General features: G+C 37.8%; 2 protein-coding genes across 2 annotated transcripts; both read left to right on the forward strand.

The window, feature by feature from the left end:
- Positions 1-1,691: 1,691 nt before the first annotated feature.
- CRISP1 (cysteine rich secretory protein 1) lies at positions 1,692-45,561 on the forward strand. The gene is made up of 8 exons (XM_066360301.1): positions 1,692-1,851; positions 14,064-14,140; positions 20,995-21,123; positions 31,929-32,019; positions 33,064-33,212; positions 40,976-41,076; positions 43,625-43,713; positions 45,434-45,561. Exons 1-8 carry the CDS (start codon positions 1,692-1,694, stop codon positions 45,559-45,561), a joined length of 924 nt encoding a protein of 307 aa, XP_066216398.1.
- A 17,300-nt stretch (positions 45,562-62,861) lies between these two features.
- PGK2 (phosphoglycerate kinase 2) lies at positions 62,862-64,115 on the forward strand. The gene has a single exon (XM_066361391.1). The coding sequence runs from the start codon at positions 62,862-62,864 to the stop codon at positions 64,113-64,115; it is 1,254 nt and encodes a 417-aa protein (XP_066217488.1).
- Positions 64,116-72,089: the final 7,974 nt, after the last annotated feature.

Here is a 72,089-nt window from a genome sequence, read left to right on the forward strand (position 1 = left end):
GAGGTAAAAGGAAATTTTTCAGTTTGTGAGACACTGACCCATCATTCCAGGTTTCCAGTTGAAATGTGTTGCTTTTAAAATATATATTTGCATAATATATATTTGCATAAAATATATATTTACATAATATATGTAGCATACCTTGGCAGATATAAGCATAATTCTAATGATTCATATAACCCAGATTACTAGAAATGAGTGGTTTTACTACTGACTTTGATTTTTGATTGAGGTTTTTGTCCTGGTCACAATGATGAATGTGATTTTAAAGTGATACCATGCTTGTGGTCTGAATTAAAAATGGCTTCCAAATGTATCCAAGGCCATGATTCTTCATCTATATTGTTGATAAGTATCCCACTCTGGAGAGAGTTCCTTGTAAGACTTATAAATTCAATAGCTTATAGTTCACTCTTGCCTATTTGGCATCTCTGCCTTCCTGACTGCTTAGAATTTATGGATCCAAATTATCCCTGGACACTTTGCCTGTCAGAGGGTACTGAGTTCATAACCTGAGAACACAACTCTGCTGGTTTTGTCTTAAATAATTCTGAGAGGACCAAAAGGCAAAAGGTGAGTTAAGACGGGGCTCAGATTTATTTATTTATTTTTGTATTTTTCTGAAGCTGGAAATGGGGAGAGACAGTCAGACAGACTCCCGCATGCGCCCGACCGGGATCAACCCGGCACGCCCACCAGGGGCCACGCTCTGCCCACCAGGGGGCGATGCTCTGCCCCTCCGGGGCGTCGCTCTACTGCGACCAGAGCCACTCTAGCACCTGGGGCAGAGGCCAAGGAGCCATCCCCAGCGCCCCGGCCATCCTTGCTCCAATGGAGCCTTTGCTGCGGGAGGGGAAGAGAGAGACAGAGAGGAAGGAGGGAGGGTGGAGAAGCAAATGGGCGCTTCTCCTATATGCCCTGACCAGGAATCGAACCCGGGTCCCCCGCACGCCAGGCCGAAGCTCTACCGCTGAGCCAACCGGCCAGGGCCAAGATGGGGCTCAGATTTAATGTTAAGTGCAAAAACCTGGAAGTTTTCTTCTAACATTTATATTCAAAATATGTATAAATTTCAGTACTCTTTTCAGGTTATCATTTATTATTTGAAGTTTTCTGGTAGAACACACCTTTCTGTAGTTACTGAAAAATGAACATGGCAATTCTCAATAATGCTAGAGAAAAAAAAATGACGCAGTTTCTTAAGGCAAATACCGATGCGTGATGCTATAAATCATTTTATAAAATAAACCCAGTTGATTTCAGATAACAGAAAATACTCAGAAGAATTGCAAAATTTGGAAACTAGTTTGAAGCAGAAAATAATTCCATTTATAACTCAAGGACAGGAACTATCTGGGTTTCACAAGAAACTGAAGTTGAGAAACTGAAACAGATATTTGCATAATTATATGTATCAATAGATGTTTTTGGCTTCAGGTTGAGCTTGGCCATAGTCAGGGGTATTTATTCCCTCATCTCCCTCTGAAGCAATTCCACAGGCTGCCTGTGTTTCAATATCCACGGCTACAACTCACTTAAGGTAGCTCTTCCCATGCAATTTTTCTCACGTTCCAGCTTCTAGTAGCTTCCCTTCCCCTCATTCATTGAGGCTGAGTATGATGAATTTATTTACTATTACTGCTCCTTAATGTCCATAATGGCTCCTTAATAACAGTTAAATAAAAGCTTTCATGGCTGAAAGCTTTTCTGAAAGAATGAGTTTATTGAGCTGCATGCTAGGACCAAGGTCCTGGGTATGCAGTCGGAACCATCAGCAGCAGTGCTGGATGGGGAAGACGCCATGTCCACAGTCCTGGCTCTTTGATACATCATGTCTTGGGGAAGAAGGATGTAAGTTGTTGTTAGGCAAATGAGTTTATAAAATTTGTGTTTTTTGAGTTAGCTCACTTTTATTGTTAAAAATAGCACTGAACAGCAGGACCAGGTATGTGATCTGTGAAACTGGTAATTACCTTCCTGCTTGGGAAGGGCTATTGTTATGCTAGTGTTGCTGGAGGAGAGATTTTCATGCCAAAAAGTTTAGAGAGCAGAGAAGAAGAAGAAGAAAGCCAAGATGGCAGGGTGCTGAAGGAGAAGCCAGTTTGTGCAGAGAGGAGAAGGGAGAAGGTGTACAGATGGGGAACCAGAGTGACTGAGGTTGGTGAGGGCCTTTGATTCTAGGAAAAACCTGAGAAGATTCTATCGGTTGTGGAACCGGAGAATGTGTGAGTGGGTTTTGGAACCTTGTGTGCATTTACTCACCGACTGGTGCGAGGCTAGAATAAAGGAATGGCCCACCGGTTTTTTGGCTCCACTGATTCTTTACCATCTGCTCGAATCCAATGTGAACCTGCATGTGCATGGCAGCGACAATGGTGGCCCCTGGCCCTATAGTTTTTTTGTTTGTTTGTGTTTATTTATGTACATTGTCTATCAACAAGGGGAGTGAGAAAACATAAAGAAGAGATGGATCTAAGGTAGGTGCACAGTCTTTAGGAGGAAATGTTTACTATTTCCAATTGGTTGTAGGCACAGTCTGATAAGGTTATCAATAAGCAGGATGTGGTATTGTCTTGTGTTTAGCTGCTTCTTTTTAGATAGTCTTCTGAAAATTGATTCAGAGCTCCTATAAAATACATTACAAAATGTGAGTCATCTTGTTAGTTGGCCCATAGCTATTAATTGGTTAATTACATTTGTCTCTTTTACTCTCTGGCTGGCTCTCATTTAATTTAGGACATTTTAGAATTTTTTTTTTTACTTGTCATACCCTAACTACACCTTTGGAAATTCTCTTTATCAACTGTATTTTAATTGTTCTTCTTGGGGTGCCATTTGTATCCTGTTGGACCCTGACTGGAACAAATTCAAGTTAACTATATCTAAAACTCTAGGGTGATATTTTAGAAAGATCTATATTATTATGCCACTTGACATTGCCTAGAAACATTGTTGGGGGGGGGGGTTTGGGCAAATGAGTTTGTAAAATTTTTATTTTTTGAGTTTGCTCACTTTTATTGTTACAAAATGGTGCAGGGCAGCACCAGGTATATGTGGTCTATGAAATTGCAAATTACTTTCCTGCTTGGGAAGGGCCATTGTTTTTCTAATGTTTGCTGGAGGAGAGGGTTTTTGTGGGCTCAGGTAGTTTGGCAGAAAGAGCAGAGAGAATACAGAGTGCTGAAGAAGAAGCAAGTTTGGCCGAGAGAGAAAAGGAGTGCAGATGGGGAACCAGAGCTGGGGGCTTTTGTAAGCTCCGCTGAGACTGGTGGAGCCTTTGATTCCAAGAGAACCTGGAGAAGATTCTCTGGGTTGTGGAACTGGAGAATGTGTCAGGGCTTTGGGAGCTCCGAGTGAGGGGTTAGCAGACTTCCCTGTGGGTTTGCTCCTCCACCAGTGCGGGGCTTCAATACAGGAAAGCCCACCATTTTTTTTGGCTCCACTGTTTCTTTACTGTCTGCTCGAATTCAATGAAAACCTACATGAGCATGGCCACATGGTGGTGGCCCCTGGCCCTACAAAGGGAGTATAGGTACATTTTATTTATCTGTTTTTATGCATGATGTTGAAGCACTGTTCGTTCTAGGAAAGTAGGGGTAGACTATTTTTGTATTTTTAGGTTCCTACAGATGTTTTCCTGAAAACTGGAGAAAAACTACAAGTATTTATTTAAGTTGGATTTGGGAAAAACTAGACATAGAGTTAAAATGGAACTGGAGTTAGGGGCTCATGATAGTGACTTTCACAGTGACTTCAATAGTGCTTGCCTCTAGTTATTCATACCCTTGTGCAACCTCTTTCTTAACTGAAGCATGGCTAATCTCTGTGACCAAGAGAATACAGTGTGTGACTTCCCAAACTTTGTCATAAAAGGTATTATATTTTCTAGTTGGATTACTTGTTGGATATAAAAAACTCCTTCATTGTAAGACCATTCAAGCATCCCAAAGGAAAAGCCAATCAAGAGAGCTACCAATAGGGCCCCAACCAACAATCAGAACCAATTTGCAAGTCATAAGAATTAGTCAATATGGAAGCAGTTAAGCTATCAGAAAGATAAATGCCTGCAGCCTACAGAGCATTGGATTCAGTTGCATCAATTAGAGATATTAAGCCAAAACTGCTCAGTCATGTCATCCAAACCTCCTGATCCCCAGAAATGGTGAAGAAGAGAAAGAAAGGGCCAAGATGGCCGGGTGCTGAAGAAGAAGCCAGTTTGTGCAGAGAGATGAAGAGAGAAGATGTGCAGATGGGGAACAGAGGTAAGGGCTCTTGCAAGCTCTGCTGAGACTGGTGGGGGCCTTTGATTCTAGGAAAACCTGGAGAAGATTCTCCTGGTTGTGGAACCGGAGAATGTGTGAGTGGGTTTTGGTGCCCTTTGTGTGTTTACTCACCTGCTGGGTTCGAGGCTAGAATATAGGAATGGCCCACCAGTTTTCAGCTCCGTAGTTTCTCTACTGTCTGTCCAAATTCAGTGAGAACCTGCATGTGCCTGGCTGTGATGATCGCAACTACTGGCCTTACATTTTCTTTCCAGTTTATGGAAGTAAGGGGGAGCAGAATATGTCCCCCCCAAAATGTGCCCCTTTGGCATGTGGATTGTTTTGAAGAGAGGCAATTAACACCCATTAGATTCAGGAAAAGCTTTGGACCTCTCCCTTAACTGCCTAAGAAAATTTTAGATGGGGAAGCTGTACCAGGAAGAAAACTAACACCACATATGACTTTACATCAGAAAGACTTGTCTACAAGGCAGGGCAAACATGTCTTTACCAAAGATCTACTCTGTTCATCCTCCTGTGAATTATCTTCCTCTTCTTTGAAGCTTCCGACCCCTATCCCTTACTCCTTCTCTAAGGTAGATATAAAAGCCCCAGCTGCATGACTTCCTACAAGTCTCATATTTTATAGGGTTTCCATATGTGTGACATTTTCTTTCTCCTGGGAATCTATCTTATGTCAATTTAAATATTAAACAAATGAAAGAACATAGAGGGGAAGAAGGGGAAAGCCATAAGTCATAGGACGAGAGAAGAAAAATGTTCAAAAGGCTGTGATGTTCAGGTTTCTTGGAATTTAAATTCAAAAACTTACTTTAACTTTATTCTGTGTGTAACAGATTTTTGAATTTCAGAGTCTAGAGAATTTTTAGGTGGGTGGGTTCAAGTTTCCAGGCAAATGTAAAGTTGTAGAGGCTTTGCAATACAGAGAACTTTGCAGCATAAATACAATCTTACTAAGAGGTATAAAGAAGCAATCAGTCTCAAACGGGTTGCCTTGGTGACAGTTACTAGGTTGAATTTTGCCTTCAAGAAGTTATAGCCATAATGTATGCACTGTTCTTATAAATGTATTATTTCTTAATTATGTTTAACACATACATGCAAATTTCTTCCTTTACTGTGTTGATATGTTTGTATTTTCTAAAATTTTTAGTAGCCAAGCTGTAATTAAATAATCTTTTTTTAAAGTTTTTTTTTACCAATGTTTTTAGCTCTCAATTCTTGAGTTCAGCAAAAAAAGAGTTCAGAGCCAAGAACTCTAGTGTAAGAAGAAGTTTATTTAATATACAAAACAAAGTATGCACAAAGAGAAGATTCAAGCAGGCTACTTTGGCCATTTAGAAAGAAAGTCACAGAGTCAGAAGTGAATTAGCTAGACTGCATGGACTCAGCAAACAAGTTACAGTGACAAAAGAAGGGCCCTTGGGACAAGTTGCCACTACCCACTGCTCCCCTGGTTGCAAGTCTCATGGAGACCTTTACAGCTTAGTAGAAAGAATACAAAGATACAAGCCTGAGGAAAGAAGGCATGGGAATGCCCTAAAGAGGAAGCATGCACTGGGTTCTTTGTCTTAAGAGTTATATCTGTTTTCTAAAGGGAGGAATTTTAGAGAAGGTCTCAGGGGAAAATCTCAATAGAATATTCATCAGCTTTTGAGTATATCCTATAATATGCTGATTCATCAAAATGAGTGTATAGGTTCAAGGACCTGGTCCCTACTGATTGGTTGGTACTAGGGTGGGGAGTCATCAGTCATTATGTCTGGTCCTGCTGTCTGTCAGGGCACCGCTGCCTCTGGTTTTGTTGTCTTCTGGGCCTAGAGATGAAACACAATGGAGGCTTAGAGGTTATGTCGTGTGTGACCAAAACTCTGTCTCTGTGGTCAACAGACATAAGGCTTTGTTCCTAAGATTATTTGGTGCTGATAAGAACCTCACTGTTCTCAGGGCTTTAAGGCTTCGGGAAGTGGTTGTGCAAGGGAGAAGGAGGAAAATGAGTCAGGGTGCTGGCTGGGGCCACTTCGAATTCAGCTATCTGTCTCAGTTTCTGTATTCCACTTGCCAGAGAATTTTCTTGGCTTCTTACTATCCTGTGTTCATTTTGTATTAAATTCATATATTTTAACAAACATGATATGCTTATGAACATGTTATTCTTCAGCTATTACCCAAGGGTTTTCTGGGATGGTTCCAATCAAAAATATTCCATCATGTTGTTATATCATATGTTAGACCAATGTGTCTTGGTTTTTGGTTTTAGAAAAATAAAAGCCATTGCAGATTATTTCTTACTATGCTAAGGAGCTTAAACATAAAAAGAACAATGTATGAAAATAAGAGAGATGTGAACAGAAGCAGCCAACTGGCACCCATGCTTGGGGCTCACATGCAAATCAAGTTATTCTTTGCTTTCCAACACTTCCCAATTTTTTTAAAAAAACCATATTTGAGGCTGGATAGCAACTCTATATGAAAACATCAATGATATAAATACAGACAGCATTGTGTTGGGTAGAGCAATGCCAGGAGTTGACAGGACCAACATATAAAACCAAAGCAATTAAGTTTCCGCAAACACTTGACTCGGTGTTGAATCAACACTCTTCTTGATAAACGGCAGTGTGGCACACAAATGACAAATCATACATTTCCAATATAGAAACTGCGCTGGTCTGATGAAGGAACAGAAATCTTTTCCAGCTTTCTTTTTACAGTGTGGGAGAAAAAGAAGGTGCTCAGTCATTTATGAGTTTTCCTTCCGAGATCGTGTGATATTCCCTTTCGGCAAAATGCTAAATGATTTCTAGATGAGCTTTGGCATGCTTCCAGCTGAATATCCTCTCCCTCCATCAACAACAAAATTCTTACAGCTGTTGGTGAGCGATCTTACATTGACATTTAGTACTCTCGTATCCCACAGACTGTTATCTAGACATTCATTAAGAACCTTTGGCAAGAAGAGAAAGTTCTGTCTCAAGAGGCTCTGATCTTTCTGTTATTTTTTATTTCATGTCTCTCTCAACCTCAACACACAGCACAAAATAACATCATGAGTACACCCTCTTAACCTTATTTTATTTGGGTGCATTGCAGTTATTCAATGGACCTTTCTCAGAAAAGATCTGAGGAAGAGTTTTTATTAAGTAATAATGTCTTCTCGCTTTCAAAGAACAAAGGCATTATCTATAATGGAAACCAAAAAAAAAAAGATACAAGGAAGACATGCAGAGAGACGTCAATATAAATGGTAATGCATTGATATACACAGACTTCTGTCCAATTTTCAGAATAATAAAATAAGTAAAAACAAAAACAAAAAAACCCCCTGATTATTCCTGGTTTGGGAGTGATTGCTCTGCTCTCATCTGATTTGTGTCTGGGTGGCAATGTCCTTCTTTGCTTTAGAAGTCCTACTTATTTATCATTATCTAGCACAAATGACAGAGGGAGCATTTAGTACTTTACTACTTCGTATAAAATTCTTTTATTATGTTTAGACTTTTCAAGGCAATTAGTTGCTTTTACAACACTTCAGGACAAATTTGTATTAGAATGTTTCCATGTTAAAAATGAGCTCTTTATCATTTTATTCCCAGATTTAAAATGCAGCTGCCATACATGTGCTGTATGCACCACATGCCAGGTATCAGATGGCAAACTTCATGAAATTTGGGTGTGTTTGGTTATTCTATAGATCCTCAGTCTCTATAAGAGGCGCAGTTCATATTAATACTGTGATAAGTATTTGTTGAATAAACACACGCCGGCATGTAATAAAGCTGATAAGTTGCCTCTCACTCTCTGGGCCAGGGCTCACTTTCCCTTCCAGAGCTTTCGCTATCTGATCGTGGCTTCACTGAGTCATGCAGCTAATCTTTGCAGCTTGTTCCAAATGTGGACACTTAAGAGCAGGGAGGTCCACTGAAGACATTGCCTGGATTATAAACTAGAAGAAATGCGTCCACGATCATGATCACTAAACTTCACAAGCTCTAGATTTGTTTTGATTATTATGCTTTCATGCCCTTTGTCTGCTATACATTCGTGGATCTTTTCTAAGTACTTTCTTTGAAGTGACTTCCACATAGAGCAAATCTTTCCTGTGAGGTATTGTTTAAAAGCAAGAGCACACTGTATGCCATGTATCTGGTTCTCATCAGGACACTGAATTTTACAAACTGTGTCAACTTGGGTAAGTTATATAATGTCTTTGAGTGCCAGTTTACTTATTTGAAGAGAGATTAATGATACATGACTGCCTAATAGCATCATTATAATGTTAAATAAGAGATATGTGCAGTCTTACCTTAACACTATTAATTATAATCTACTGTTAGTTATTTTTGTGCTTTTAATAAAGGGATTGATAAATATATAGATCTTGCAGTGCCAAAACAATTATCTTTTATTTCATAGACTATGTGACACTTCAGCCAAAACAACCAGAGTTGCATTCAAATGGGCAGTGGCCTTATCTTTCTCATATATATATATATATATATATATATATATATATATATTGCTAAAGGTAGGCTGTTTTCATTTTATTTTGGGGAGTTTCCAGGCATTTCATGCATTGTCATAAATCAGGTAGCTGTATAAGGGGATCTGTTTCTGTATTCCATTATATTATATCGGTTCATTTGTCTACACTTGTGCCACTGGTACTCTATCTTAATTACTACAACATTATGTCTTGATATCATTAAGTCATCCAGCATTGTTCATTTTCAATATTTCATCACTGTTGAATCAAGCTTCTAGAAGAAAATAACTTTATGGTTCATGACATAGGGATGACTAGAATTTCTTAAATGGGATGAACACAGGCACACACACATACACACATACAGAACACTAGCACTAACCATAAGGAAAGATAAACTGGACATATTCAAATTAAGAACTTCTGTTTAACAAAGGATACAATTAAGGAAATTCAAAAAGTAAGCCATGGACTAAAAGAAGATATTTGCAATATATACATTTGACAAATAATTTATATCGGGAATATATTGAGAATTCCTACAAACCAACAAGATATAGTCAACCTAATTACAACAATGGGCAAAAGATGTGACAGAGATGTCACAAAAGATGGTAACAAAGTGGCTGATAAACATATACAAATGTATTAAATATAATTAATCTTTTGACAAATACTAATTAAAAGCTGTGATATATACTATTACATAAGCATAATGAATAAAATATTTCTTTAAATAAACTGACAATATCACATATCAGTGAGGAGATGAAACTGGTGGAAGAAAGAATTTAACTTTTTATAACTCTTTTGGAAGAATATTTGGCAGTATCTACTGAAGGAAAACATATGTATACCACATGACCCAATAATTCTACTCTTGAGTGTATATTTTACAAATTGAAAAATAATAACAAAAGGATACATGCATAAAATGTTCATAAAATTTTATTCACAACAGCTCTAAACTGGAAAGAAAATATTCCTTAATAGAATGGGTAAGTAAATGACATTGTCTGCATATAGTAGAATAAATACTACATAGCTATTAACAAAAATAAACTTCACACATGCAGCATGGTTGAATATCATAGGCCTAGTATCAAGTGAAAGAGTTTAGATAATATAAATGTTTTTTATGTTTATATGAAATCCAAAACTGATAAAACTATCCCCTAGTTATAGAAACCAGTATGATTTTTATTCTTGAAAGTGATTGACTGGAAGGAGAACCAGGGATCTTCTTGGCTGCCGCAACTATTACACATATTGCTTTTGAAGGTGGTTACACAGGTACATACGTATTTACAAATTTATCAGTCTGATTTATCTCCTTTATTAAATATGTTATACCTTAGTACTTTTTTTTAATTGACAAATTCACTGAGGCAAAGAAGATAAAAGGATAGATGATATATTCCCTGTAGTGCCCATTCATATGAATTCTTTGGCTAAGATGAGGAAGGGATTGTTCTTCATGCTTTCTGAAACAGTCATGGTCTAGCTCTAGCAGACAGAATGCACACCTAAGGGCATGCCAGAGGGCAGGACTCAATTCTCCTTGTTTTTTTCTTATCTTTTATTCTTCCTTCTACCAAAATTAACTTGCAAATATCCATGTTCAATACATATGTTAATAAAACTACGATCTAAAATAGACATGTAAGAAAAATAAATTTGAATAGTATATCAAGTCTCTAGTGTTATTATCTGAAAATATTTTGAGTTTTGGCTCAAAATTGCCTATTGTACATGCAGTAAGTGAAAGTAGGTATCGATGCTCGATTCAGTGAGGTGGTCCCTCTGCTGCTGCTGTAATACCTCAGTCCAGAAAAGCAACCTTTGCCTCAGGACAAGCAGTTACAGTTCCTGTTAACATACTCTACTTCATTCCTAGATTTGCAGTCTCCAGGTATGGGAGAATCATTTAGACCAGGGGTATCAAACTCAACTCAGCATGTGGGCCACAGAGCAAGATCACAGCCATTCGGCGGGCCGCACTAGGTCTACAAAAGGCAACTGTTATGCAACACTTTTCTCACTGCAGTTGAAAACAAAAAAAAATCAGTACAACAAGCACAATTGTACATGCAGTTTACTCAGTGTCACAAAACGACCAGAAACTGTAGTTCGCATCACAACTGCTGTTAACTAAGCTAATATCTAGCTAGGATGCTAGAGAAATGAAAAATACAAGTAGGCCCCTAGGCTTACTTAATTTTATCCAAAATATTTTGAACTTCGTGGATTAGTCTGCGGGCTGCACAAAATTGTTCAGCAGGCCACATGCGGCCCGCAGGCCGCGAGTTTGAGACCCCTGATTTAGACTGTTCTGGAAGCTTGGTTCTGGTCTAGGCTTTGGGACAAATCCTGTCTTAATTTTCTAGTGAATAAGCCTCTATCTGGGTTCCCAGAGTTTCTACATTGGCCCATTTGTTTTTCCACCACCCCCCTTACCACAACCTCTACCCAACCTCTAAACCATGCTCTCCAATTCTAATCTCTATGTCTGCACCTTTGATACTACAGCAAGATTTACTGTTTGCCAAAATCTCTGTCCATTCCCTACAATGTTCCATTCCTCTAACTGTTCCCTCCAGTTCCACCTTTTGACTCCGTCCCTAGGGCTCTCCCAGATACAAAAGGCTGTACATTCATAATAGTTCTGCGCCAATGGTGATACCGTCATAATTACCTGGGTTCAGCCCTCATTTAAAAGGCTTAACACACTTCTTACTGATGCCCAAGTATTAATCGTTATCTTCATGTTTTGACTCAGTTGTTCCAAGTGGATATTTGAACCTTATATAAACAATGTATTCATAAAAACATTACTTATAGAGAAAATTATTAACAGCTAACAGCGTAAAATCAAAGTTTAGCCAAAGTGTATTAAGTAAATTATAAGTCATTCATATTATCAAAGTAATGCTCATAATAAATATATAATCATGATAGACAATCTGGGGAAAATAACTAGCAATATTTCATAGAAATTATGTGTTTATGGGTAAGTCTAAGTATTGAATATATACATAAAAAAGAATTTAAAAAGCAAAATCTTAATTATTGATGCCAGTGGGTTAAGTGATGTGAAACAAGAAAAATTTTGATATATTTTACACCTCCTTGAACAGCTTTATGAGGTATGATCAAGGTACATGTTAGTGTCTGCACATGAAAACATTATAGCAATTAAGATAATGAACATACACACCACCCTCAAAAATTTTTCCTCAAATATGCAACAACAAAAGTTACAGACAGTCTCATGATGGGGCCTAACTTAAATAATAACACCTTAGTATATGTATTATATATGTATAATATACACTTTTATATCATATAAGTATAGATATATAATATATATACACACATATATATTTAGTATAGATATACTAAATATATATACTTAGTATAGTATACTATATACTAAGTATAGTCTATATATAGACTATATATAGTATATATATCTATATTGTATATATACATAAATACATATGTATGTGTAATTATAGTTTTGTATAGTTACATAAATAATGAGATAACAAATATTACTGTTTTTAGTGATTTATATATGTATGTGTGTATGTACATATATCAACCTACTATATTTCAGTAGTTTTTTTTATTTTTTCTTCAAATTCAGGGAAAATTTTTTTTTTAGATATTTGAAGGTTATGTAAAAAGTAAGATGCCCATTTTATCATCTTTATGTCACTATATTACTATAAATCTTGGGGTTTTGGAGAAAAAAAGAGAGGAAGGGAAAGACCAAGATGACTCAAGACCGTCTCTGAAGGAGAGAGTGTTTCCATTTGCATGTTCCCTGAAATAAGTAATTTACAGAATTCCCCTGATATCAAACATGTTTGGCCGTGGGCAGGGAAGCTTGAAGGCAACGACAGACCACATCATGCATATTGTTCTGCATAAATCATTTAATCTGTTCTTTGGAAGTTTTCTTTAAAATGAGACCCAAACTGTTAGCCTTTTTTGCTTATCACTTAGCAGGATGGGTGCAAAAATAACCTTGGCAAGTTGTGACAAAAAAAGTGCAACAAAATTAAATAAATTATACTTATTACTATCCTAAAGCAACCTCTATTGAAAGAAATAAAGGTGTACTAACTCTGATTTTCCTGACCTCCAGTGACAACCATTCTTAGCAGAATAATCAGATGGTACAGAATATCTCTAAATTATGCACATAATTTACTAGTACCAATATCATACCTTTTCTTTATAGGCAATGGAAAATTCAAAATCTAATCTTTTTCTATTTTTGTATTAGTTTCCTGTTGCTACCATAACCAATTACCATAAATGTAGTGTTTTAAAATAACACAAATTTATTAGGTACAGTTCTGGAGGTCAGAGGTCCAAATGGATCTCGCTGGGCTTAAAACAAGATTCAGCAGGGAGAATCCAGGAAGAATGCATGTTCCTCCCTTTTCCTACTTCCAGAGGTAGCCCGTATTCCTTAGTGCCAGTTCCTTCCTCTGTCTTCAAAGTCAGCAATGGCTTCATCACTCACATTGTCTCCCTCTTTCAGGTTTACGTACCCTTGTGATTACACTGAACTCAGATGGATAATCCAGGGTACTCTCCAGATTGTAAAGTCAGCTGATTAGCAATTTGAATTCCATCTGCTATCTCCACTCTCTCTTGTCACATAATGTAACATACTCAACAGTTCCGGGGATTAAGACATCAAGTCTATATTATTCTTCTAATTACAGTTCTGTCCTCCCTTCTTTTTTTATTTATTTTTAATTTTGTGTATTTTCTGAAGTTAGAAACAGGGAGGCAGTCAGACAGATTCCCGCATGCGCCCGACCGGGATCCACCTGGCATGCCCACCAAGGGGGCAATGATCTGCCCATCTGGGGCGCCGTTCTGTTGCAACCAGAGCCATTCTAGCGCCTGAGGCAGAGGCCACGGAGCCATCCTCAGCGGGAGGGGAAGAGAGAGACAGAGAGGAAGGAGAGGGGGAGGGGTGGAGAAGCAGATGGGCACTTCTCCTGTGTGCCCTGGCCGGGAATCGAACCTGGGACTCTTGCACTCCAGGCCGACACTCTACCACTGAGTCAACCGGCCAGGGCCCTGTCCTCCCTTCTTAATCTCAATGACTAACATATTAAACTTCTTGTTCTGATCCCACTGGGTTTTGTTGTTGTTGTTTTCTTGCAGAAAATGCAATTATATGTAAAAGTGGTTTTAAAAAAGTCTTATTACAAAACTTTATCTCAGGAGATGACAATACACTAAAATTATGTTACTTTTCTTTCCAGGGATTACAATGAAATTCTTCTTGTTTTTAGCTGTGGCTGCTTGCTTTCTGCCTGGTTTGCTTGTAAGAGTTTGTGAGGTTTGTATATTTCATACTTACTTCCTGGAAGAAATAAGAGCTAATCCTCTAGTAGACTCACTTTGTTACAGACACTGTTGGGAGGACACTATGCCTATTATTCTCCTAGTTCTCACTGTAGCTTTATTAATCAATTATTATTATTATTATCATTATTATTATTGAGAGAGAGAGAGGAAAGGACAGAGATGAGAAGCATCAACTCGCAGTTGCGTCACTTTAGCTATTTACTGATTGTTTCTCATACATGATTTGACCTTTGCTCAAGCCAGGGACCCCAGGCTCAAGCCAGCAACCTTGTGCTTCAAGCCAGGGCCCATAGAATCATGTTGATGATCCCATGCTCAAGCCGGGTGAGCCAGTGCTCAGGCCAGTGACCTTGAGGTTTCAAACCTGGGACCTCAGCATCCCTGGTCAAGGTTCTCTCCACTGTATCACCACTGGTAGGGTGGCAAGTATTATTATTCATAATCCCATACTACAGAAAAAGGTTAAATCATGTAGTCAAGGATAGATAACTAGGAAGTGGCAGAGCCTATAAGTAATCTAAGTAGTTTGGTTCAATGAGTCCATGCCTATTTTATTATAGTCCTTCTAATCAATTCAAAAAAGCTGAGAATGGAGGGCAAGAATTAATTTATCCGTGTATTTTCAAAGACTAAATGGGGAAAAAATGCTATTTTGATTTGTTTTGTTTTGTTCACCCAGAAAAGTTAAGTATTCCATCAAGATCCAAATTGAGCTATGTGATTTTTAACTATAGTAAGATTATAACACAGCCAAATTAAGTATAAAATGAATGGGGACAACGGCAAGGAAATATGAAGAGCTGTTAACAGTAGAGTGAATATATAAAACTACTTACTAGAATTTCACTACTTACTAGAAACAATAACTTCAAAAATCAGAAACAGAAACAAAACATTCAATGATATAATAAGAAATGACTCCCAAATATATTGTGTTCACCCACTAATATGCACCTCTAAATACCTCAATGATATAAAGACCATTTACATTTTTTTAATGTCACAAAGTATTCTTATTATGAAGTGAATAGCTTTGGTATAGAAAATGGTTTTTATATTTTTATATGCTAGATAAGTCAGGCATAGAAGGCACTTAATATTATAGACAAAGGAAAATCTACATGCATTAGATTATTGGGGTGTTGGTTTAGATCATATCAATAACACATTTTTCCCAAAGAGAAACCAGGTGGACCTATTGTCCAACACCCAAAAATCCTCCAGTAAAAGCAGCATCTTAAAGAAGACTTCTCCTTCCTTCCCTCTGATTCTCTGCCTGTTTTAATCCCCCAACATGGAGAAGGGTCTTCACACATCACAACAAGAAAAAGCGAATCTGCCTCACCAGGCAGTGGCGCAGTGGATAGAGCATTGGACTGGGATGCCCTGGACCTGGGTTCAAGGCCCCGAGGTCGCCAGCTTGAGTGTGAGCTCATCTGGCTTGAGCAAAAAGCTCACCAGCTGGGACCCAGCGTTGCTGGCTCAAGCAGGGGGTTACTCGGTCTGCTGAAGGCTTACGGTCAAGGCACGTATGAGAGGGCAATCAATGAACAACTAAGGTGTCGCAACGAAAAACTGATGATTGATGCTTCTCATCTCTTTCCGTTCCTGTCTGTCTGTCCCTATCTATCCCTGTCTCTGACTCTCTGTCCCTGTAAAAAAAAAAAGAAAAAAAAAAAGCTAATCTAAGCATTGCCAGTATTTCAGGGGTGGGGATTGGGAAGGCAGACAGTGAGAAAGTTACATTTGCCTTTAAGACTCAGTAAATATTAAGCTGGTTTAAACACTTAGCCCAAGTTCTGGGCGCAACCTGTCCCAGGTTGACATGTGAAAGAAGGAATCAGTATCACAGTTAAAAGCCCTGGTCATAAAGGAGATAAGTAAAACTCCTCCCATTCAAACAAACAGGAGCCCGATCTAAAACTGATCACATAGGAAAGGGTCAATAAAACAACATGTGTACATTTTATAGACACATAATTATTGGAGCATTTGCATGCAATTTTATAGATAGTTTGTTCATAAAAATAAGACTTAAGAATTTTAAATGAAAACATGAATGTAAGACAAATAGAGCCCCAAACACAGGAATCCTAGTTAAAGTAAGTAATAAGCTGTTACAATTTGTCCCCAAAAAGCAAACCAAAACGACAAAAAGTGTTAAAAAAAAAAAAAAAAAAAAAAAAAAAAAAGCAAATAGACTGACCACTAAGATTGAATGTTATTTTAAACTTCTCTGCAATGTTAGTTTACTGGGATACTGGACATCTAATTGAGTAGAAATTATTTTTTACTGAGATATAAAGTTTTCATCAGAATCTAGATAATGTTACAGAATAAGGTTTTGAGTGAAAAGTATAGGGAGGTGGCAATCAGCTAATGAAGCTGATTTGATCTTGTCAGGTGTAATTAGTGACTTCTCTGGGGATTAGAACATTAGGCCTCATATCTAAGGGGAAAATTGACATCCTTGGTAGAGCAAACTGCAGGGCATGCTAACAAACAGGCAACATCATCATGAATAATCACCAGTGGGAAGGGCCAAAACAAACAAACAAACAAATCGGTTGAAGATAAAATGGAAAGATAATGAATAATATGAGATTTGGGGAAAGGTGGAGGAGAATGACTCAGCCTAAATAACACTAGGGGAGAAATGTGTTATTGAAAGAATGACCTGTTTTTTGTTTGTTTGTTTGTTTTTTACAGAGAGAGTCAGAGAGAGGGATAGACAAGGACAGTCAGACAGGAACGGAGAGAGATGAGAAGCATCAATCATCAGTTTTTCGGTGCGACACCTTAGTTGTTCATTGATTGCTTTCTCATGTGTGCCTTGACTGTGGGCCTTCAGCAGACCGAGTAACCCCTTGCTCGAGCCAGCGACTTGGGTCCAAGCTGGTGAGCTTTGCTCAAACCAGATGAGCCCGCACTCAAGCTAGCGACCTCGGGGTCTCGAACCTGAGTCCTCTGCATCACAGTTCAACGCTCTATGCACTTTGCCACTGCCTGGTCAGGCAGGAATGACCTCCTGTCTTTAATTCTTAGAGAAACCTCATACAATTTTTCATAATGTTTGTACTAGTTTGCATTCTCACTAACTATATATCAGAGCTATCTTTTCTCCACATTATTTCTAACACTTGAAGTCTTTTGTTTTTAATAATAGCCCTTCTAACAGATGTGTGCTTATATCTCACCATGGTTTTAGTTAGCATTTCCCTGATGAATAGTGAAGTTAAGCACTTTCATATATCTGTTGGCCATTTGTATGTCTTCTTGGAGAAATGTCTATGTGGTCTGTGTAATTTTTAATGGTTTTTTGTCTGTTTTTTACCTTTGGGTTGTATGAGTTCCTTATATGTTTTGGATATTAACCCCTTATGATATATATAGTTTGAAATATTTTCCCTCATTCTGTAAATTGCCTTTTTACTTCATTGTTACCTTTGCTGTGCAGAAGTTTTTTAGTTTGATGTAATCCAATTTGTCTATTTTTGTTTTTATTATCTGTGCTTACCAAGATCAACAGGAGCTTTTTACCTCTGTTTTTTTGTCCAGGACTTTTATCATTTCAGGTCTGACATTTAAGTTTTTAATCCATTTAGAGTTGATATTTATTTATGATGTAAAATAAGGGTCTGGGTTAATTCTTTCACATGTGGATATCCAGTTTTAAATTTGCCAAGAAGACAAATCTTATGTTAAGTGTTTCTACCATATACACAAAATAATAACAATAAATATAATAAAGGGGGTCAAAAAAACCTTTAGGAAGTGATGGATATGTTTATAGTCTTGATGACGGTGATGGTTTCCTGAGTGTATACTAATTCGCAAACTCACTGAGATGTATACATTTTACACCTCAATTATATGTCCATAAAATGGTTAAACACACACACACACACACACAAGAAAGTATAACTTGTGCCTGACCAGATGGTGGTGCAGTAGATAGAGCTTTGGCCTGGGATGCAGAGGACTGATGTTTGAAACCCTGAGGTCGCTGGCTTGAGCACAGGCTCATCTGGCTAGCAAGCGGGCCCACCAGGTTCAGAGTGGGCTCACCAGGTTCAGAGTGGGCTGACTGGCATGAGTGTGGGATCATAGACATTGCCCCATGGTTGCTGGTATAAGCCCAAAGGTCTCTGGTTTGAAGCGCAAGGTCACTGGCTTGAGGAAGGGCTGAGCTGTAACCCCCGGCCCCCTGTCAAGGCACATATGAGAAAGCAATCAATGAACAACTAATGTGATGCAACGAAGAATTGATGCATCTCACCTCTCTCCCTTCCTGTCTGTCTGGTCTTATCTGCCAGTCTCTTTGTCTCTCTGTCTCACTGTCTCTCTCTCTCTCTCATTAAAAAAAGAAAATGAAAGTATAACTTGCTCTATAGACCACAAAAGAGAATGAGAACAGATACAGGTAGATAGATGGAGTGGGCAAGAGAAGTTGAAACAGCTGCCCTCTGATAGTATCTTTGTACTGAGGGAAGTAGAACATATCATAGTCTGTTAAGTGAGGTAGATCTTATTGGGGCAGAGTACACAGGTTCTGCAACAGCATTGTGGAGACAGACAACGTAATCTAAACAGGTAAATGAAAAGAGTTGATGAGCAGAATTAAAGGACAGTTTGAAGTCAGACATTCTAAATATGGGTGATATCAATATTTCTTATTTTCTTCTATTTTTCTGCCAATACTTGGCTGACTTAATGCAGTCAGGGAAATTCTTTGTCCCACCCAAAGTTGGGGTGTTGCTATATGGGAGTGGGCAGGCAAATGATTCAATATTTTTATCAAGAAAGTTGCTGAAATGAGAGAACATGGATCAAAAAGACAGAAAAGAGAAGAGAGAGCAAATAGGGGAAATGAAGAATGAGCTTGAGGGCTAGATTACATTTAAAAATAAAATGACTGAGTTTAGCAATTTGGAAGAACAAGGTATTGTGGTCAGACAGGAGAATGATTAACCTGGTAATTCGAGAGGTATGGCCGTCTGGAATGAGATACAGGCTGTGACCACTAAGGTGGGGAACTGAAGAGGCCTGGAGGAAAGGTTTAAGAGATGAAGAGATCAAAGACCTGAAATATCTCTTTAACAGTTGGAGTTATCCATGTGGATACTGATGTCCCTGAAGATGACTGAGACAGGTTAGGGCAGACAGGATGCATTTGTTTTAGGAGACCCAATGTCTATGAATAAGAGGAAGTAATGGGAAAATTGTTATCGGAGAATAAATGTACAAGGATGAGGTGGTAGAGCTAAATGCTATGAGGGTTTTTCAGAGGAGCAAGGAGAGTTATAATATGGAAATGTAAGTGGATTGTTGTGAGTCACCAACCTCTCCTCTAGCCTACACCAGAGCTACCTGCACTATGACGGGGAAATGACACCAAAATAGTGTGTTTTTCAGGGAATTACGTCCCTAAGGAGTAGTCTTTAGAGGAGTTTTCTGAATTCCATATTTGTGTCATTTCTTCATGTCCTAAAACTGTTGCTATAAAATAAATGACAACAACTACTTCATTATTTAAACAAGGTGTAAAATTGGATGTTATTTATTCAGAAACTATATTAACAGTCCTGTAAAAGTTGAGGAATAAATATCACTGAAATCATGCTACATACGTTTTGCCACTTATTTATTTTTATTTTTTATTTTATTTTTTATTTTTCTGAAGTGAGAAGCGGGGAGGCAAAGACAAAGACTCCTACATGAGCCTAACCGGGATCCACCCAGCAAGTCCACTAAGAGGCAATGCTCTGCCCATCTGGGCTGTTGCTCTGCTGCAACTAGAGCCATTCTAGTGCCTGAGGTGGAGGCCATAGAGCCATCCTCAGTGCCCAGGCCAACTTTTCTCCAATGGAGCCTTGGCTGTGGGAGGGGAAGAGAGAGGTAGAGAAAAGAGAGAGGAGGAAAGATGCAGAAGCAGATGGGTGCTTCTCCTGTGTGCCCTGGCTGGGAATCAACCCCAGGACTTCCACACACCAGGCAGAGGCTCTTCCGCTGAGCCAACCGGCCAGGGTATGCCATTTATCTAAAGGATATGAAGGACATGTGTTATATCACAAAAACAGGGGGAAAAAACCTGCTCTTTATTGCAATTAATGGTAACCTAAAATACTAAGGACATTTTTTTTTCTTCTTAGTGTGTAACAGGATAAAAAGTAAACAAAAATTTAAAAAGACACAAATTCTAGATTGTACCCGATTCAAGTCTCATTTTAACTTACTGATGCAAATATTAATGTTTTGTCATATGAATAAGACAAAGATGTAAAATCTGAGTCAAAGACCCCTGAGTCTTTGTAGTCTATAATGCATCTCTTACATTGGGTTCTCCCAGACACATACCTTTAAACAAGAATTCAAGTGGTAAGTGGTTTATCTGGGAAGCAAAGTGAACACTAGGATGTGTGGTACAGGATGAGCCAGGGAGGCGAAGTCTGTCAGTGTGCTTTCAAGACCTCTCCTACTGTGGTTCATATCGCCCAGAAATGACTGCTTCAACATGGCCCAAAGGACGACTTATAAATTTCAGAAAACCTTATCACAGAATATTGCACTATTCCATATAGACTTGTACAATGTCAGACTGACATTCAGAAATCCTCAAAACTAGTACTACTGGAGAAATGGAAACTCACATATTGAGGACAGAAATTTTAAAATGCTGTTAATCATTATTTAATCAATGATTATTTAATCAATTAATTATTTAAACTATAAAATTAAATTAGGTATAGGTCTGTAAGTAATATATTGTACATGACAAATGTCACTGAAAAGAAGTAAGACTAATTAATAATTTTTGGGTAACAGGCAAAACTACCTGTGGTTTTATATAATGAAGTCCAAACTGGTTCAACAACTGTACAAGCAGAAATTGTTGATTTGCATAACAGCCTCCGGAGAGAAGTACTTCCTACAGCCAGAAACATGCTGAAAATGGTAAGATTAATTAAACACCAGTAACAATGATGAAGTTATAATAATGGCATTTACTGAATTTTTATTATTATTTACTTTCAATACACTAAGTTTGGTCTTCACACACAAACTTACAGCACAGCAGAAGGAACAGATGCCTAGAGGAGGTAAGTAAATTTACAGAAATCATACAGTTAGTAAATGACGGAGCAGCAAGTCCACCTCGTACAGCCTGGCTCCATCCATAGTGTCCCCTGGGACAGTGCTTCTCAACCCTGAGTGTGCTGGAGACTCTTGCCTCTCATGAAAGGAGAGAGAAATCGTATTTTCACTATCAACCTGGTATGTGAACAGATGAGGTGCTATAAAACAAAACAAATTTAGGGAAGTCTCAGGTAATTAGCATCACATTTATTATCTCATAGTATCACTCAGGTTTTGGGGAAACCTTACTCTGGTTCCTTGAACCCTGGACTGGCCTAAAGTAAAAAGGATTAAAAGTAGTGCAGGCTCTAGACTAGAGGGTGATTTGAAGGGATAGTTACCTCATGCAAATAACATAGGGGAGAAAACAAGTGAATAAAAAAAAAGATTTCAAAATTTATCCTTGATTATCTTAAAACCCAAAGTATCATTCGAACAAAACAATACAAATCAGGAGCTATCATATGCATTGTTGCACTGTGAGTGTTGTTAACTAACATGATTTTGTGGTTACTATTGACAGACACTCTTCTAAAACCTTATTGTATTAATTGATTTAATTTGACAATTCTGTAATTAGATACCATCATTTCCATTTTACAGATGATTGACCTGAACCTCTGAGAAATTAGGTCCCATCTCCAGTCCTCAATACTAAGTCAGTACAGATTCAAATGTAAATGGGCCAGCTCCAGGCACCTGCTCTTAATTATTTACTTACCATAGGACAAACATTCTTGGTTTCCAGATGGGCAAATAAGTGTAGGTAGGAGATACCAAAGAAGTTATTTGGTAAATGGAAAATATAATCTCCGATTTCAGAGTTTATTGTAGATAGTTGTAGGTTTATGCAGTGGAAACATTAGAACCTAGGAGTGAATACATTTAAGTGCTAAGTTGCAAAGGTATGAGAGACCAACAAAATGAAAAGTTAAGTGCCCCAATGATACTGAGCAATATTTTAAAGGGATATGAGAATTGAGCTGATCCATAAACAGCACATAGATAGAAACTGATAGAATTACTGTAGGGCTGAAGAGCTTATCACAACTGTCAAGCAGGGATTTTCCCAGAAATAAATAAATAAATAAATAAATAAATAAATAAATAAATAAATATTCTGTATAATAAGTTAGAAACTGATTAAATAGAACCACTTAAAGCCAGAATTTATAACTTTGGTGAAATAACCATAAATACTCACTTCAGACTTTAATCAGGGATGCATCACAAAAAGAGTATCTCAACAACTTTAATCAGAGATAATTTCCTGAAGAGATCTAAACAACAAACTCTATGTAATGAATTTTCAGGTAATTTACAGAATAAGATAAGTAGACTCCAATAAATATTAGCATGCAGGATATTTATTGGGGAATACTCTCCAGATTTACACCTGCCTGTGAAGTAGAGAGAGAAGCAGCATTGAGTGTATGGTTGGATTGTGATACAGTCCCAACAGAGGCCTCAGTTAATCCCATGGTGAGCTACACAACTAGGACAACCCTTCTGAGTTGTCCTGAGTTGAACGGAGGTGGCCTGGCATTTACAGTTCCCACATGTACTAGCTGTTGGATATGGGCAGCCCCAAGGAAGAGATTATGCTCGTGGATAAGGATATTTCGGGGGAAGGACAGGCAGTAGTAGAGTTGTCTGTGGGCGGGACTCCCAGTTTAAGAGGAAGTAAGTGCTTCAGTTCAGAAAGGGGTCTGTGTAGTACAACATAGTATGTATGACAAGCAGTCAGCTCAGTCATGGGATTCAAATAATTTAACAACCAGTAGTAGGATTCAGCCAGATTGTACCAAATTGACAGAATCAATACCTGATTTTTTGTTGAGTTCAGTGAACCGGTTGTGACAATGGCACTTGTCATCAGGGTTCTCTCTAAGATGCGCACCTAGGCAGTTGCCCAATGTGGAAATCCTACCACAACCAGTTTTCTGCTCTAATGATTGTTTTAAATAGAAAAAAAGAACAACCAAGGGACTGAAAAGATGGCAGTGGAGTAGGCAGATGCACAGACGCCCAGCTCTCACCACCAAACTGGAATACAAATCAATTTAGGAAAAATCAGCAAGAAAAACCAACTCTGAACTACAAGAACAACTCTCAAAAACCAAGGAGCAAAGAAGAAGCCACAACAAACCTGGTAGAGAGTGCCTGAATCTTCCCTGCTTACAGGAAAGGGGGGGGGGAGGCTGAGAGCCCAGAGGGGATCTCACACAAGGGAAAAGAGCAGAAACTACTGCTCACAGCCACTTGCCTGGCAACCAGGGAGCAAGGTGTGTTGAAAAGACCAGCATATCTCCCAAGCGGAAAGGAAAGAGAGAGGGACAGACTATGAGGGGCTAGGAATGCAGGAGACGAACTAAAAAGGCTGACTCATCCATGCTGGAGGAGGCCATAGCTGGGGGAGGGACTGAACCATCCACAAAACAGAGCTGAATTGCTTCCAGATCAGAGATCTCCGGACATCTATCCAGCTCCAATCAGCGCAACAAGACACAGCTGAAAACAAGAAGTGGGGAGGAAGAGCAGTAACTCAGGTCTCCATGGAGATCTGAGATACACCTCCCCCTACTGAAGCTGAGAAAACACCCTGCCCCCAAAGAGATTAGTTGGCTAAAGAGGCCTTCAGAGTCTCAGGTTACACCCATTGCATTCCTGGATACAGTTTCAAGGAAGCTCCCTGCTGAGATCAGTAAACAAGACTATCACCTGTTAAGAAAACAAACAAAGCAAGACTTCAAAGCTGCCCAAATTCAAAAGCGGATTACAGATAACAGCTGATACCAACCCAAGAAGACCTAGAAATAACACAACTGAAAACTGGAGGCAGACAACACCAAGCCTAGACTCAACTAACTATACAAACAAAACACCCAAAAACAGACAATGAGGAGACAAAGAAGTGCAATCCAAATGAAACCACAAGAGACACCTTCAGGAGATGAACTGAGTGATATGGAAATAATCAAACTTCCAGATGCGGAGTTCAAAATAATGATTGTAAGGATGCTTAGGGATCTAAGAACAACAATGGATGGTCATTATGAACACCTAAATAAAGAAATAGCAAGTATAAAAAAGAATCAGTCGGAGATGACAAATACAATATCAGAAAAAAAGACCACAATGGAAGGAATAAAAAACAGGATAGATAGAGCTGAGGATCGAATCAGCGAGTTGGAGGACAACTGGAATGAAGGCATGAAAGCAGAGAAGAAAAGAGAAAAGAGACTCAAAAAGTCAGAGGAAACTCTTAGAGAGCTCTGTGACAACATGAAGAGAAATAACATCCGCATCATAGGGGTTCCTGAAGAAGAAGAAAAAGAACAAGGGATAGAGACTTTGTTCAATCATATCATAGCTGAAAACTTCCCTAAATTAATTCAAGAGAAACTCTCACAAGTCAAAGAGGCACAGAGGACTCCATTAAAGAGAAACCCAAAGAAACCTACACCAAGACACATCATAATTAAAATACCAAAGCTAAGCGATAAAGAGAAAATATTAAAAGCTGCAAGAGAAAAAAAGTTATCACCTACAAAGGAACCCCCATAAAGATGACATCCGACTTCTCAACAGAAACACTTGAGGCCAGAAGGGAATGGCAAGAAATATTCAAAGTAATGCAGAACAAGAACCTACAACCAAGACTACTTTATCCAGCAAGGCTATCGTTTAAAATCGAAGGAGAAATAAAAAGCTTCCCAGACAAAAAACAACTCAAGGAATTCATTACAACCAAACCAATGCTGCAGGAAATGTTAAGGGGCCTGTTGTAAACAGATCAAAGTGGGAAAAGAATATAGCAAAAAAGAAATACACCTTTAAAGAAGAAAATGGCAATAAACAACTACATGTCAATAATAACCTTAAATGTAAATGGATTAAATGATCCAATCAAAGGACATAGGGTAGCTGCATGGATAAGAAAACAGGACTCATACATATGCTGTCTATAAGAGACACACCTTAGAACAAAAGATACACATAGATTGAAGGTAAAAGGATGGAAAAAAACATTTCATGCAAATGGAAATGAAAAAACAGCTGGGGTAGCAATACTTATATCAGACAAATTGGACTTTAAAACAAAGGATATAGTAAAAGATAAAGAAGGCCACTACAAGCACTGGCTGGTTGGCTCAGCGATAGAACGTCGGCCTGGTGTGCAGGGGACCCGGGTTAGATTCCCGGACACGGCACACAGGAGAAGCACCCATTTGCTTCTCCAGCCCCCCTCCTTCCTATCTGTCTCTCTCTTTCCCTCCCGCAGCCAAGGCTCCATTGGAGCAAAGATGGCCCAGGCGCTGGGGATGGCTCCTTGGCCTCTGCCCCAGGTGCTAGAGTGGCTCTGGTCATGGCAGAGTGACGCCCTGGAGGGGCAGAGCATCACCCCCTGGTGGGCAGAGCGTTGCCCCTGGTGGGCGTGCCGGGTGGATCCCGGTCGGGCGCATGCGGGAGTCTGTCTGACTGTCTCTCCCCATTTCCAGCTTCAGAAAAATACAATATATATATATAAAAAAGAAGGCCACTACATAATGATAAAAGGAGTAATCCAACAGGAAGATATAACTATTATAAATATCTATGCACCTAATATAGGAGCACCCAAATATATAAAGCAGATTTTGATGGATTTAAAGGGCAAGATCAACAGCAATACTATAAGAGTAGGGGATTTCAATACCCCACTAACATCACTAGATAGATTCTCAAGAAAGAAAATTAACAAAGAAACAGCAGACTTATTGGAAACACTAGATCAACTCGATTTAATAGATATCTTCAGAACCTTTCACCCTAAAGCAGCAGAATATACATTCTTTTCAAGTGCTCATGGTACATTCTCTAGGATAGACCACATTTTAGGGCACAAAAGTGCTCTCAACAAATTTAAGAAGACTGAAATCATATCAAGCACTTTCTCCGATCACAACGGCATGAAACTAGAAATGAACCACAACAGAAAAGCTAAAAAATTCTCAAACACATGGAAACTAAATAGCATGTTGTTAAATAATGAATGGATTAAGAATGAGATCAAAGAAGAAATAAAAAAATTCCTAAAAATGAATGACAATGAGCATAAAACAACTCAAAATTTATAGGACACAGCGAAAGCAGCACTGAGAAGGAAGTTCATAGCACTACAGGCACACTTTCAGAAGCTAGAAAAAGCTCAAATAAACAACTTAACACTGCATCTAAAAGAATTAGAAAAATAACAGTAAGTAAAGCCCAAATGTAGTAGAAGGAAGGAAATAATAAAGGTCACAGCAGAAATAAATGACATAGAGGCTAAAGAAACAATACAGAGGATCAATGAAACTAGGAGCTGGTTCTTTGAAAAGGTAAACAAGATTGATGAACCTTTAACTAGACTCACCAAGAAAAAGAGAGAGAGGACTCAAATAAATAAAATTAGAAATGAGAGAGGAGAAATAACAACTGACACAACAGAAATACAAAATATTGTAAGAAAATACTATGAAGAACTGTATGCCAAAAAAGTAGACAACCTAGATGAAATGGACAAATTCCTTGAAACATACAATCTTCCAAAAATCAATCTAGAAGAATCAGAAAACCTAAACAGACCGATCACAACAAATGAGATCGAAACAGTTATCAGAAAACTCCCAACAAAGAAAAGTCCAGGGCCCAATGGCTTCACAACGGAATTCTACCAAATATTCAAAGAAGAACTAACTCCTATCCTTCTCAAACTATTTCAAAAAATTCAAGAGGAAGGAAGACTTCCAAGCTCCTTTTACGAGGCGAGCATAATTCTGATTCCAAAACCAGGCAAAGACAACACAAAGAAAGAAAATTATAGGCCAATATCTCTGATAAATATAGATGCTAAAATCCTCAACAAAATATTAGCAAACCGGATCCAACAATATATGGAAAAAATCATACACCATGATCAAGTGGGATTTATTCTGGGGAGGCAAGGCTGGTACAATATTCATAAATCAATCAATGTGATTCATCACATAAACAAAAAGAAGGAGAAAAACCATATGATAATTTTAATAGATGCAGAAAAAGCATTTGATAAAATCCAGCACCCATTCATGATCAAAACTCTCAGCAATGTGGGAATACAGGGAACATACCTCAACATGATAAAAAGCCATCTATGAGAAACCCACAGCCAACATCATACTCAATGGGCAAAAATTAAAAGCAATACCCTTAAGATCAGGAACAAGACAGGGGTGCCCCCTTTCACCACTCTTATTTAATATAGTCCTGGAAGTCCTAGCCACAGCAATCAGACAAGAAGAAGAAATAAAAGGCATTCAAGTTGGATAAGAAGAAGTAAAACTATCATTATTTGCAGATCATATGATATTGTATATAGAAAACCCTAAAGTCTCAGTCAAAAAGCTACTGGACCTGATAAATGAATTCAGCAAAGTGGCAGGATATAAAATCAATACTCAGAAATCAGAGGCATTTTTATACACCAACAATGAACAGTCAGAAAGAGAAATTAAGGAAACAATCCCCTTCACAATTACAACCAAAAAAATAAAGTACCTAGGAGTAAACTTAACCAAGGAGACTAAAGACTTGTACTCAGAAAATTACAAAGCATTGATAAAAGAAATCAAGGAAGATACAAACAAGTGGAAGCATATACCGTGCTCATGGTTAGGAAGAATAAACATCATTAAAATATCTATATTACCAAAGCAATCTATAAATTCAATGCAATACCTATTAAAATACCAATGACATACTTCAAAGATATAGACCACATATTTCAAAAAATTATATGGAACCAAAAAAGAACACGAATAGCCTCAGCAATCTTAAAAAAGAAGAATAAAGTGGGAGGTATCACACTTCCTGATATCAAGTTATACTACAAGGCAATTGTACTTAAAACAGCCTGGTACTGGCATAAGAACAGGCATACAGATCAATGGAACAGAACAGAAAACCCAGAACTAAACCCACAGTTCTATGGACAACTGATATTTGACAAAGGAGGTAAGGAAATACAATGGAGTGAAGACAGCCTCTTTAACAAATGGTGTTGGGAAAATTGGACAGCTACCTGCAAAAAAATGAAACTAGATCACCAGCTTACACCACTCACAAAAATAAACTCAAAATGGATAAAAGACTTAAATGTAGGCCATGAAACCATAAGCATCTTAGAAGAAAACATAGGCAGTAAGCTCTCCAAAATCTCTCGGAGCAATATATTTGCTGATTTATCTCCACAGGGAAGTGAAATAAAAGACAGGATAAACAAATGGGACTATATCAAACAAAAAAGCTTTTGCACAGCTAAAGACAACAAGAACAGAATAAAAAGACAAACTACACAATGGGAGAACATATTTGACAATACGTCTGATAAGGGGTTAATAACCAAAATTTATAAAGAACTTGTAAATCTCAACATCAGGAAGACAAACAGTCCAATCCAAAAATGGGCAAAAGAGATGAATAGACACTTCTCCAAAGAGGACATACAGATGGCCAATAGGCATATGAAAAAATGCTCAACATCACTAATGATTAGAGAAATGCAAATTAAAACCACAATGAGATATCACCTCACACCACCAGAATGGCACTCATCAACAAAACAACACAGAATAAGTGCTGGCGAGGATGTGGAGAAAAGGGAACCCTCCTGCACTGCTGGTGGGAATGCAGACTGGTGCAGCCACTGTGGAAAACAGTATGGAGATTCCTTAAAAAACTGAAAATTGAACTGCCTTTTGACCCAGCTATTTCACTTTTAGGAATATACCCCAAGGACACCATAGAATGGCTCCAAAAGCAGAAATGCACCCCCCATTTATTTTTGTATTTTTCTGAAGCTGGAAACGGGGAGAGACAGTCAGACAGACTCCTGCATGCGCCCCACCGGGATCTACCCGGCACGCCCACCAGGGGCAATGCTCTGCCCACCAGGGGGCTATGCTCTGCCCCTCCGGGGAGTCGCTCTGCCAAGACCAGAGCCACTCTAGTGCCTGGGGCAGAGGCCAAGGAGCCATCCCCAGCATCCGGGCCATCTTTGCTCCAATGGAGCCTCGGCTGCAGGAGGGGAAGAGAGAGACAGAGAGGAAGGCACCCCCATGTTTGTGGCAGCATTGTTCACAATAGCGAAGATCTGGAAACAGCCCAGGTGTCTGTCAGAGGATGAGTGGATTAAAAATCTTTGGTACATATATACTATGGAATACTACTCAGCCATAAGAAATGATGACATCGGATCATTTACAATAACATGGATGGACCTTAATAACATTATACGGAGTGAAATAAGTAAATCAGAAAAAAACTAAGAACTATATGAATCCATATATAGAAGGGACATAAAAATGAGACTCAGAGACATGAACAAGAATGTGATGGCAACAGGGGTGGGGGGCGGGGGGAGAGGGATGGGGCGAAGAAGGAGAGAGGGGTTGGGGGAGGGGAGGGGCACAAAGAAAACCAGATAGAAGGTGACAGAAGACAATTTAACTTTGGGGGAGTGGTATACAGCACAATCAAATGTCAAAATAATCTAGAGATGTTTTCTCTCAACATATGTACCCTGATTTATCAATGTCACTGCATTAAATTTAATAAATAAATTAAAAAAAAAAGAACAACCAATATTCTGAAAGGGAGTTCATTACTTCATGCATTTAATAATAAAATAAGAACAATAAAAGAAGTGCACAAAACTATATTACGATATAAGAAAGAGTTTAAAAATATTATTAATGAAAAATATATTAAAGAACACCTGACAAAAATCAATAAAACTGGTATTTAAGATATTTCCAATGAAGCTTACAGCCCCTGGTTGTTTGGCACTTTTTCTCTTTACGTTAAATGTTTGTTTACTGAAGTGAGAAATGTGAGAGAATGAAAATGTATTTTATCAAAGGTATAATAAATTTTATGAAATGAATAAGTAAATATTTATAAGCATAGTTCCTTCAAATTTTTTTCACCTATGGATGAAATGAACATGACTATGGGCGCTTAGAATACGCTGTTGTGCAGATGAACATTAAAAAAAAGTAAGGAATGTGAATTTGTGATTTCCACATTGGGTGGCTGCCCAGGCGCCCACCTTAGAGAGAACCCTGATGACAATGCCATTTTAACAACCGGTGCACTGAGCTCAACAAAAAGTTAGGTTATCTGTTCTGTCAATTTGGTGCGATCTGGCTGAATCCTACCACTGAATCAGCCATAAGTTAACCAGATAAATTCCAGTCCCAATCATTTGGTATCTTGGTTACTATAGTAAGCATGGTGATGGTATTCCACTGTCAGGAGATGTTATGCCCTCATGGGATGTATTGTTTCATCTCTACTTCTTCAGTTAGATGTATCTGCTACTAAAATTCATCTTTTTATAGAATGAAATGATCAAACCTTACAAAACCACGTTTTTATTTTGACCCTAGGCTAGTGTGTCACTTAGGTCATCTCACAGTTTACCTGAGGTGTAATTCTATGAAACTGACACGGATGACAGCATATACATATAACAGTTGAACTTAGATGTCAGGATAAATTTCGAATATCAGTATTCAAATGTCATCCAAAAATTATTCTAAAGAGTAGCTGAATGATTTCTGTGAAATCCTATAATAAAACACCAACCCCACAATATTTGTTGAAAATGTGCTGGATGCAGCTATTTGGACAGTCTTTTAAATGGATGAGAACAATGTGAGAAGGAAAGAGGATTAGGGAGAATGCCACAGAATCCCATAACTAGTGATACCAACTTTCGCCCTTTCATTTCAGTTGGTCTACCAAACAAAATGCTTCAGCTCAGCACAACTGACACACATTGAGAGTTCAGAGCACACATTCTGGGACCAGAATTTTCTGGATTCCAATTCTTCTCTTGGCAGTTATTTGTTGTGTTATCTTAAAAAATTATGCAACATCTCTGTGCCTCAATTTCCTCATTTGCAAATGAAGATAATTATAGTACTCCCCTTGTAGTATCGTTGTGAGTTAAAATGAGAGAATATACATGACGAATTGGAAAGAGACCCTGGCATGTAGTATTAGCTGTATTTTTTTTATTTTTTATTATTCACAATTCTTTATAGAGATGTGTGACACTGTACTTGCTTCTAATCACAACCATCATTTATTTATTGAGCATGGAACATAAGATTTATATATGATATTATAATTGTATGGCATGAATTATATTAAAATGTTTAAACAAACTATTGGGTATAAGTAAATTATGGGTTACCTTTTACAGATGAAGAAACTGAGGTTTTAAAGGATTAAATAATTAGTTCCAATAAGTGATGAGAAAGATTTCTAACCTTGTTATATTGTACTGGAAGTATTTACTCAAACTCTTTAATACTTCTGAGAGAGAAGCTACACCTGAAATTTATTACCAAATTTTGATTTTGTAAATTGAAAGGCTAAAAGAATGAATGGTAAATTGTGTCTTCTTTCAAGTAGACTGTTTAAAGTAATGTAATTATTTAAATTATCTAAAATTATTTAAAGTGAGGAGATTGCTAGTGAGAAGATTCAATGAATTGGAATCTTATTATGGAAATGTTAGACCATGTGTTTGTCTTCCTCTCCCACTGTAGAGTTGGAGCAAAGAAGCTGCACACAATGCAGGAATGTTGACAAAGTATTGTGACTTGATAAAGAGCAATGCACTTAAGAGGCGAATTACAAGTAGGTATATGTCTATATCACTCACCTTTGTGCTCACAAGTCCTTGGGGATTGTTAAGTAACCTGGAAAGGGTCATTGAAGTCACATAGTCTATATTCACATTGGCCCCTTAAGTGACAATGGATTGTGGTTCACTACACTGTTTCAATTAAGATTAATTTTTTAATTTGGATATTCAATTTTTCAAATTCCAGATTCTCATCATCAAAAGATAAGAAGCAAAGCTCTCAGGGTTACAGAATATTTGTGTAATACAATGATAACTACTGTACAAACTGCTGGATAGGTAGATTTCCACTCTACGTAGCTATTTCAGCCACTCACAATATCACCATACTTTGGAACACTAGTACAGTTGAGAAGGAAGCTATATTCAATTCCACTGACCTTTCCAGAAGAACAATTATAGGTGCTTAAAAATGAGTTCACCTCATGGCATATATAATAAGTGGTTCACCACAAGTTTTCAGGAAAGCCAATATAACTTTATACTCAAGTAGAGATTAATACTATTTATGAGATACTTATCAGAAAATATTTTAAAATACTAATAAGACCTCCATATTTATCAATTATTAGATATCTTTGCCCAATGTTGTTGGGCAGTGAATTAGCAATGTAAGTCTACCCTTAGCCAGAGAAATGCAGCTCACTCCTGAGTCCCATAATTGACTAAGAGCTCACATCGTAAGTGGATGGCTAAATGAGCAAATGTTTATCTCAAGGTTCTTGCATGATAAATACTTCTCTGTGGCTGTTTTCAACCCATGGGCCATGTTACAACTATTGGCCAGCTCTGACTGATGTCACTATTCTTCATAAGCTTAGATGTGGCAGACACTGACATGCTGATTGATTTTGTTTCCAAGTTTTGCACATCATCTCCTACGTCAGCTTCTCACCACACTTGAGCACCAGAAATTTAATTAGAAAGATACAGAGATACAACTGAGTGAAATATTTATAAAATAAAAATACAAAGATTATCCTTGTAAAATGTTTTCAAATTTTTAAATTATGACCCAGCCTTTTTCCTCTTTTCAGATACTTTTTGTGGAGAAAATTTGTATTTGACATCTTCTCTTACCTCATGGTCAAATGTAATTAAAATCTGGTACAATGAGTCTAAATACTTTAAGTATGGCCAATGGGCACCAATGGATGGGGACAAAACAGTTGATCATTACACTCAGGTAATTTGTGGACTGGCAAATATACACATTGCTTAAGCGACTATGATCATATGTAAAAAATAGGTGACTGAGAAAACCAAGGAAAATCATTTTCCCACTTTTTGCAAACTTATACTTGACCCCCCCCCCCTCGAGTTCTTATAATTTGCAACACCTGACCAAGTGTGTTCCTTTTATAATTTGCAAAGCAAGATAATGTGATTGCCTTTATAGATGGCTTAGAGAAGTTGCTTGTTTTTTCACACATTTGATTTTCTGAGAAGTAAAAATACTAATAAAACAGTTATTTATAAATTCTATTTGTAAAGAATAAAAATAGTTATAACTTTTAATCCCCTTTTACCTAGTTTAATTTTATTGTGGTAAAATAATATACATATATATATTACAAAAATTATCATTTTAACCATTTTTAAATTATGTACCATTAATGTCCACTAGCATTAACTATGTTCAAATCTTTATGCAACTATCACCATTGTATAGTTCCAGAACTTTTCATCTTCCCAAACTGAAACTTAGTACCCCATTACACAGGAACTCCCATTCCTCCCTCTCTTCATTCTCTGGCAACCACTTGTGTACTTTCTGTCTCTATAACTTTGACTGCTTTAGATACCTCATACAGTGGAAACATATAATACTTGTCGTTTTATGCCTGACTTCTTTCACTTAGCATAATATCCTCAATCCATGTTCATTCATGCTGTTCATTGTGTTAGAATTTTATTCTTCTTTAAGGCTGAAAAAAATTCATTGTATGTGTGTATGTGTGTGTATGTATATATAATATATATATATTACCTGTTGTTTATCTATTTATACATCAATAGATTATTAGATTGTTTCTACCTTTTAGGTATTAAGAATAATGTTGCTATAAACATTGATGTATAAATATTTGTTTATATTCTGTTTTCGATTATTTTGATTATATACCCAAATGTAGAATTGGTGGATCATATGGTAATTCTATGTTTAATTATTTGAGAAGTTGTCATACTGTTTTTCACAGCTGCTATGCCATTTTATATTCCCACAGCAATGAAATTTACTATTTCACATTCACACTGTATTGGTCAGCTTGGGCTGCCATTTACAAGGTATCACCGTCTGGGTGGATAAAACAACAAAAATGTATTTTCTCACAATTCTGGAAGTTGTAAGTCTGAATGTCAGGAATGTAGTCAGTTTCTGTGAGAGCTCTCTTCCTAGCTTATAGATGGCCATCTTCTCACTACATTGCCACATAGTCTTCTGTGCATATCTAAGCCCGGGGTTGGGGGATGGTGTTATGGTGCCCTTTATTATAAAGACACTAATCCTATTATATCACGCCCCACCGTTATGACCTCATTTAATCTAAATTAATTCTTTAGAGACTTCTCCAAATAGAGCCACACTGCTGGGTAAAGACTCTAGAGTATGAATTTTTAGGAGACATAAACATTTAATACATGACACGCACAATCTTCTTATATTTTACTTTTTGTTAGTGTTATGTTTTATTTTGTATGCTATATAAAACATAGTAAATGTGGAGTAGTGTTTCATTGTTGGATTGACTTGCCTTTCCCTAATGATTAGTGATGCTGAGAACCTTTGCATGTGCTTATCAGCCATTTGTATATCTCCTTTGAGGGAATATTTATTCAAATCCTTTGCTCATTATTTAAGCAGAGTTTTTTGTTTATTATTTAGTTGTAAGATGATATCTACCCCTTATCAGGTATATAATTTATAAATACAACTTCCTGTTGCAGGGATTGCTTTTTTAATTTGATAATGATGCCCTATTTATGCACAAAAGTTTTAAATTTTGACATTAAATTTATCTTTTTTTTTTTTGCCTGTACTTTTGGTGCCATATCAAGAAATTATTGCCAAATTCCATATTGTAAAGTTTTTCCCCTATGTTTCCTTCTAAGACGTTTAGAGTTTCCACTCCTATATTTAGGTCTTGGATCTATTTTGAGCTCATCTTTGTATGGTGTAAGGTAGGATCTACTTCATCTCTTTGCATGTGGATATTCATTTTCCCGGCATTATTTGTAGTAAGGCTTCTCTTTCCCCATTGAATGATTTGCTACCCGTGTTGAAAAGCATTTAACCATATATGTGAGGGTTTATTTCTGGGCTCTCTCTTCTATTTCATAGGTTTATGTGTCTATCATTATGCCAGAACCACAGTATTATTACTATAGCTTTGTGGTAAGGTTTGGAATCAGGAACAGTATGACCAACTTTATTCTGCTTTTTCAAGATTGTTTGCCTATTTGGGGTTTCTTGAGGCTTCATATAAATTTTGGCATTATTATTTTTTTATTTGTGAAAATATGTACTGGAATTTTGATAGGGATTGCATTCAATCTGTAGAATGCTTAGAGTAATGTTAACATGTTAAAAATATGAAGTCCTCTAGCCTGTGAACAATGTATGTCATTCTCATTATTTGAATTTTTTAAATTTCTACTAGCTATATTTTTATGTATATATATTTCACCTACATTGGTTTGTTTCTATAGAGGTAGACAAAGGAAAGTTTACAGTGTGAGTGCACAAAACAGACTTTAATCATGAATTATTATTATTAATTATTGATTGTATTATTTATTATTATTAACCTAGTTTTACCCACCCTGTATGTATTTTATTCTTTTTAATGCTATTTTAAGTGGAATTGTTTCCTTAATTATTTTCAGATTCTTTATTGCAAGTTTATAGAAACACAATTGACCTTTGTGTGCTAATTTTGTACTTTGAAGATTCGCCGAATTTGTTCTTCAGTTTTTAAAATTTTATGTTGTGTTGTCAGGGTTTTATACATATAACACAATGTCATTTATGAACAGAGATAATTTTACTCTTTCCTTTCCGTATTGGTTGACATTTTTTTTCTTTCCTTGTTGCTCTTTCTAGCATTTCCAACACTATGTTTCAATGATGTTGCAAAAGCCAGCAACCTTGTTTTGTTGCTGATTTTAAAAGAATAATTCCATTTTTACCATTGATTAAAATGTTAGCAGAAAAATTTACGTATTTGGCTTTTACTATGTTATGATCGTTTTTTTCTTTTTTTTTTATTATCCATTTGTTGACCATTTTTTAACGTGAAAGAGTGTTAAATATTATAAAATGCTTTTTATTAGCTTCTATTAATTCAATCATGTAATTTCCCCCCATCATTATATTAATGTGGTGGTCTACATTGATTTTCACCTGTTGAACCATCCTTATTTTGCAGAAATAAATCCCACTTGTTCACAGTGTATAATCCATCTTATATGCTTCTGAACTTAACTTGTTGACTTTTGCATCCCTGTTCATATGGGATATTGGTCTGTACTTTTTTGTAGTGTCTGTGTCTGCTTCCAGTATTAGAATAACGCTGGCTTCATAGCAGGCGCTCCTCATCTTGAAACTTTTAGATGACTTTTTAAATTATTGGTATTAGTTAGTCATTAAATATTTGGTAAAATTCAGCAGTGACCATCAGAACCAGAGCTTTTTTTCCCCAAAAAAACCTTTTAATTACACTGACTTTTTTTTTTTTTTCATTTTTCCGAAGCTGGAAACGGGGAGGCAGTCAGACAGACTTCTGCTTGCACCCGACCAGGATCCACCCGGCATGCCCACCAGGGGGCGATGCTCTGCCCCTCTGGGGCGTCGTTCTGTCGCATCCAGAGCCATTCTAGCGCCTGAGGCAGAGGCCACAGAGCCATCCCCAGTGCCTGGGCCATCTTTGCTCCAATGGAGCCTCGGCTGCAGGAAGGGAAGAGAGAGACAGAGAGGAAGGAGAGGGGGAGGCGTGGAGAGCAGATGGGCGCTTCTCCTGTGTGCCCTGGCCGGGAATCGAACCCGGGACTCCTGCACGCCAGGCCGACGCTCTACCACTGAGCCAACCAGCCAGGGCCTACATTGACTTTTTATAGCTTTCTTATTCTTTATTGTTTATCTTAACTCTGATATTTATTGTGTAATTTACTTGATTATTCTTTTTCTTTAGTTAATGTAGCTAATTGATCAATTTTATTTTTAAAGAACCTAGTTTCAGTTTTATTGATTTTCTTTGTTTTTCTATTCTTTATTGTATTTATCTATGCTGTAACCTATGTATTTCCATCCTTCTGATAGCTATGGGTTTAATTTATTATTTTTTCTTAGTTTCTTAAAGTAAAGTTATAGATTATTGATCTGAGACCTTATTCTTATTGTAACCATTATAGCTATAAACTTTCCTTAGTGTTTTGCTTCTTTAACCTTAAGCTTTAGTATGTTGAATTTTATTTTTTTGTCTTAAGATATTTTCTAATTTCCCATGTAACTTTTAAAGCATGTGTTTCTAATATCCATATATTTGCAAATTTTCCAGCTTTGATTTCTGCTTTTGATTTTTAGTTTTATTTATTTTTTTGATAAGAAAGAACATTTTGTTATATCTTAAATTTTAAATGTACTAAAACTTGTTTTGAGCCCACCAGATAGCCTATCCTGAATTTTTTTTTATGTGCACTTGAGTAAAAGTATATTCCACTGCTATTAGCTAGAGTATTTTCCATATTTCTTACTTTTGTAATTTTGGATATTTATTTTCTATATTTCTTACTGCTTTTTTGTCCTTCATTTTCTCAAATATATCCTCTTTTGTTTGTTGTTTGTTTAGTGGACTTTTTGTAGTGACACATATTGATTCCCTTCCATTTTGTGTGTGTGTATACTATAGATATTTTCTTTTTGATTGCCATGTGAATTATATGTAATATTTTAATATTATAATCATCTGTTTTAAACTGATAACCAATTGCATATCAATACTACTCATTTACAGCTCCAACATCCTACTATTTAACTGTTACACACTTATTAAAATAGATATTTATTACTTTTTTAAAACCTGTAAAAATTTTAAATAGTACTACAAAACAAAATTATGACACTGGTTTTTATATTTGCCCATGTATCTTATCTATTGAAGATAATTTTATTTTCCTATGTTACTGTCTAGCCCTTTTTTATCTCACTTGAAGAATTTACCTCAGAATTTTTTGTGGGACAAGTCTAATGGCAATGAATTCCTTCAGATTTTGTTTTGCTAAGAATATCTTCATTTCTCCCTCATTTAAAAATGACAGTTTTGCAAGTTGTATGATTTTTGGTTGACTTTTTTTTTTCTTTCAGAACTTTAAATATATTACCCCACTATCTTCTGTAATACAAGTTTTCTGCTAGGAAATCCTCTAGCAGTTTTATTGGAGATTCCTGTACATAATGAGTCACTGTACTCTTTCTGCATTTTAAGATTTTCTCTTAGTCTTTAGCTTTTGACAGTTTGAATATAATATATTTTAGTATTTGTTGCATTCTACTTAAAGATCATTGATCTTCTTGCATTTGTAGATCTATATCTTTTCTCAAGTTTGGGAAATCCAAAACAATAATTTCTTCACATAACCTCTCTACTTTTTTTCATTTTATATTCTCTTGCTGCTCCCCCAAAATGCATCTATTGGTCTAATTGATGATGTTTTGCAGACTCCTTTAGGCTCTGTTGTCTTTTCCTCATTCTCTTTTCTTTTTGCTTGTCAGATATAATAATTTCAAATGACCTGTCTTCTAGTTGGTTGCTGCTTTCATCTTCCTGTTTAAGTCTATTGTCAATCACCTCTAGTAATTTTTTTTTTGTAGTTTTCTGAAGTGAGAAGCAGGGAGGCAGAGAGACAGACTCCCTCAGGTGCCTGACCAGGATCCACCCAGCATGCCCTCCAGAGGGCGATGCTCTGCCCATCTGGGGTGTTGCTCCATTGCAACTGGAGCCATTCTAGAGCCTGAGGCAGAGGTCATGGAGCCATCCTCAGTGCCCAGGCCAATGTTGTTCTAATGCAGCCTTGGCTGCAGGAGGGAAATAGAGAGATAGAAAGAAAGGAGAGGAGAAAGGGTGGAGAAGCAGATGGGTGCTTCTCCTGTGTTCCCTGGCTGAGAATCAAACCCGGGACATCCACACGCCAGGATGACGTTCTACTACTGAGCCAACTGGCCAGGGCCTCTAGTAAATATTTTTAATTTGATTATTGTATTTGCTGCTCCAGAATTTCTGGCTTGTCTTTAAAAAAAATTTTTTTAGTCATTTTTTTGACATTCTCATTTTGTTTATTTGTTGTTTCCCTGATTTATTTTAGTTTATTGTTTGTGTTTTTCTTTAGCTCTTTAAAGAACTTTAAGACAATTGTCTTATTCTTTGTGTAGTAAGTCTAATACCTCTGTATATTCAGGGATGATTTCTGTAATTTTTTGTTTTCTCTTTAATAGGCTATGTTTTTTTTTGTTTCTTTATATATCTTGTGATTTTTGTTGCTGAAAATAAGGCATTTGAACAAAAAGAGGAACTTCTTAAAGTTTTGCAGATTGGTAGGAAAAACCTTGATTAATTAGCAAGGCATATTTTGATACAACAAATCAGTACCTGGTAAAACTTAAGGGTTTTCTTATATCATTTTTCTGAGCATGTATCTAGCCTGATACTATGGCTCTCAATTTTATTTTTCAATTCCACAAATTCACACCTGCTTTTAAGTGTCTTAATTTCTCACTATTTCTCTCTCACCTTCTTCTTGGCACTTCAGATGTTCTATAGTATTTCATTATGCATAATCCTTTGTCCCAGGTGTCAGTGGGTCTGTAGTCCCTTTTCAGCTGTAATAAGCTATGCCCATTGTTTCACTGTTTTTTCCTACCTTAAGATCTAAACTATGCTACAGTTTACCATCTGAGCTCTAAATCAGATAATAAAGACTATTCCTAGGACAGCACATAAAAGGTCAGAATATAGCAAATAAAGTTCTCTCTACTTGCTCCAGACCATGTAAGGAAATAAAGTTTAAACCATCTCCTCCCAACTATGCTGGAGCATGCAGGGAGGCAGTCTGTCAAAGAAGAGAAAGAACTCCATAGAAATTTCTACCATTTTTATTATGGCTTTGTTTTGCTTTGGGTGCTCACTCAATTGCTATAAATCTTTGACAACTTTCCACAGCTTCTATAAAATTATTCTAGCCAGCCTCTAGTAGTTGTTTTTATTATATCTATGGGAAAATAATGGCTTGAAACTTTCTAATGCCATCTCTCTTCTTTGTCCAGCTTTGTCTTTCAAAGCATTTTAGGCTCACCAAAGTATTTCATTATAGGTATAATAAATATCCTTCCTACTTAAATGCATAAATTCTTCATGTTTTATCAATATATTTATATCTCTATAAAAATATACACATTTTTTCTGAACATTTTGAAAGTAAGTTACTGATGTCATGACACTTAATTTTTAGTAGGTCAACATGCATCATCTATTTATAAGGACACTGTCCTACAAAATTACAATATCATGGTAGATACCATCCCACCAAGAAATTGTAGAAATGAGAATTTGAAACTCAGGCATTTCGCTAACATCCTACCTGCACTATGCTTATTTTCTGACGCTTAAGTAAAGTTTCTTTCATGCTTTGATTTTTATATCTATAATCACCAAACCGCCTTCATTATATTATCTGATTTTCCATATAGATTTGGAAAGAAGAGTATGAACCAGGGTCAGTGATAGTCAGTGACTGTACATATCTATGTGTGTTCACCAGAAACATGGGAATCTTTCTGTTTTTATGATTTCTTAAGAAGTTGTGCTCAAAGTATCTTAACAAAAAGAGTGTTTATTTCATAATCATTTAGCAAAATATCAGTTTTCTAATAAAATCACCTCTTTATATTTACAGGTTGTTTGGGCTACTTCTTACCTCATTGGCTGTTCTGTGTCACCATGCTGCAAAAGAAAGTTGTCACCTGAGTATCTCTATATTTGTCACTATTGTCATGAGTAGGTATTATACAGCTTGGGTTCACATAGATTTTAGAAATATATCCTCTTCCCTTATTCATGTTTCTAAAACATAAATAAAATCCAATAAATATGTTATTTCAGTTAAGTGGAATTTAAAGATAAAATGTCATTTAGCCAATACCTAATATATTACACCCAAACACATCTTTTTCTTTCATTTTTTTAATGATTTTTTAAATTGATTCATTTTAGAGAGGAGAGAGAGAGAGGAAAAAAAAACAGGGAAAGAGCAAGAAGCATCAATTCCAAAATGTTCCTTGACCAGGCAAGCCCAGGGTTTCAAACCAGGGACTTCAGGATTCCAGGTCTAGGCTTTATCCGCTGCACCACCACAGGCCTGGCCAACACACCTTTTTACTTACATCATATTTTTGTAAATAAGCCTATATATCACTAAAAGAATGTTCACTCCTGGTTAGATAGCTCGGTGGGGTAGAACACCATCCCAAAGTGCAGAGGATGCCGGTTCAATCCCCAGTCAGGGCACATACAGGAGCAGAGAGAAGTTTCTGTCTCCCTCTCCTTCTCTCCCTTTCTCTCTCTCTAAACTCAATACAGTAAAGAGGGTTTTTTTAGAGAGAAGAAGGGAGAGAACAGGAGAGAGAAGAACATCTGTTCCAGTATGTGCCCTGACCAAGGTCGAACCAGCAACTTCTGCACTTTGGTATGATCCTCTGACAAACTGAACTATCCAGCCGGAGCACAATAAATATTAAAATAAAATGTTCACATTTAGAATTATTATCAATAGTCTTGCTGTGTGTTATTGATTCTTCAAGTAATATTAGTTAAGGTAAACAAATTAGAGTTAACTTAAGCCAAAAACAATGATATTTACTTCAGCAATGCAGAGTACTTTTATAATGCAAGGACTAAAATGCAATGAAGTGTTAAGAATACACAGAAAAAGCCAAGTGTTCTTGTATTTAGTTTTTTAGTTTAACTATTGATATATGTCTTTTCTTTCTTCAGAAATTAGTTTACCTATTACCAATAATATGAGTTTCAATTCTTAGAAGAAATTTGCTTCAGTGAATAGCAAGTGTACTCTTTTGTCCCCTGATGTTTTAGCACCAGCTGTCTCCCCTGTGTGTAGCATAATAAAAGATGTTTAATATGAACCAATAAAAATGATTGTTCTGAGTATATGCTACCAATTTTACACTTTAATTGAAGTCTCCAAAGTCACTATAGACTCAATTTATATAACACATTTATATATATATGGTATTTTTGCTCTTAATTATGTTTTTATTTTATTATTTAATATTTGTTGTGATTTTATCTATGTAAGTAGTACTGAGAAAATTGAGGTCTGCTTGAATTTATGACACTTCAGTTGTACTAAATCTTTGAAAAGGTTGGCGGTCTGTGGTGAACTTTTGACAATACAAAAAAATAAAATGCACAGAGTTGTGACAGAAGAACTTTCTTGGCAAAAGATTTGGCTGAGTATTTGACAAAATATCTCACTGAATTAAGTAACAAACTTATTTTATAAGGTAAAATGTTAATTTAAATATCAGTGAAAAAATATTAGAATGTTCTTTTAGGCAGAACATTTACTTTAATTTTTTAAGTGATATTAAGTACAAATAAGCTATGATCCACATTGTTTTCTTAGATATCTGAAGGTAAGCCTGTTTTATTTGGAATTTCAAACTATCTCAGAACTGGAAATTCTTACCTACTCACTCTCTCCAACTCTTGAGTTTTAGCTATGGTGGTGTACTTTTATTTTTTTATAATACTGCATATATTTATATAAAGGACACTAATATATATCAAGTTTTTTATGACATAGTGCAGAATGAAATTAGAACATCTCCACTCTCTTAAAAAAAAATTAACATTGTTAAGAAACGCGCTTTTTTTGCCTGACCAGGCAGTGGCGCAGTGGATAGAGCATTAAACTGGGATGCAGAGGACCTAGGTTTGAAACCCTGAGGTTGCCAGCTTGAGTGTGGGCTCATCTAGTTTGACTAAGGCTCACCAGCTTGAGCCTAGGGTCACTGGTTTAAGCAAGGGGTCACTCTGTCTGCTGTAGCCCCACGGTCAAGGCACATGTGAGAAAGCAATCATTGAACAACTAAGGAGCTGCAATGAAGAACTGGTGCTTCTCATCTCTCTACTTTCCAGTTTTTCTGTCCCTCTCTCTCTGTCTCTGTCAAAAAAAGAAACGTGCTTTTATGTAACTTTATCAAGTCCTTTTGGGTATAAAGAAAAGTCTCTTATTATAAATGGCTCTAAAGCTATTCTGTCACTTGAGACGTGACTGCCCCCCAAAAAGTGCCAACTATTCCAAAATATTCTTAGGACAGCAAAGTTGTCAGTTGTACTTTTAAAAGGGTAAGTAAGTTATCATCATTGTAAGCCTGAAAATATTAAATCCACCTTAACAATTATAGTCGTTATAACAAGTAGTTTTCAAAAATTGCTTTTAAAGTTGATTGAAATAGTGAGTACATTTTATATGTATTTTCCTAACAATAATTTTATTAGACTCTTTTCTTTATTTTTTAAGGGGAAATGAACCTGACAAAAAGAATGAACCTTATAAGCACGGAAAACCATGTGAAGACTGCCCAAATAACTGTGAAGATAAACTTTGTAGTAAGTTTTACACCTCAGTTTGCTTGATGTTGATTGTTGATTTGGGAGCCATGTGTCCTTTAAATTAAACATTTAACAACATTTCATTACCCTATAACTTTCATCTCAATCATTTTACAAGAAAGATCAACATTATTTGATTTTTCTTTCTCTCCAGAGTCACCATGACCATTGATTAAATCTATTTGAATGGAAATTAGAATGTCTAGGTCTATACTCAAGTCTCTGCCTTAAAATGTAAAGATCCTAGTAAGGATACCCTACATAAACTGTTAGCATAAGCATGAACTTAAGTAATTAATTGAGAGGCAGGTTGGCAGAGAGACCGACTCCCTCATGCGCCCTGACTGGTATCCACCCAGCAAACCCTTTATCGGGTGATGCTCTGCCCATCTGGGGCCGCTTTTCCATTGCTCAGCCACTGAGCCATCTCAGGGCTTGAAGCAAGGACATGGAGCCATCCTCAGTGCCCAGTGGCCAACTTGCTGGAACCATTAGAATCATGAATGCAGAAGGGAAGAGAGATAGAGAGAAGGAAGAGGGGGAAAGGTGAGAGGCAAATGGTCGCTTCTCCTGTGTACCCCGACAGGGAATCGAACCCAGGTGTTCCATACGCCAGGCCGATGTTCTACCACAGAGCCAACTGGCCAGGGAAGTATAAATTTTTTGTATAAATTTTTCTATGCTCTACAAAATGATTCTGTGCTCTCCTATTGAAGTTCTGAATTTAGACATACTGCTTTCAGGTTACCAGTGTTCTCAGATGGCTTGCTGTTACCTAGTTTTCTATCAGCTGGGCCTTATTATGGCACATAGAAACAAAACATTATAGTTGCTGATGACATGATACTGTATAGAGAAAACTACCAGAATTCATAATTGAATTCAGCGAAATTGCGGAATAAAAAATCAATATGCAAAAATCAGTTGTGTTTATGTACACAAATAAAAAACAATTAGGAAATAATCCCAGTTTCAATTACATCAAAGAGAATAAAATACTGCCTGACCAGGCTGTGGCACAGTGGATAGAGCATCAACCTGGAAGGCTGAGGACCCAGGTTCTAAACCTTGTGGTCTCCGGTGATGGGGTGACATTGATAAATCAGGGTACATATGTTCAGAGAAAACATCTCAAGGTTATTTTGACATTTGATTATGTTGCATACCCCTCATCCAAGTCAAATTGTCTTCCATCACCTTCTATCTGGTTTTCATTGTGCCCTTCCCCTACCCCCACCCCTCCCTCCCTCCCCCTGGTAACCATCAAACTCTTGTCCATGTCTCTGAGTCTCATTTTTATGTCCCATCTATGTATGGAATCATATAGTTCTTAGTTTTTTCTGATTTACTTATTTTACTCAGTATAATGTTATATAGTTAATCATGTTGATGATTTTAATCTGACATTATAATTGATAGTGGTGATTCATTTCTAATGTATTTAGGTATGTTTTAACAACAAAAAAAAAAACCCAGTAATAACGATTAAAGAAGGCTATTTAATATCACACCAGACTTTTACCTACTTTTCTTTAATACTGACCCATTTAACTCATTACCTGTTTTCCATTCTAATTTTATTAGCTCATGATAATCAAAATTAAGTCATTATTGCTAATAAATTTTACATTCATGTCTTTTATGGAGATGATCTCTATCCTCAGTGACTGTGATTTTTTTGAGGTTAATATTGCATACATATGCTTCCTCCCTTCAGCGAACCCCTGCATCTACTATGATGAATACATTGATTGTAAGGCACAAAAAAGAATTCTTGGATGCAGCCACTCAGGAGTTCAACTACGGTGCAAAGCCACTTGCTCATGTGTCACTGAGATAGCATAACTATTGTTATTTACAACTCTAATGTGCTGTTAGGAAAATATCTGCTGGGTTATATTATTAACTTTATGTTGCTTTAGTTGCTTCTGCTGAAATTCATTTGGTTTTACTTATACTGTACTGGAGATCTTAATTAGCAAAAATCACCTGCTACCCACTCCTGTCTTGATAAATCCTGAAGTAACTTTGTTTTACACTTTCTTACTGCTGGAAAGAAAGGTCCAGTTCCACCCCAGCCTCTTATTTAAATCTTTAGATTTATAGTTCTCGGGTTGACATAACTCCACTGATGGTATAACTGGGTCCCTCTTTCTCTGTTTTAACTCCTTCCTCTCCTTTGTCATGTCTCCAATCAGCCTGAAGTTTGTCTTCTCTGTATAACCTACGTGAACTAATAATTCTTCACCTATGAACTTTACTTCTTTTTTAAATCGGTCATTAAAATAATTTACAAAGCGAAAAGTCCAGTCTCATTATTGCAAGGTAAATACCACTTAATTTCAAGTGGTTTATGTGTCTTACTGTTTCATTGCAGTATCGATAAACATTTGTAAAGCTGGTAAAAGAGAACTTGAATTTTTAATTTAATGAAATATGAATTCAACACTGAATTCATATAATAAGAATGTAAATGTTTGTGAATCTTAACATTAATCAATTGATGAAGTGTATGGCCACCCAGAGGACCTGTTACCTGGATTTTCCCCCCGATAACTGTGCTCTTCCTTTCTGAAAGTTTATATAAAATCTCCTTGATTTTTTTCACTTGTCATAACACATATAAAAAAGAGGAAGTAGAAACCAGGTTTTACTTCAAGGATGAGAATTCTTTGTGGAACTCAAAAATAAGCTTCCTATGCTAAATAGGTCCAAGAAAGTGTAACATAAATTCCAGTGCAACTTTTTGAATGCCTTCCAACATCACCCCCATGACCACCGTGGGTCAGGAATGTTTGTAATCACAACATACTATTTATCGAATGAAATCTTATGCTATGTTCCAGGGTCACTTTTGGGGGTAGGTCATAACTGGACTCAGGAGCGCAAAAGCACCATTAAAAACAGGTGTATGTTGGTGTGTATGAGTCTACATATACTAAGAGTGTCTAGAACTCCTGCGAAGCAAAGACAGTAAAGAGCATCATTGAGGACAAAACCTGATTATGTTGTTTGGATCACAGCAGTGAGTAAATGAGCCCAGGAATGGGTCAAGATTACAGGGAAACTTGAAGGAAAGGCCAACTGAATGGCTTGGAAGCAATTTCACTTCTGGTTTTTTATCCAAAGAAAGCAAAAACACTAATTGAAAAGATACATGCACCCTCGTATTCAGGGCAGCATTATTTATAATAATCAAGACATGGAAAAAAACCTGTGTCCATTTACAGATGAATGGTGAAGAAAATGTGGAGTATTTTTACTATGAGTTACCATTTAGCCATGAAAAAAAAGAAGATTATCTGTTGGCCCAGCGTGTGGAAGTCCCAGGTTTAATTTGACTGGGAAGACAACCATCTGTTTGTCCCACTCTCCTCTTTTCCGTTCTTTCTCCTCTCTCTCTCTCTTTCCCTTCTGCAGCCATGGCTCAATTGGTTTGAGCACGTTAGCCCCAGACATCAAGGGTGGCTCCATGGAGCCTCCACCTCAGGCACTAAAAATAGCTCGGTTGTGAGCATCGCACCAGATGCGCAGAGCATCGGCCCCAGACGGGGGTTTCTGAGTAGATCCTGGTTGGGGCGTGTGCGGGACTCTGTCTCCCTTAGTCTTATTTAAAGAGAAAAAAAGAACAGAAAGCTATCCTGTCATTTGCGACGAGGGAGGGACCTGGAGGGCGTTAGGCCAAGTGAAATAAGGCAAATAAAGTATAAAAAATATTATTTGGTTTTACTTCTATGTGGACTTCTTACCAACAGAAAAATGAAAACCAAACTAACAGAAAAAGAGATCAGATCTGTGGGATAGGAATTGGATGAAAAGGGTCAGAAGGTACAAACTTGAATTGTAAGATAAACACGTACTGGGGATGTAACGGACAGCCTGTCATTAACAGTGCTGTATGGTATAGTGACACTTGCTAGGAATGTGGACCTTAAAAGTTTTCATTATAAGGCAAAAAAATTTATAACTATATGAGGGGTTTGATGTAAACTGCACTTATGCCAATAATTTTTCAATATATGTATAAGTCATTCTACAGTACACTTAAAAGTATGCACAACTCTGACTATTGTGTCTCAATAAAAATGAAAAAAACATTACCTAAATATGCCCTTGCCCTTACGACTCCCACATCCACCAGAACTTGGGTGTGACTGTGAGCTGCACCACGGAAGAGCTGATGGGCATGAATGAGACCATTTTTAGAGATATCAGACAGCAGAGCTGTCTGAGGGCAGGACTTCCAGCTGCTGGGGGAATACGTCTTTCCGTGCACAAAGGAAGTTATATAATGCACCTCAGCATACTTGGATGCTACCACCTTTGAGATAACCATTTACATTTCAGTTCTAAGCATTTGGTAACCTGATCATAACAGGCAAGATTTCCTTACTAATGAGTGCATCAGTCTCCCTTTGCCTGGAGATCTTATACTTTGACTAGGTGTGCCGTGTCAGTTCTGTTCCTTCAGTTACTGATAGTTTTTATAGAAATATTTCTTTTGATATGAAGTAATTAAAAGCTCAAAACCATGTTGTTGTTTTTTGTTTTTGTTTTTGTTTTTTTTGTTTGTTTGTTTATTTCCTTTGTTCCAGTCTGAGTTACTTAATCCTTCTCATGGTTTGGAAATTTTATTCATGTGAAAGCATAATTCTTGGAAATGACCACAAGATGGCAGCATATGTATAAGAGTTAAACTTTTGAGGCCGAGAAAGAGAAACTGTTAGATTGATATCCTAAAATTATTCAAAAGGGTAGCTAAATAATTTACATAAAAGCTTTTAAAAAAGAAAAAGACCCCCACACTTTGCTGGTTAATTGTTGCAGTCTTAGGTGGTCGTACAATGGGAAAAAGACAGTGTTAGGAGATTATGTATCCCAAACCTACTGACAGAGGGACAGTGGTAGCTGACACCTACCTGATTACATATCTACCTCAATTTTCTAATGTTCAAATGAAGAGAATAATAGTACCTCTCTTGAAAAGTTGCCAGGAAGATAAAAAAAATAAAAACATACAGAATTTGTAACAGACCCTGGTGTGCTGTGTTTGTTGTTAACTTTTATTATTCACCATCTTCTTTTCTTTTTTAAAAAATTGTTTTCTTCAGTGAGAGGAGTGGAGGCAGAGACAGACTCCCACATGTGCCTGAACAGGGATCCACCAGCAAGCCCACCAGGGGGCGATGCTCTCCCCATCTGGAGTGTTGCTCATTGCTCAGCAACCAAGCTTTTCTTAGCACCTGAGGCAGAGGCCTTGGAGCCATCCTCAGTGCCCAAGGCCAACTCGTTCCAATTGACCCATGGCTGTAGGAGGAGAAGAGAGAGAGAGAGAGAGAAGCGAGAGGGGGAGGAATTGAACCCAGGACATCCACACAATGGGCGGATGTTCTACCACTGTGCCAACTGACCAGGGCCTATTATCCATTATTTTCAGTAGAGATGCCGGACATATATTTGCTTTTAATTGCAACTGTTGTTTATTAACTGTGCAAAATTATACAAGATTAAGCATTCACAATTGTATCGCATGGGGTATCATTGAAACTCCAGAACAAACTTTGGATGTGAATAATGCGTCACACTTACAAATGCAGAAACTGAAACAAGGAGATAAAATAATATGTTTCAAGTAGAACTACTAATATGGCTGGGATGGGTTTGTAACCCTGGTCTTACTTACTTAGAAGCATTTCCTTCAACTCTTTACTACATCTGAAAGAGTAGCTATGTCTAAACATTATTACCAAATTTTGATTTTGCGCATTCAATCTCTGATACGTTATACTGAATGTTTTTCTTCCTCTTCCAACCAGAAAATATAAGAATAATCTCATTATTTAAATTTCTATTTTAGGCCCTGGCCAGTGGCTCAGTGGATAAAGCTTCGGCCAGCATATGGGCATCCAGGGTTCAATTCCTGGTCAAGGTACACAAGAGAAACAATTATCTGTTTCTCTCCCCCTCTCACCCGTTTCTCTCTCTCTTCCCCTCTCACAGCCAGTGGCTCTATTGGTTTGAGTAGACAGGTGCTGAGGATAGCTCTGTTGGACTGACGGTAAGCCTCAGGCGCTAAAATTAACTTGGTTAATTCAGTTAATTCAAGCACTGGCTCTAGACAGAGGTTTCCGGGTGGATCCCAGGTCGGGGTGCGTGTAGGTGTCTGTCTCTATACCTCCCCTCCTCTCACTTAAAAGAAATTCTGTTTTATACAAATAGGGATATTGCTAGCTTTGGAGCTCTAGAAAAAATAAACTGGAATTTTATCCTGACAATGTTAATAAGACCATGTGCTAGGTTATTATTCTTCCACTGAATAATTGGAGTGAAGACATTGTACAAAATACGAGAAAGTCATGGAAACAATGTGAACTCACAGAGGACAATGCAAAGAAGTAGCAAACTATAAGTAGGTGTATATCTATATGAGGCAACGTTGTGCTCAAAAACCACCAGGGATCACTAAGTTTCTTGGCAATGATGAATTAAGTTATCCCATTTATATATAAGTTTGTGTCCCTTCATGACAGTAAATGTGGACTAGTACACTCTTCTATTATATTTTTTAACTTGGATATTCAAAGTTTTAGATTTCAGATCTTGCTTGTGATAAAAAAAGTCAAGATCTAAAAATTAAACATACTTTAATAATGGTATAAGAAGAAGATAAGTGGCAGTTAAATAAAAGGTTGCCACTCTATGTGGTTTTCTCAGCTACACGTAATATCGCGATGGGCATTCTTTTGCTTTGGGAGATGTGTGATATGCAGCCACACAGAGCTGCCCATAAGGAACTTTCAATACTGTAGAGTGAGCCTGTCCCATGGCATTATGAAGACTGGATAAAATCAGAGCTCACTTCTAGGACCCAGAAAAGCTGTAAGTTTTTCCTGCACCACTTACACAGTAATAGCATTTTCAAGATTCTTTTTTTAACTACTACATAATATAACAGAAGTAATGTGACTTTCATATCTACTGACTACAGGGCATCTTAATGCTCTATTGGTGAAAATTGATTTTTAAGAGTCTAACTGAAAAAAAATAAAAAAATAAAAAGTTAGCTATTCACCAAAACTTTTACCACAAATGAACTTCCTCCCATTGTATACCTGAGCATAGGTCACATGCCAAGCTTATAATTTATTTTTATATTTTATTTTAATTGTGTCATAAATTGTTATCAACTCTAGCCACCATACTATTTGTTAGATCCTCAGATCTACCTCATCATAAAAAGAAACTTTGTATCCTCTACCAATCTCTCACGATTTTCCCCAGCCCCAAGCTCCTGCGAACTCCTCTCTGCTCTCTGTTTCTCTGAGTACCATCTGTATTCATTTTCAGATGTTCAACCAGGCTTACACCTTTGAATGAATTACAGTTGATCATAATGTATGAACCTTTTAATGTACTATTGAATTTGTTTTGCTAATATCTGAAGATTGAGGATTGTTACATCTGTGTCCATCAAGGATATTGGCCTGTATTTTCCTTTTTTGTAGTGTCCTTGTCTGTCTGTGCTATCATGGTAATGCTGGTCTCACAAAATTAGTTCCCTCCCCTTCTGACTTTTTAAAGAGTTCAGAAAGATTGATATTAATTCCTCCTTTAAAGTTTTGGTAGAAATCACAACTGAAGAGCCATCTAGTCCTGCACTTTTCGTTGTTGGGAGGTGTTTGATGACCACTTCAGTCTCCTTACTCATTATTAGTTTGTTAACATTTTCTATTTTTTCATGATGTAGTCTAGGTTGGTTGTGTATTTCTAGAATTTTAAAAATTTGTATTTGGTTGTCCAATTCGGTGGCCTTTAATTATTCATAGTAGTCCCTTATGTTCCTTTGTATTTGTGTGGTATAATTTGTAATGTCTCTTTTTCCACTTAAAATTAATTCTTTGAGTCTTCTTTCTTTTTTATCCTTGGTAAGTCTAGCTAAAGGTTGCTCAACAATTGAGATTAGCTTACATTTTCCTCCTTATTCAGCTAATGTGGCATATTAAGCTGATTAATTTTTATAAATTAATCCATCCTTGATTCCAAGAATAAATCCCACTTGGTCATGATATATAATCCTTTTAATATGCTGCTGAATTCAATTTGTTAATACTTTTTAAAATGTTTACATCAATATTTCTGACATTGATCTCCAGTTTTCTTTTCTTCTAAAGTCTTTGTATGACTCTGGTATTAAAATAACACTGGTTTCATGGAATGAATTAGAAAGTAACCCATTTTTTTCAACTTTTTGGGTGAGTTTGAGAAAGATTGTTGCTAAATCTTTTGTAAATATTTGGTAGACTTTCCCAGTGAAGATCTGGTTCTGGAACATTCTTTCTTGGGAGATTTTGCTCTCTAATTCATTCTCTTTGAGTCCTAGCTTCAATTCTTTTTTTGGTATATACCCCAAACTATAACTTCCAGATCATAAGGTAATTTTATTTTGTGTTTTTGAGATACTACTATACTGTTTTTTCCCCTTTAGGATGCGTCATTTTACATTCCACAAATAGTGCACAAGGAATTCAATTTCTCCACATCTCACCAATACTTTTTGCAGTTTTGTTTTGATAATAGTTATCCTATGTGTAGCTTGTTGTGGTTTTAATTTTCATTTCCCTAATGATTAGTGAAGTTGAGCATTCTTTCATGTGCTTAATAGCCATTTATGTATCTTCTGTGAGAAATGTCTTTCATCTCTTTTCTCATTTTTAATTGGGTGATGTGTTTTTATATTATTGAATTTTAGAAATATATAGTGTTATTAATATACTGTATAGGATGTTAATATATAGGATATTAATACCATGTCATTATTAAAATTGGCAAATATTTTCTTTCATTCCTTAGCTTTCTTTTTAAATTGTGTCCTTTGATAGACAATTTTGAAATTTTTGATGTAGACTGGCTTATCTATTTTTTCCTTTGTATTGCCTGTGTCTTAGTGTCATATCCAACAACTAGTTGCTAGATTCAATGTGATGAAGCCATCCCTCTATGTTTTCTTCTAATTATGTTCTAGGTACTGAGTTCAACGGCATCGCTTGTGGCAAATGTGCATTTGTTAGAAAGAATGAGAGGAGAAATTTGCCCGGTAAAATATTTGTAGGTCTGTGTAGAGCAATAGTTTTGATGAAGGCCTGCATTTATTAATAGCAGATAATTAAAAGCCATATAGTGTTAGGAGAGATGGGCAACAAGAAAAGCCTTCCTGTATGAGGAGCAGTCAAGACAATTCCATAAAAGGAATTACAGTAAACTACTTTGATCAAAAACAGGAAAACCAGGTGCTCGCAGGTTAGATTAGCTGGTTAAGAGCATCCTCCAGAAATGACAAAATTGCAAGTTTGATCCCCCGTCAGGGCACACATGGTAAGCAACCAAGAAGTGTACACACAACTGAGTGGAACAGCAAATGAATGCTTCCCTTTCCCCTCCTCTCTCTACTTTTCTCCCTCTGTCTCTCTAAAAAAAATTAATAGTCTGACCAGGTGGTGGTGCAGTAGATAGAGTGTCCGACTGGGACACGGTGGACCCAGGTTCAAAACTCCAAGGTCGCCAGCTTGAGCATGGGCTCACCAGCTTGAGCCCAAGGTCACTGGCTTGAGCAAGGGGTCACTTGGTCTCTGCTGTAACCACCCCCATCAAGGCACATATGAGAAATCAATCAATGAACAACTAAGGTGTCGCAACGAAGAATTGATGCTTCTCATCTCTCTCTCTCCCTGTCTGTCTATCCCTATATGTCCTCTCTCTCCCTCTCTCTCTGACTCAAAAAGAAATGATAAAATTAAACCTTGGCCAGATAGCTTGGTTGGTTAGAGCGTTGTCCAGGAGCACAGAAGTTGCTGGTTTGTTTCCATGATCAGGGCACATATAGGAACAGCTTGTTGTTCCTGTCCCTCTCTCTACCCTTCCCTCTCTAAAAAATAAATAATAATAATACCAAAACAAACAAAAAAAGACCCCCAGGAAAACCACAAAAACGAATTTGGACAAAGTTTCTTGCACTAGCTGTGTAAAGAAAACCTATCGAGGTTTATTGGGGGGAAGGGTCAGATGGAGTTAGAGAAATCATATATATTGAAATCATTCTCTTTCCAACCTCTTACATATTTCATTATTTAATTCAGACCAAACAACTATGATGTACAGGATAGTATTATGATGTCACATTTTACAGAGGAGAAAATGAAATTTTAAGACATAAGCAAACTAAGTAAAATCCTATGAAAAAAAAAGCGACAGAGGTGTGATGTGAACCTAGTCAATTTGCCTCAACAGTCAAGTCAGTACTCTCTGTACAGTGCCTGTTCCTCTGACCTGTAAAGAAACTTGCATCCATGCTTTGATTTTATGTAACCAAAACTCTTACAGTAAATTGGTATAAGAGCCCTTGATTCTAATCCCTCAAAATCTCTGCATTGTCTCATGGTTTCAATATGAAACTGGGACCTTCCCAGTTTACAAAAAAGCATGATGAGCCCTTGCTGGATGGAAGAGATGGGAAGGCAAATTTGTCAGAGTACACTGGCAAAAAAGCTTTTAAAGTGACAGAACATGATTAAGAGGGGAAAAAAGCACAAGCAAGAGAGAGCTGAGAAAAACCTCACAGGCAGACAGCAGTGGTGACTACCAGGGGGAAAGGGGGTGGGGGAGGCAGGAGAGGGTTGGGGGGACCAGTGGCGGCAGAAGGAGACTCGACGTGGAGTGGTGGACACACAACACAATATAGGGATGATGTTCTGTAGAACTGTACCTCTGAAACCCATGCAATCTTATTAAGCAATGTCAGCCTAATAAATTCAATTTAAAAATAAGTAAATATAACAGTAAAAAGTAGAGAGAATGCAGAGTGAGCTAGCGGGTTTTATTATGTTGAAGAACAGTGTCAGAGAGGGTGACTTTGACAATCTGAAAACACAGAGCTCTTGATGATACAGGGAAATATTTGACCTCATCATTTAGAGGTATAAAATTGTAGGTAAAGCACAGAGCATTTACCTAGTGGCTGTGGCTGATGCAATGCTGTGAGAATACTCCAGCTCCCGGAATCCTCCTGGGTACACCCAGGAAGGGAGCTTGCCCGCTGCGTGGAAATGACTTAGCACCAGCTGGGCAGCCCTCTGACATTTTTTGGCCATTTGTCCTACCATAACACCCTATAAGCTGAACCCATGTATCAAAGCTAGTTTAGTAAAGCGGATCTGCGTCACTGAACCTGGTCTCCGGAGTCAGGTCTTTCCTTCTCCATTGTCCTAACCCCCGGCAGGACTTGTCCACATAAAATAGTGGTGTAATCATAATGTGCAACGTGAGACCACGTGAGTGGGAGCTAAAAAGGATGGAATGAGAAGATCTGAACCACAAATTCAAGGGCCTGAGACATCAGAAGGTGCAGTCATTCAAGTGGATGTTAAAGGCCCTCAGGTTGACTCCAGGAGTCAGGATGGGCAAGCGGAATTCGTTTCAGGCTACCCACATTTGTGAAAGGCAGAAAGTGACATGAAAAGTCATTGTAGGAGAGTAAATGGGTTGATTGCTGGCACAGCTACATGTCATGAGTTTCACTGGGGCAAGATTTTTGAGAGGAGCAAAGAGTTTAATCTGGAAAAGATAAGGGGATTATTGTGGATTTTCAGCTTTTTGTCAAGTCTAGACCAGAGCTACTTACAATATGACAGAGAAACAGCACCACCTGAGTGTGCTTTTGAAGAAATATCTACAGGGACAGTCTCTAGTGGAGTCTTCTGGGTTGCAAATGTTTGCCTTCTTCCCATCCCTGACATTGTTCACGTAAAATGAACAATAATCCCTATTTCTATATTTGAACAACTATGATGCTGAATATTTTTCATTCAAAAACTGCTAGAAATCCTGCCGTAGTTGGAGGAAGAAATAGATATTGCTAAAATGAGAACACATGCATACAGCTCTTTGTAACTACTATGCTAGCTTAAAATATGTAGGTATTTATATTTCTTCCTAGGAATTGGCAGGGTGAACAGGACACATTCTAGATTGAAATATGAATTCTCTTCATTTTACATTAGTATTTGTTCCATATGAATGAAGCAAAGATACAGACTCTGACTTATAGACATGTGAGACTTTGTATTCATAATTAATCTCTTACAATGGCACACACACTCCTTTAGGTAAGGGCTGAAGTGCAAGTTTATTTGCAAAATGAAGCAAGCGTTTGTAGGGGGCAGGGAATGACCCAAGGAAGGGAAGTTGGTCAGTAAAAAGTACAATGTTAAGCCACCACCCACTATAGTTTATATTTCTCAATAAAATGCTTCAAAGTCTAAAGTTTACATATACAAAGTATAAATCTGAAACTCTTAATTACAGACTATCCATTGCACTACTGCGTGGATGGACCCGTGTGCTGTCAGACGGATGTTCAGAAATCCTCAGCACCAGAACAAGAGAAACGGAAATCAATCTACTGAGAAATCCTAAATTCAGAAATGCTGTATATTACTGTGCTCATTGTAAACCAAATTAATATCACCTATAGATCCAAATACTATTTCTAATTTGAGGCAGTTTATTTAAGGAAAGATTAATGAACAATTTTCTGCTCACAGGCAAAATTAGCCAGAGGCCCACATAATAGTTCTTCACCAAATCACCAACTGTCCAAAAAGAAATTACTACCTTTCGTAACATTTTCAAGAGAGAAGTAATTACATCAAGTGGCAACACGCTGACAATGGTAAGATTACTTAAACAGCAATTACAAAAACAGTGACAAAAATAATAGCATGATGTTTATTGAGTTTTTATTCATTTCTATTCACTTTCAATATCTTAAAAGTTTGGTCTTGAGAAGCAAAGCAGCAGAAGAAACAGACGCCCAGAGGAGGTAAGCCGATTTCCCAAAACCGTACAGTTAGTAAATGACGGAGCAGCAATTCCACCTTGTACAGCCTGGCTCCATCCACAGTGTCCCCTGGGACAGCGCTTCTCAACCCTGAGTGTGCTGGAGACTCCCCTGAAGAACTGGCGCAGCACAGGTCCCGGGGCCCCAGTGTCTGAGACCCGCTGTGGGCGGTCTGGGATGGGGGCCATGCCCAGCTCCCCGCTGATGCTGAAGCTGCCAGTCAATATAGCAAACTTGGTTTAACAAGTTAGGAGAAGTTTAGTTTCCATAGTGTAGTGGTTATCACGTTCGCCTAACAAGTTAGGAGGCATGTCCTAGCAGTCTGCATGGGGCAGCAGCCCCGGAGGTCAGCCGCTCACCTGAGAATCAAGATGTCCAGGTTCTTAGCCAAATAAGCAGATATTGAAAAATCTATTTTTCAGTTCTTTCATAACCCGTGGAAGGGAGAGGCATTGACTTTCCGCTATAAACCTGCAGTGTGAGCAGACGAGGTCCTGTAAAAGAAAGTGTGAAGAGGCAAAGGTATGAGAAACAAGATATAATAGAGGAAGCGTAGCAGTAACCTCAGTAATGCCTCAGGGGAACCCCGGGGCCAAGCTGTTCCATGCAAGGGCACAGGACATGTGTGAGAAGCAACTGACAAAATTAACACCAGCACATTTAAAAAACAAGAATGGGACTGAAGAGACAAACACAATTGTCAAGCAAACAATTCCCCCCAATAGAAAAAAAAAAGGCAGTGTATAAAATCCGATTAAATAGAATCATTCATTTGAACCAGGATTCATAGCTTTGGATTAAAACCCCTTTAATACTCGTGATTTTATCAGAGATGTACCAATAAAAGGGAGTGTCTCATCAACATTAACCAGAGGCAGCATCTTAGAGATCCTCCTCACAAAGGTCTGAACTGCAAACTGGGTATAAGGAGAGCTGCAGGTAGATAAGCAGACGAGGAGAGGACAATTCCCGTGCAGGATGACGACGGGGGTGAATCTCCAGCTACTCCTGCCTGTGGAGCTAGGGAGAGAAGCAGGATTGGACAGAAACAGAAGCTGGGTAGAAATGTAGTCACAACAGAGGCCTCAGCTCAATCCGTGCAAGCTATCAAATTGGGATGGTTATTCTAACTTGTTCCAACGTGGAGAGAGGTACCCTGCCTGGCCTTTAAATTTTCTACTTTTTTCTATCAGTTCTTTTTTGTGGGCTGTCCCAGAGAAGGGAGTAAGCACATGAATGAGGACAACTTGTAGAGTGGGCTGGGCTGATGGTAGAGCTGCCCCTGGGAGGACTCCCGCTGGTGGAGGAATACGTTTTTCAGTGCAGTAAAGGGCCTGGGTAGTGCATTACAGCATCCACTGCAAGCAACTGTCTGTGACTGAGGCAGTTAGGTTCCAGTCCTAATCATTCAGGAACCTGGTCGCAACAGGCAAGATTTCTTTACTAATGAGTGCAATGACATTCCCACAATGGGGAGATCTTATACTCCGGTGTAATGTGTTCTATAAGATCTATTTATCCAGTTATGAAGATATCGTGTATTTTCTTGTATAAATAAATTAAACCCCCCCCCCACAAACCATAGTCCAGCGGTTCTCAACCTGTGGGTCGCGACCCTGGCGGGGTCACCTAAAGCCATCGGAAAATACATAATGCATATCAGGTATTTACATTCCGAATCATAAGTGTAGCAAAATTACAGTTATGAAGTAGCCACCAAAATTACTTTTTGGTTTGGGGTCACCGCAACATGAGGAACTGTATTGCGGGGTCATGGCATTAGAAAGGTTGAGAACCACTGCCATAGTCATATGTGGTGCCAGGCTAATGAGTTCGTTAATTAGTCCCATGATTTAGTCAATTGATGAACATGAGAGGTAATTCTAGGAACCAACCAAAAGATGGCAGCATATACATGTGATGTTAAGTTTCCTTTGATGTCGGAGAAAACTGAAAATCTAAGCTACTTTGAATTCCAAATATTATTCTAAAGAATAACTTATTCACATTTATAAATATAGAAGCTGAGTTTCAAGAAGATTAAGTAATATGTTCCAGGTGAACCTGCCAATAAACGCTTGGGATGGGTTTAACCCTGGTCTTATTTACTGCATGCATTTCCTTCAACTCTTTACTAAATATGAAAAAGCAGCAAGGTCTGAATGTTTTTACTAAATTTTGATTTTTAATATATTCTTTTTTTCCTCTTCCAAACAGAATATTTAAGAATCAGCTCGTCAGCCCTGGCCAGTTGGTTCAGTGGTAGAGTATTGGCCCAGCGTGTGGATGTCCTGGTTCGATTCCCAGTCAGGGCACACAAGAGAAGCACCCATCTGCTTCTCCCCCCTCCCCCTTCTCCTTTCTCTCTATGTCTCTCTTCCCCTCCCCCAGCCAAGGCTCCATTGAGCAAAGTTGACCTGGGCACTGAAGATGGCTCCATGGTGTCCGCCTCAGGCGCTAGAATGGGTCCTGTTGCAACAGAGTGACGCCCCGATGGGCAGAGCATCGCCCCCTAGTGGGCTTCCCAGGTGGATCCCCATCAGGCGCATGCCGGAGTCTGTCTCTCTGCCTCCCCACTTCTCACTTCTGAAAAAAAAAAGGTAAGAATCAGCCTATCATTTTAATTCTTAGCTCAAACAATTGAGAATATTTCTAGCCTTGAAGTTTTAGAAAAATTAACTACATATTTTATCATGGAAATTTCAATTTATGATGTGCTTGATTTTTACTCTTTCATTGCAGAATTGGAGTGAAGATGTCGCACAAAATTGGGGATTTTTTTCCACAAATCAGTGTGAACTTGCAGAGGACAATGCAAAGGAGTGGCAAACACGGCAAGCTAGTGCTAGAAGATCTTCAGGAATTGCTCAGGCAGGGGTGTGCTCTATCATTCAGTCTGTATCTGCATTGGTAACCACACTGACAATGAATGTAACTTAACATATGCTTATGCCTTTTTATTATTATTATTATTACTGAGAGGTGGGAAACTGTGAAGCAGAGACAGACTTTGGCATGTACCGGGAAGGGGAGGTGAGGCTGCTGCTTTGTTGCTTGGCAACCAAGTTAGTTAGTTCAGTACCTGAGGAGAGGCCATGGAGCCATCCTCAGTGCCCCCCCTCCCCCCTGCTCTTCTCCCCCTGGCCAAATTGCTGGAGCCATTTGAGCCATGGTTACAAGAAGGGAGGGGGGGGGAAGCAGATGGTCACTTCTGTGTGCCCTGACCGGAAATCGAACCCCGGACTTCCATACGCCAACGGAAGCTCTACTGCTAAGCCAACCGGCCAGGGCCTCTTTTACTTTTTTCTTTTCTTTTTTTTATTTGGATATGTAAATTTTCAGATTCCATATTCTGATCATTAGGGGGGAAAATCAAAGTTCTCAAAACTATAAATTACAGTGGAATAATTCAAGGATGCCACGGTGGGCAGCTAGGAAGCTCAAAGGCTTTCACTCTAGTAGTTAGCTCAGTGCATCCCAACATGACTGATTTGCAACACTAACACAGCTAAGAAATGAGGTATATGCAACTTTGTTGTTGCTGTTTGTTTGTACATAAGAGAAACTTCCCAAGTGTATAGAACAAACCTACATCATGGCAATATGTTCACCATATAAATTAGGTGTTCACTGCTAGTTTTTAGAAAAGCCACTAGTACTTTCTACACAAATAAACATTAAAAATATACACAAGACTAATTTTAATATAACATAATATAAAAAGTACTAATGTAACTTCCATATCTACAGATTTTTGGTTATTTTAGCTCAATGTTATTAAAGATTAATTTGCAACGGCCAAATTGAATAAAAGTAAAGTGTTTTAGGTGTTTCCCAACACTATACAAAATAATTTCCTTATATTGTATGTTATAGCATATGTCATGTGTCAAGTGTGTTTTTAATTTCTCAACGTTACTGGTTGTATATAAGCATATATATGACCTTTTTATTCCCCCAATTTCCTGCCTTAAAAATATACAGAAGACAAAAGTGATGATTAAAAGACATTAGAATGAATCTTTGGATGCTGAAGAAAGAAGATTGGTTGGTGCTTTTATAAACAACAAGGGATTAAACTTGCCCTTGTAGGCGTCAGGAAGACATGGCATTAGCAAATGTAACAAATCTCTCTAGGTCAGAAAATTGCAAAAAAGTACACTGAGTGTATGAAAAATGCCAGGCCATTTATCTCAAGCTTGGTAAATCCTCAGCCCATCAAAATTCACAAGGTATTGTGAACTGCTTTCAACTGCAACGCTGTTAACCCATCTTGGTCACATTCAATAGCCTAATCTCTGCAAGACATGGGGGAGAGAGAAAAAGATCAACAAAAATCCTGTACAGCAACCCAATCTCTCTTCCTAGACTTCGGTCTTATACTAGAGGCCACTTCTTTCTGATGCCCCCCAAAATGCAAGGACTGAACAATATTAGGGTCATACCAACACTGTACAAGCTTTTGTAATTACTAAGGAGAACTCTATTTCCCTGTTTCACTGTTAGCATCTCCAGGGCTAGATGAGGGACAGAGAATTAGCATCTGTTGCTCAGGTCTCTCTACCTTATTAAAAAAACTAGTGATGTCTTGCCAATTTTTTTTAAGAATATATATATACTCTTAAAGGATATTTGTATTATGCTAGCTTATCAATTAAATATCCTTGTCTTCTGTAATTAATTTATGTAATAACTTCTCAATTTTCCTAGTAAATGCTGGAAGCACAGAGGCATACATTCTCACTCTCTGCTTTTTCTTTCCCTAAACCTAATTTAGACTACAGCTCAGTCTGCCTTTTTTTGTTGTTATAGCCATTCTAGTGGGTGGTGACTCGAATTATTTTTGTCAAAGCTTTTAGCCTACATATTTAGTGCATTCAATTTAAGGAAACTTCCATATCAACTAATGCAAACCCTGCTTTCATTACTAAAATCAGTCAGCTATAAATACATTCTCAAAAAATAAAATTCCTCACTTATTTCCTTTTTTTAAAATTAACTTTTAGAGAGAGTAAGGGTAACAACAACATTGATTTGTGGTTCTACTTATTTATGCAGTCATTGGTCAATTCTTATATGTTTCCTGACTGGGGTTTGGACCCATAACCTTAACATGTTCAGGTGACCCTCTAACCAACAAAGCTTCTGGGCTAGGGCCTTTCACTTATTTTTAATTCAAATAGACATTTTCGCCTGACCTGTGGTGGCACAGTGGATAAAGCGTCGACATGAAAATGCTGAGGTCGCCGGTTCGAAACCCTGGGCTTGCCTGGTCAAGGCACATATGGGAGTTGATGCTTCCAGCTCCTCCCCACCTTCTCTCTCTGTCTCTCTCTCTCTCTCCCTTTCTCTCTCTCCTTTCTAAAAAAATGAATAAATAAAATTAAAAAAAAATTAAAAAATAAAACAATTCAAATAGACATTTTTATCCTCATGAAAACCATTCCTCTTTTTCAGCTAAATTTCTAAGTTATAAAGGTAGTAAAACAAAAAGAGGAGAGATAACATAGGGGCTTCATAACTTTGCAGCCTGAAAAAAAAAATGTCCTTATCATATCATCCTTGGTATTTCACTGATATCTGTTCTGAGCTTATGAGATTTTCCTGAAGAAGCCAAGAAACATTCTCTCACAGTGTCTGAGAATGGAAGAAGCAAGGTAATGAAAAGATGTCACTACCCACCCCCCACCCCCAACTCCGAGGAATATATCTGAAGCCAAAGGCTAACACTAAGCTATGCCCTAAACAGAAATATTTATCAAGGCAAGGAAAAACAGAAGTATACTATGTTTCCTTGCATATATTTTTACACCATAATATAATTAGCATTTGACTTAAGTGAGGGCAACATTTTTTCTTTTTTGAAATAATAAGGGCACACTGATCGAAGAGGATATGGACAAAGAGAACTAGCAGGAAGCTTGGATTTCAGGACCTTTCTTGTCCCCAGATTTCTTCACCTCAACTGTCGCCCAAGCCAAGCCAGGTACTAACTACCCCGAGATTCTCCCTCAGTTTCAACCGTTCACTGGTTTGAATCTGCGCCAAGCAACGGCCTCCAAATCCAGATTGACAGGATCACTGACCAATCACAGACGAGCTTTCCTTCCCTCAGTCCAATCATAGCTGCTAATTGGGAGACAGTGCTGAGAAGAAAGGGGTGGGCTGAGAAGAGGGGAGTTAGAAACACCACCCACCCAGCCTTCCCAGCAGAACTAAAGTGGTTCTTCAACATTTTGTTTGTATCGTCAACATGTCTCTTTCTAAGAAGTTAACTTTGGACAAACTGGATGTGAAAGGTAAACGAGTCATCATGAGAGTAGACTTCAATGTTCCCATGAAGAAGAGCCTGATTACAAACAACCAGAGAATCAAGGCTTCAATCCCAAGCATCAAGTACTGCCTGAATAATGGAGCCAAGTCAGTAGTTCTAATGAGTCATCTAGGTCGACCCGATGGTGTTCCCATGCCTGATAAATACTCCTTGGAGCCTGTTGCTGCTGAGCTCAAATCCTTGCTGGGTAAGGATGTTCTGTTCCTGAAGGACTGTGTGGGCCCAGAAGTAGAGAAAGCCTGTGCAAACCCAGCCACTGGTTCAGTCATATTGCTGGAGAATCTACGCTTTCATGTGGAGGAAGAAGGGAAGGGCCAAGATCCTTCTGGAAATAAGATTAAAGCTGAACCACGTAAAATAGAAGCCTTCCGAGAATCACTGTCAAAGCTAGGGGATGTCTATGTCAATGATGCATTTGGCACTGCCCACCGGGCCCACAGTTCAATGGTGGGAGTGGATCTGCCTCAGAAAGCATCTGGATTCCTGATGAAAAAGGAACTGGATTATTTTTCCAAAGCCTTGGAAAACCCAGAGAGACCCTTTCTGGCTATACTTGGAGGAGCCAAAGTGGCAGACAAGATTCAACTCATCAAAAACATGCTGGACAAGGTCAATGAGATGGTTATTGGTGGCGGAATGGCTTATACCTTCCTTAAGGTACTCAACAACATGAAGATTGGTGCTTCCTTATTTGATGAAGAGGGAGCCAAGATTGTCAAAGATATCATGGCCAAAGCCACTAAGAATGGCGTGAACATTACCTTTCCTGTTGACTTTGTCACTGCTGACAAGTTTGAGGAGAATGCTAAGGTTGGCCAAGCCACTGTAGCATCAGGCATACCTGAAGGTTGGATAGGTTTGGACTGTGGTCCTGAGACCAACAAGAAGTTTGCTCAAGTTGTGGCCCAAGCCAAGCTAATTGTATGGAATGGGCCGGTAGGGGTATTTGAATGGGATGCCTTTGCTAAGGGAACCAAAGCCCTCATGGATGAAGTTGTGAAAGCCACTTACAGGGGCTGTATCACCATTATAGGAGGTGGAGACACTGCCACTTGTTGTGCCAAATGGAATACTGAAAATAAAGTCAGCCACGTGAGCACTGGAGGAGGTGCCAGTCTAGAGCTTCTAGAAGGCAAAGTCCTGCCTGGAGTGGATGCCCTCAGCAACTTGTAGTGGACAAGGTGTTTCTTCTTATGCTTTCCTGTCCACAGCCTTTAAGTCAACTTAGTGCTTTTACATCTCAACCTGACTTTTGTTAAAATCTACCCCTCTATCAATACCAAGTGATGGACCATCAGGAACTCTTTACATCATCAAAGTAGTGCAATTCATTTTAATTCTGTCATGCATTTACTACTACTCTCTTAGAGATCTCTTTTGAACTTCACCATTGTGATTCATAGGAAGTGGGCTGCCTATTAAAGTGAGTTAAATAAGCTGACTTGCTCCTCCATTTTTGTTTTAGTATAGCTTTGTCATTATTTCATTACTTGAAACATGGGAACCAAGCAAAACACTAATTGTTGAGAAAGGGTGGGATAGAAACTGACAAACTATTAAACAATGAAAGTGCCCACATAAACTGAGAAAGAAAATTACATTTAAGAACTCCTGAGTACCATTAAAGCTCTATTAAGAGGAAATTTCTTCCTTAATAAGGGAGATGAAAAATAAAACTTTCTTATAAAACCCACGAAGTTAAAAATAACATAAAAAAAAACCCAAGGTAGATCTGTCTGTGCATATGGATGCACAAGAGTACAGATATATGTCTGTTAGAATGGGAGCTGCAAATCAAATCCAGGTTTCAAATTAATAAGTAATTTTAAGCAGATATTGTTTAACAAATAGATAATATAATTGCTAAATCTAAAAACTGCATTGTTGAGATACATTAGAAATATGTATAAGGATAGGTTAGCCATGGGGATAATAGAGATATAAAAACTCTTCCATGTTAGGAAATAGAAAAAGAAAATATTAAGACATGTAGAAGAAATGAAGATCCTTACTGCAAATTATTTTGCTTATTAATATAAACAGAGCTGGTTTGGAGAAATTAAGACTGCAAATACAAAGTAAATGATCTCAGCTGTCATCGTCTATGTCCTATAGTCCTAGATCAATTCTGTATGTTCAGCATCCTGAATAATTGAACTTAATATATAACCTTAAAAAATTACTGAGTGATTTTAGAGAGAGGGAGAGAAAGAGAGAAATATTGATTTGTTGTCCCACTTATTTATGCATTCATTGGTTGATTCTTTTATGTTCCCTGACCTGGAATCAAATCCACAGCTTTGGTGTATTGGAATGATATTCTAACCAACTGAGACACCTGGCCAAATGTCCTTAATATATAATCCTTTTAATTACATTGAAGTGGGTGACATTGATCAATAAGAGTATATAGGTTTCAAGTAGACATTTCTATAGCATTTGAATTGTTGATTAAGCTGTGTACCTAATCAACAATTCAAATTATTTTCAGTCAAATCATTTTTAGTCATCATTTTTTAAGTTAATATAATCTTAACATACCTAAAATGCCCCCTTATTTCTGAGGACAATATCAATAATATCATTGTAATCCCTAGGAAGATTGTAAGAGTTAAGCCGGGTATAGACTTAAAAAAACACAAACAACAAAAAACTAAAATTATAGTAGCTGGAACAAGATTATATCATATTATTCTCTTGTGTCTAAGTCTAGCTCACATAGTTGAGCTCTTCATCATGATGTCATCTAGAACCAAACTAGTGAAACAAACTTGTTACTCTCAATAAGTGAATTTATCTCTGTGTCTGAAGTGTCTGTCTGAGCTTTCACTACTTCCTACCAAGCCTGAAAGTGTAGTTAAATAAAAAAAGGTAATGCAGCCTGACCAAGCTGTGGCACAGTGGATAGAACGTTGGACTGGAATGCAGAGGACCCAGGATCAAAACCCCAAGTTCTCTGGGCTCACCAGCTTCAGTAAGGGGTCGTTGGCTTGAGCATAGGATCATAGACATGACCCCATAGTCACTGACTTGAGCCCAAGGTCACTGGCTTGAGCCCAGGGTCTCTGGTTTGAGCAAGGTGTCACTCATTCTGCTGTAGCCCCCTGATCAAGGCACGTATGAGAAAGCAATGAATGAACAACTAAGGAGCTGCAACAAAGAATTGATGCTTCTCATCTTTGTCCCTATCTGTCCCTTTCTCTGACTCTCTCTCTCTGTCTGTCAAAAAAAAAAAAAAAAAAAAGACAACGCAGTTTAAAGAAAATAAATGATCCAAAAAGTTCAGGAATTTTTTTCCCACTTTATTGGTTATTAGTTGTGTGATAAGGCCTGTTTTGCAAGGGAGGCTTGGGAATGTATTCTCTTTAGCTGAATACTTTATATTCAACTAAAAATCAATAGATTCTATTATTAAAAGGAAGTAAGAGGGAATAAATACTGAAGTAAAATTAATGCTTTATGACAGTTTGTCAAAGACAGAAGAAAACATACATCACCCAGAGATAACCAATGTGGGAGACTAAAAAGTACAGTCATTTATTTTTTTTTATAACTCCGATATCCCTCTCTACACACACCCAATATAGAATGGTGGAAAAGAAATTAGAAACTGCAATAAAAATCCTCACCTCAAATAAGCTGGTGATTCATTACAATTATAGATAAATCATGCTGGATCAAAGTTGCAAGAACTCCCTGAAGAGGCAGTGGAAGGATTTCCTTGGTTAGACTCCAGCTTTATTCTCTGAGAGGAAGCTTCTAATTTATTGTCCTTTTTTGCCGCCAATTTGGTCACCTCAAGAATTGTCCGTATTTCCTAATCTTTCTGAAGCCAATGTTGGAGGGTCGGGCCACATTCAGCCACTGCACAGCTTTTTTAGCTTCCTCCCTGCTGGTGCTGTTTTACCAAAGCAATGCTTTCTTACCATCGCACACAATTAAATACCACTCAAAGGCCAGACCGGTGATAACTTTCTCAGAATCAAGATCCTGGCTGGTTGGCTTACTAAAACCAATAAAGTATGGTAGAGTGTTGGCCCAGCATGTAGATGGTCAAATCCCCATCAGGACATAAGGAAAAGGGACCATCTGATTCTCCACCCCTCTTCTCTCTTTCTCTTTCTCTGTCTTCTTTTCCTGCAGCCACGGCTCAATTGATTTGAGCATGTCAGCCCCGGGTGCTGAGGATGGCTCTGTCTCAGGTGTTAAAAATAGATTGGGTAAGAGCATGGCCTCAGATGAGCAGAGCATTGGCCTTAGAAGGGGGTAGTCAGGTGAAACCTGTGGCCTCCTTATAGTTTTGGCTGAAAAGTCCAGAATTTGAGAAAACTGTGATAATCATTTTCTTGCTGTTTGTGGCATTGAGATAGTTTTCAACTCGGAGAGAACTCACTTTCCTGACCTATTGGCCAACATAGGTTGCACGTAGTAAGCAGATTATCCAGTATTTCCTGGCTGTACTCATTTTTTTTTATCTGACCAAACAGTTTTTATTTTTATTTTATTTTTTATTATTAATTTTAATGCAGTGACATTGATAAATCAGGGTACATTGGCTGTACTCATTTTTAAATGCTATTTTTAATCTTTATTTCACTTAGGGTTGGTATTAATATTTTTAATGATAAAATATTAATATATTTAATTTTGAGGTTCAGTTCCCTTCTGTGGTGGATATATATGACATGTACTGCAAAGTATTTTTTCTGAAATAGAAAAGAGTTAGAGATTACTACACAAGTGTGGCTGCAAGAGCTTTGAATAACAAACTGTAAACTCATATCTATCTTCCTATCTTCTTATGTGCCCATGTAGACAGACAAACACACATAAATAAGAGGTACAAACTCTCAGCTGCAAAATGCAGAGTCTCGTTTTTGTTGTATTTTGCTTCAAATAGAATGTTACAACGAAAACACTGATATTCTGCCTTTTTCTAAATAGTTTCACTATAACTTTAGGTCTTATGGGAACCTGTTTTTGCTACTATGATACCATAGGCAACAAATGCCCCAGCAGGAAAATAATCACTACCTTCTGTCCTTTCATGCCTCTTTACTCATCTCCTCCTGCCTGACCCCTAAGTGAATGTCATACTTTATTGGTTTTATTAAAGCAGCATCCCACTTGCCAGTAGCAATTTCTACTTTAGTCTATAGACTAGTAGATCTCAACCAGAGACAGCTTCCCTCCAGGGGATATTTGCCAAATGGATACACTTTTTTTTTTCATACTAGCTGGAATGAAGACAGCTAGCATTTGCCAACAAAGATATTACTAAACATCCAACAGTACCCAGGGCAGCCTCACAGCAAAGAACCATTCAGTCCAAAGTGTCAATATAGGAAGTCATTTCTTTTTTATGTGACATTTCAGGGTGGTTATTTTTTAGTAGATCCTTCCTATTGAGCTCATCCAAGGACCCAGGCAAGCAAAATGGCTCTTCCATCACCTGTACATGGCTCCATCTCTAGAAGCACAAAGGTCAATTCAGTTGTTGACATTTTCCAGCCAACTAGAAAGGCAAAGAGGAATACAGAGCAAGCATCTTATCTTTAAAAAAGAAAATGAGGAATCGTGTATATTAATTTTGCTTACATCCCTTCGGTTTGAATTTACCAATATGATCATACTTAGTTAATAAGAAACAGAGCATGTACTTTTTGGTTGAGTGACCATAGATTCCATTAAAACTATTACTAAAAAGGCAAATAATAAAAAGTGAATTAAAAATAACATTAAAAAGAAGAAACTAGGCCATGGCCAGTTGGCTCAGCAGTAGAGTGTTAGCCAGGCATGTGAAGTCCTGGGTTCGATTCTCAATCAGGGCACACAGGAGAACCCATATGCTTCTCCACCCTTCCCCCTGTCCTTTCTCTCTATCTCTCTCTTCCCCTCCCGCAGCCAAGGCTCCATTGAAGCAGCGTTGGCCTGGGTGCTGAGGACAGCTCCATGGCCTCCACCTCAGGTGCTAGAATGGCTCTGGCTAAGATGGAGCAAAGCCCCAGATAGGCAAAGCATCATCGCCCCCTAGTGGGTATGCTGGGTGGATCCCAGTTGGGTGCATGCGGGAACCTGTCTGCCTCCGTGCTTCTAACTTCAGAAAAATACACACACACACAAAAAGGAGAAGAACCTATTAAAAATTATATAAGACATTAGAAGATCCATGAAGACCATGCTTTTGTACATGATTATCCTTGAGATAAAGACAAACAAGTACAATTCACAAGCAAAAGTTATGAAAGCAGTTAAACTGAGTAAGAAAGACAATAGTATGAGATTCAAAATAAGCTGGCAAAATGTGTAAAAAGGTATGACAAATTCAAGTACTGCTAGTACAAAATATTAAATGCAATTAGAACCAGTAAAAGAATTGATACCGCAGAGAAAAGAATCCGTGACTTGAATTAGAAGTTTGGAGGGGACTCAGAATTTAAGGCAGTTTTAGAAAGTAAAATATAACAGTATATACAAATCCATATATCACATACATATGTGTGTGATATATAAACATGTAGATGTTTATATAGAATATTTTGAGTAATTATAACTGAAATTTTATAGTTAATTATTTTAATTGTATACATAAAAATACTTCATTTTCTTTCTTTCTTTTTTTTTGTATTTTTCTGAAGCTGGAAATGGGGAGGCAGTCAGACAGACTCCCGCATGCGCCCGAACAGGATCCACCCGGTACGCCCACCAGGGGGCGATGCTCTGCCCATCTTGGGGCGTCGCTCTGCTGTAATCAGAGCCATTTTAGCACCTGAGGCAGAGGCCATGGAGCCATCCTCAGCACCCAGGCAAACTTTGCTACAATGGAGCCTTGGCTGCGGAAGGGGAAGCGAGAGACAGATAGGAAGGAGAGGGGGAGGGGTGGAGAAGCAGATGGGCGCTTCTCCTGTGTGCCCTGGCCAGGAATCGAACCCGGGACTCCTGCACGCCAGGCCGACGCTCTACCACTGAGCCAACCGGCCAGGGCCAAATACTTCATTTTCTACTTGTTAAAATCAATTAAAAAAAAAAAGACCTTAATGTTTTGGTGTTACCATAAGATGGTGAGATTGCCTTGGGTTTTTGGTACAAACAAAAAGCATGAGGCTTACCTGTTTGTTCAAGGTTGCAATTTCAGTTATTTAACTCATGTGATTGAACATCATTATTGATTTACTTTCTGTGCATTTTTTTAGTTTTAAAAAAAGCTATTGAAATAACTTATTGCAAGCAACATCAGTTAGTAAAGCTATCATAAAATATTTTTGAAGGAGGTGCTATATAGTTCATGGTCTTACACTTCCATTAACCTTGTTTAAGTCATTTCACATCTTAAGTCATCAAGTCTCCTGTGGTTTGGAACAAAGTTTGTGTTTTCTAAATCAATGTGGGATAATAATAAACCAAGATAAAAAGTAAGAGGAAAGAATCGGAAAATAACAAGTTAGAAAAGCGTAAGAGCTTGTATGTCATAGAGAAAGTTTTACTCGGCATTTCCTGCCTTGGAGACCTGGAGTTCCTCTCCCTGCAGTGAGACCTGAAGACTTTCTCCAGGAAGTAAATACAGCACCTGTTGGTTTATCTTGTTTACTCTCCCTCAGGTGTTGTTTTATAGATTTTCATCCGGTTGTTCAGGTGTTTCCAGTGAGGAGGTCTATTCTGGTGCCTGCTATTCCATCTCAATCAGGAGTGAAGGTTCACATCATTTGTTTTCAATGTTTTACACTAATACCCTTTTTAGGACCCAGTTGTGTTCCAGATATATTACTCTTGTTTTAATTTTTTATATATCTCTTTTTTTTTCTCTCATATTCTCAAGTATTTTTTTCCCCTCTGAATCAGAGTCCTGGTTATTTTTCACTTGGAGTTTTTAAAAATAAATATTTTTTGAGTCATTTTCTAGGTTCATATCCAAATTGACCATTTCTTACAATCAATGAATTGACATTGATATTTTCTGAGCTCCACAGTCCGCGGTTCACCCTTGGTGTTGTACATTCTAAAGGTCTTGACAAAGGAATCATGACATTTATCCGCTATTATAGCATCATACAGAATAGTTTCACTGCCCTAAAAATCCTCTATGCTACCTCCGCCGCATCTTCCTCCCTAACTCCTGGCAACAAGGAAACTATTTTTCTGTCGCCACAGTTTTGCCTTTTCAGGAAATTATATAGGTGGAACCATACAGTATGCAGACTTTTTAGACTGGCTTGTTTTAATTAGTAATGTGCATCTTAGTTTCTTCCACACTGACGTGGATGAAAAGGGAGCCACTTGTTAAACCCGACAAGCTCAGGGGAAGCCTGCACGGTGGTCTTATAAAGCCAGAGACCTAGAGTAACCACACAGGATGGTCTGAAACTGGAACTTTCTAAGTAAACCAGTTCATAGAGGGTAGTCATGTCTTACAGCAGTACTTTTTCCTAAAAAAAGGTCAATCTTTACCTTCCCTGAGTCTACCTATTGTCTTTTTGCATCTCAGATAACATACTTTTGCAAAATCAGAGTAATTTCCTTTTTCCAGACCCCTCAAAATGTTTCCAGAACAAGCCGGGGTTCATGTTGCCCATTGCCTTTTCTGCCAATTCATGAGAGACAGGGGCCCAGTAGGTATAAGAGCGTCTTTAATTCAAATTGCAGCAAATTGAGAAGACAGTGGGCTTGGTCCAAAAAATGGCCTTCACACTTGCCTGGTGTTGACTGTTTTGATATGGGCGAAGTCCACGCATTTAGTCAAATAACAACATGCAAGAGGTAGGGGTTCAGTTGCAGGAATGTCTTCCCCACAAGTTCTTCTGATGTTGACACAAGCCCAATTGGCATGGTCCTACCTACCTGCTGTCCTTGGTAAATCTTTAAAACTGCTGGAATCAGATGTCTCCAGGAAACAGCCAAAACCTGACACCTCTGAGACCATCTGTCTCTGGGAATTGTCTGCAAAAAACACTCCCCAATTTTCTTAAGATACAAAATAAAGATTTAAGATTGGTGTACTAAGTTTCCAATTAATTCACAGCTTTAACTTTTCACAGTAAATCCTGTGGCTAAGGCTTTTGCAAACAACTATTGTGATTTGTATTCTTCTGACCTTCAAGTCCCTCTCCATGTAAGCTCTCCCTGACATTCCTGCAAAGGTAAACTTTTCAC

This window comes from Saccopteryx leptura, chromosome 1 (genome assembly GCF_036850995.1).
Source record: "Saccopteryx leptura isolate mSacLep1 chromosome 1, mSacLep1_pri_phased_curated, whole genome shotgun sequence".
NCBI classification, from domain to species: Eukaryota; Metazoa; Chordata; class Mammalia; order Chiroptera; family Emballonuridae; genus Saccopteryx; species Saccopteryx leptura.

Excerpts from the sequence above, each read along its gene's own strand:
- CRISP1 (XM_066360301.1), top strand. The coding sequence starts at position 1,692 with ATGGCTGAAAGCTTTTCTGAAAGAATGAGTTTATTGAGCTGCATGCTA. Across the intron at positions 14,141-20,994 it reads TGCTTGTAAGAGTTTGTGAG|GCAAAACTACCTGTGGTTTT; the intron begins GTTTGTATATTT and ends TTTGGGTAACAG. Across the intron at positions 21,124-31,928 it reads CCAGAAACATGCTGAAAATG|AGTTGGAGCAAAGAAGCTGC; the intron begins GTAAGATTAATT and ends CTCCCACTGTAG.
- PGK2 (XM_066361391.1), top strand. The coding sequence starts at position 62,862 with ATGTCTCTTTCTAAGAAGTTAACTTTGGACAAACTGGATGTGAAAGGT.